At 36.7% G+C, this 61,398-nt stretch overlaps 2 protein-coding genes across 2 annotated transcripts; both read left to right on the forward strand.

Moving 5' to 3' along the window:
• Positions 1 to 5,566: 5,566 nt before the first annotated feature.
• LOC129260534 (uncharacterized) lies at positions 5,567 to 14,227 on the forward strand. Its single transcript, XM_054898502.2, has 3 exons — positions 5,567 to 5,764; positions 10,722 to 11,045; positions 12,342 to 14,227. Exons 2-3 carry the CDS (start codon positions 10,738 to 10,740, stop codon positions 13,030 to 13,032), a joined length of 999 nt encoding a protein of 332 aa, XP_054754477.2. The 5' UTR covers positions 5,567 to 5,764; positions 10,722 to 10,737; the 3' UTR covers positions 13,033 to 14,227.
• A 5,770-nt stretch (positions 14,228 to 19,997) lies between these two features.
• LOC129262455 (E3 ubiquitin-protein ligase arih1-like) lies at positions 19,998 to 59,501 on the forward strand. Its single transcript, XM_064099775.1, has 14 exons — positions 19,998 to 20,937; positions 24,420 to 24,572; positions 26,343 to 26,411; positions 36,221 to 36,313; positions 37,081 to 37,136; positions 39,245 to 39,418; positions 40,312 to 40,354; positions 41,116 to 41,265; positions 46,203 to 46,255; positions 47,927 to 47,984; positions 52,818 to 52,901; positions 53,712 to 53,888; positions 54,791 to 54,903; positions 55,908 to 59,501. Exons 1-14 carry the CDS (start codon positions 20,710 to 20,712, stop codon positions 55,990 to 55,992), a joined length of 1,536 nt encoding a protein of 511 aa, XP_063955845.1. The 5' UTR covers positions 19,998 to 20,709; the 3' UTR covers positions 55,993 to 59,501.
• Positions 59,502 to 61,398: the final 1,897 nt, after the last annotated feature.

A 61,398-nucleotide genomic window follows, 5' to 3' on the forward strand; every position in this document is an offset into this window, starting at 1 on the left:
ATTCCCCCAACATGGTCTAGGTTCATTGACCCTAAATGACCTTTGACCTTGGTCATGTGACATGAAACTCAGGCAGGATGTTCAGTAATACTTGATTAACCTTATGGCCAAGTTTCATGAACTAGGTCCATATACTTTCTAAGTTATGCTGTCATTTCAAAAACTTAACCTCAGGTTAAGATTTGGTGTTGACGCCGCCGTCGCCGCCGCCGCCGCCGCCGCCGCCGCCGCCGTCGCCGTCGGAAAAGCGGCGCCTATAGTCTCACTCTGCTATGCAGGTGAGACAAAAAGGGGCCTAAGCTTTCGATCCTAGCAGAATCTTCGTCGGAGGCAAAATGACAAACATATAAAGTGGAACAACCATAATATAGACCACAAACAAGCTACAGCAACACTAGAAACAAGGAGACAAAAGGGGCATTAGTGAGTAGAGAAGACCAATCAGGTTAGTGAAGGGGATGAAAGAAAAGGAGTAGGCAGACACAAAGGGAAGTTAGTGTAAGTAAGGCCAAGAGGGATTAAGATAATGAGGCAGGCAACATCAAACAGGATCTGGAACAAAACAGTGATAGAGGGATGAATAACTAGAGAATTAGTGAGAGGTGGGTCAAACAGGTTACAAAGAAAGGCTTCATAAACTGGTGCATAAGAGTGGGGGGGGGGGGGGAAAGAAGAAAAAGAATGGGGAACAACTGATAATGTGCAAAAGACATATAAGTATATATGATAAAGCATTAAACAAACTAAGAGAAGAAGGTAAGTGTAAATATGTATCTATAAGTGATATGTATATAAATATATCCAAAAAAGAAATGTATATGAAAAAATATATAAATATATACACATATGGTGTAACTGATATGGTAATCCGCTAGGTGTGACGGGAAAAAACATAAGACTATATAGAAGGAAAGAAAAAAAATCTGTATATGTGAAAAAGAGGAAGCAAATTGCCTAAAAAGGTAAAAGCAAATATAGAAGAGAGGGGGTGTATTATGAAGAAACCATAGTATACATGTAAATAAGCAAATGTGGTGAATCTAAAAGAGGTGAGTGGAGAAAAAACAAATATATATATATATATATATATAATAATAATTATTATATCGCCTGAATAAGGAAGGAAAAATTGGAGCTGAGCTTGTATGAGATATGGGAGGAAAGTAGAGTAAGAAACTATAATGTAACTATTCAAAAGAGCTGAGGGGAAAAATTATATGTATATATAAATTGAAAGTGGATAGGAAAGAAAAATCAGTCGTTCCCCTCTTGGATGTTCAGGCCATGAGGTTGGGTGGTGCGAAGTCGTCTCATCCAGAGCTTCTCCCTGCTATTACGGACTGAGTCAGGACGGGTACCTAAAGATTCGATGCCCTGTAGCATCATGTCAGTGATGGAGTGGTTGGGAAGGTTAAAATGGCGGCCAACTGGAGTGTCCAGCTTTGCTGTGTTGACGGTGGATCTGTGCCCGTAGAATCGTTTCTTGAGTGTGGTCTTGGTTTCCCCTATGTATTGTACCCTACAAACTCTGCAAGTGATGAGATATACAACATTAGTGGTAGTGCATGTGATGTTGCCCTTGATTTGGTGAGACAGGCTGGTAGAGTTGCTGGTGAAAGTATCGCCCTCGTGAAGGTGTATTTCACATATGATGCACCTGTTGCTGGTGCATTTGAAGGTGCCATGCTGTATGGGAGAAGAATGGTTAGTGAGGGAGGGCACTTCAGCACGAACAATGAGGTCCCTGAGATTCGGTGGGCGTCGGTATGCTAGAAGGGGAGTATCGGGAACGGCCTGTTGGAGACGATCAGAAGTGTGTAAAATGTGGTGGTTATCAAACAGGATTTTGCGGAGAGGGGGTAGATTGGGATGGAAGGTGGTCACAAGCGGTATTCTGTCGGTGGTCTCCTTGTCACTTTTTGGTTTGAGAACTTCAGATCTGGGGAGAGAACGAACTTTGTTAATTGCCAGTTGGACTGCCCTGGCCCCGTGGCCCCTAGCACAGAGATGTTTCTGCAGATTCCTGGCATGGAAGGAAAAATCAGGGTCCTCGGAGCAGATACGGCGAAGTCTGAGGGCTTGACTGTAAGCGATGCCGGTTTTGCAGTGACGGGGTGGCAGCTGGATGAGTGGAGGTACTGGTGGGTATCTGTGGGTTTAGAGTATAGGGTAGTGGTGATACCATTAGACTTTTTCTGGACTGTAACATCAAGGAAGTGGGTTTCCTGTTGGGAGAAATCAGAAGTGAATTGGATGGTCCTGTGGAAGGAATTGATGTGGTCAATGAATGTATGGAGGCTGTCTTCATCCCTGGTCCAGATGAAGAAAATGTCGTCTATGTAACGCCACCAAATCCATGGGCGACAGGGGGCTGAATCTAACATCTGCTGTTCCAGCTTCGTCATGAAGAGACAGACGAATGAAGGAGCCATCCGGGTGCCCATTGCTGTACCGAATATCTGTAGGTAGTGCTTGCCCATGAATGTGAAGTTGTTTTTTGTTAGTACATGAGACATCAGAGATTTGATATCGGATATGGGGGGACTGGAATGGCCACTGGCGGCCAAGGCTTCACATGATGCTTGGATACCTTCGTCGTGGGGAATGCTGGTGTACAGTGAAGAAACATCGAAAGTGCCGATGATCGCAGTCTCGGGTATCTGGTCCTTGATGTCATTTAGTTTCCTGAGAAAGTCTGGAGTGTCGTGGATGTAAGAGGGTGCACGTGAGACAAGGGGCTTAATGTGGTAATCAACAAAAAGGGAGATGTTCTCTGTTGAGGAACCATTTCCTGAGAGGATGGGTCGACCGGGGTTGCCAGGTTTGTGGATCTTCGGGAGGAGATAGAAGCGGGCAGGTTTAGCATTAGTGGGAGAGAGAAATTTGTGGGCCTTCTCAGAGAGATACTCGCGTTCTTTCATGTCATTCAGTGTCGATTGGATCTGTAGGGAGAAATTACAAGTAGGGTCAGAATCGAGGAGTGCATAGTGAGATCGATTATTGAGATGTTTCATGGCTTCATCGATGTACTGCTGGCGGTCCATAACAACGACGGCTGATCCTTTGTCTGCAGGCTTGATGATGATGTCGGACCTGTTTTTGAGTGATGAGAGAGCCTGGCGTTCTTCTCGAGGAAGGTTGTCATGTGCTCTGGTGTCGAGGGTATCTGTGGAGCGAACTTGGGATGAGACAGCTTGGATGTAAGTTTCAAGGGAAGGAACTCTATTCTTAGGTGGAATCCATGTGCTTTTCTTGTAGAAGGGCTCGGGATCAGAAGGGGGTGCATCTAAAAAGAACTCTTTGAGACGTATCCTGCGATAGAATGTAGAGAGGTCTTGGCTGAGAGCTATCTGTTCAACTTCTGGTGGCGTGGGGCAAAACTTGAGACCTTTAGAGAGAAGAGAGGTTTCTGCTTGGGAGAGAGGGGAGGATGAGAGATTAACAACCAAATGGGGGGATACATCATTGTTGTTGGTATGTCGTCTAAATCTGTTTGACCGTTGTCGCTTCTTTTACAGATTTTTTTAAATCAACAGCTCTACTGACAGCGGACTCAAGAATCATACAGAACTTTTCTTTCTGTAAAGGGTCTTTAATTAATTGGCAACTTACGATGTTATGATTTCCCCCTCCTAGTAATCATGCTATCCAAAAGGAGTTCATTTCTTTTACTAGTTGTTCCTTTCAATAAAAATCTCTTCCCGCCCTTTTACACGGTAAAAAAACATCGTAATTTGAATGATTATTCCAGTGAAAAGTAAGGCTAACGTCAATGACGAATATTTAGCACGTGTGAAACCGAACTAGAACATGATTAGAATCACGAACGCTAATCAAAGTCACGATTACAATAGCAATCATCATTACAATGATGATTCAATTAAGATTCATGTGTGAAAGGCCCTTCGTTATATCAAACCAAATACTAAGCATCTCCTGGTATTACCTTCTTTATCTTACAGAAAAATGAAACCGAAAATCTAATACCACATAATACCATTGATAAATACATGCAGGATAATTAAAACGAATCCACTTATACCCCAATTTTGTTTCTTTCCAGATATGGAGTACCACCTCTTCAATGTTGGGATTCTTCAGGTTCGAAGTCTCTTGATGGAGATCGCCATTATCGCGGGGTTCAGTGGTCCAAAATTGTGACGTCAGCGAAGAACTCCACCTCTAGATACCTACGTTTGCCAATTATAGATTCTATTTTATCACTAATAAATTATACACATAAAACTCATATAGATAATAATATGAATATACACATAAAAATCATAAATATATTGTCCTTTTTTCCTCATCAATGAATTTGAGCGATAACTGATATTTTTCTTGCATAGGCCTATATATATACTGTACATTACGTTTTAAAGATTTTGATGATAAAATCATTTTGATTTGATTTGAATTTGATTTGATTTTAAAACCTTATCTACGATTTCCGAATTGGCAAATTGGCCCGCAAATTGGTAAGTGAAAATTAATCGTCGCTTTTTCGGTTAATTATCGCTAGCCAAATTATTGTAATATACCTGCTATTGAAAACTTGGACTTTATTTCTTTTACCTTCTCCTTTATAAAATAAAAAACCCTCTTCATTATATCAAACTAGATACTTAGCATCTCCTCATTACAAACTGAATGGCCGATTAATCTGTCCCATTCTACAACGTTTTATTTACCCAGGGCAAGGACGTAGGCTGGTTTGAGCATGGGGAGGTGCACATCCTGCATGGGGAGGTGGAACTAAAGTGGTATGGGAGGTGCACATCTTGGGAAGATGGAACTAAAGTTTGGAAAATCAGCTTTTGTAAGCAGAAGAAGGGGTACACAATTTCGTTTTGCTTACCAGTTTTGGAACTCCTCTGCCCAAGCGGGTGGGTGAACGTGCACCCGGTGCACCCACCCCCCCCCCCCCAGCCAACGTCCTTGCAGGGTAGCCGCGCCATGCTGACCTTGCATAACATAACATGTTATTATTCCTTCTCCATTCTCAATGCTGAGCGCCTATAGCAAAGAGACAGAGGGTCCCATTTTCATAAATTTGTTAGTCGTAAGTTACTAGAACAGAGTTATTTCTGACTAGAATATATGTCAGAAATGTGACTAGACACATAAGTTGCACCCAGCTGACTACTGGTCTAGTCAGTTTGACCATGGACCTATTACGAAGGTCCATGGTTTGACTGATATGTTTTAAGAGTTTAATAAGTCTTCGGTATGACTCGGCCGGGGATTGAACCCACGACCTCCCGTTCACGAGGCGCCTCAGATGCGGGCGCTCTACCGGTGAGCCATCATGCAGGACCAAAACCACGCCCCTTTCTTTTCTTTTTCCTCACTTAAGAGTGTTTGGCTTGTAATGGCAATCTCGGAGCTCATACCTCAGTCACATTTCCCCCTACGACGGCCGTACAGCGAGTCGAAAACTGCAATTTTAACTTCTTTTTTGGTAATAGCTACATAATGCGGGTCGAATAAAACGGCTTTATCGACCGGCCATACGGCCGCCGTAGAGCAAATGTGACTGAGGTATTAGCTTGGTCGAAGTTCACTTATGAAGACCGTGAAGAAAATATGCAGAACTTAGTATCTGGGTCTCCTAGTACACCTATTGCAGTTTATACTCGAAGGTGTATGGCCAAGCCCTTGCACTTGCAAACAAATATCCATATTCAAAATTAAAAAAAACATATCATCAAAATATATAGGAGGATTAAAAATCCACGGCAAGTTACTCTCCTCGTATTGATCGGTAAGTAGGATTTTTTATTTCATTTTTTTTTTGGAAAGAGGTAGAACTTAATTGCAATCATTGAGATAGGCATATTTGTTTTCAGGTTACGTGCAACTCGTGTTGGCCAAAATAGAACTTTTTATCTTTAGTATGTTCATTTCCACTATGATGTGTTGATATAATTTATTGTTCTGAATACTAATTCAGCCCCCCCCCCCCCGTCATAAAATTTCCATTGAATAGGGCTATCACAGCACGGCGGTGCACAAAAGTAAGTAAACCCATGTACCTACTAGGTCCATGGTTAACCCCATCAGAAAATAAATGTATTTAAAGGCCCGTATTCTGAAGTCGGGTTTAACTTAAACTCTGGTTTAAAGTTGTGGTTTAAGTATGGAGAGCCAATTGTTACATAAATCACTAACAGTAGAGATCTCATACTTCAGCTCATTTGGCTCTCAAATCAATTGTGTAGGAAGTATAAATAGATTATTGTCTTCACCATCGATGAATCAGGTAAGAGCACAGTAAACATAAGAAATATACAACTTAATTTAAAAATTTGATACTTTTGGCTTCCCATACTTAAACCACAACTTTAAACCTGAGTTTAAGTTAAACCCGACTTCAGAATACGGGCCAAAGTGTTCAAGTTCTGCTATGTTTTAGCTATTTAATTCAAGTGATGAAATATTACATTCAATAGAATTTGTTTCTCTGGGCTTGCTGAACATTGTAGTGTTGCATCTACACCCTGTATGAAGGGGGGCATTTTGTAAGTGGGGTTCACTAACTTTTGAGCATTTCTTTATGTCTGACTATATACTGGCACTCGATGATGGGCGGCAATCGGGGGGGGGGGGGGGGACAGGGGACCCGGGCCCCCTGAAATTTAGGATTATGTATAGCAGCCTCCGGGAGAGGGTTGCCTCGCACCCCCTATAGAGGAACTAAACAATCGCCCGAAATAATTTTAAATTCAGTCATAGAATACTACCAGAAGAAATAATCTAATGCATATTGAAAATAAATAATATACATGTATATATTTTTTATGCAATACTTGAAAAGTTCCAGAAACCACTTTTCATCTTCTTTTATCTGCAAAGTGTTAACAGATTTTAGGCTTACACTCTTAAGATGTTGGGCAACATACTCTCCACGCAGCAATTTGTTTGAAAAAATGGTCAAACTCTGGTTTTCAACCAATACTGTGTAGTTTTCACCCAAAGCACACATTATTGGTTTAAAACTACCCAGAGTTGTGTGGACAGTATGTTGCCCAACATTTTTAAGAGTGTAATTTATAATAGGTCTCAAATGTCATTTTAATCCTTTAGTTCCTGTTTCATGTCTTTTTATTTTATATATTTATTATATTTTTGTATGTGAATTTTATATATAACATTATTGTAAACATCATATTAACGAAGAAAGTCCCTCAATATGAGGATTAAAGAGAAGAAATGCATGTGTTTACCATTCTTTTAATTAATAACCTATAATATAACATTGTTCAATAATTTTGGTCTTCTGATGCGATCGAAAATAATTACTTCGTCACCCTGTTATATCAGCCTTGAAGTGGTATTTGCTTTATGACGACTCCTAGCCAATAGACCTGATAGACTTTGGCTATTTGATTTGCCCCAAGTGATCAATAGGGCCAAACTTATGAGTTTTATCAACAATAAAATGAAACGTATGGTCGAGGTCTCTTTCTTTTAGTTTTTAATTCTCGGATGGGTATATGAGTTTTGCGAGCAAATTATGTTTAAAGGCCCCATCATTATACAACAGGAATCGAGCAGAATAAGCTGGGGGAAAAAATAATAATAAAAGAAAAATCGGGAAAATAAGGGGGGGGGGTGAATTCACCTAACTGGAGTTCAACTAAATTCAGAGCCTACTCGCTGTTTGCTCAGGGATCGACTCACAATGCACGAGGCAAGGCAACATCTTGTCCGAAGTGCGAAATCTCAGTAGAGTTTGTTCACCTTTGCATCAGATTCGCTGATTATATTGTCATGTTACTGTCAATCCTATTGGAAACATTATAATGATTAAGTTATAACCATATATATATAATCTTTGTCACAACCAGGGGTCCATTACACAAAGCTTAGCAATCATCGCAGAACATTTTCTATACGATTGATTGCATTGACTACAATGTACAATCAATCGTAAAAATCAAGCGTACAATCAATTGCTGACCTTAGTGAAACACCCCCATGTCACATTTTCAGTCTGTGGTCAATCATTAATCCTCCTTGCCTTGTGCTTTCAATTTTGTATCAATACGTAGATAAGGAAAAGGTGAAACGAGAAAAACGAAATAACCTCGAAAGTAAACCTTGTTCTTGTTTTCTAAAAGTCTTGAAGGGGCACTTGTAAAACGAACTTGCTATACCGTGGAAAATAAAGAATACCCTATAGTAGTGAATTAGGCCTACATCGAGAATGTAAGAACACCACAAAGCAGTAGAGCTATGAAAGTTTGAAGTTTCATTCACTTTTGGGGTAGTCCTGCATGAGCTAAACTGCTTAATAAAATACTGGCCTTATGAGCAATAGCTCCCACTTATATAGGCTAGAATTTGTCGTATTATATTTTTGGTTAATCATGCATATTCAGTGATTGGTAAACACAACATTGACATTTAAATGTAGAAATTAAAAAAAAAAATTTGGTAATACCGAGATGTGGTATATTGCATCATATTGCTCTGTCTTCTTGCGAGCTGCTTTGGTGGAAATTAAGAGAATCGCCTGATGAATAAAAATGTTCGTTGATTTATCATCATATATAGCAGCTTTGATGGGCACGCCGTATTTTGAAGTCGGGTTTAATTTAAACTCTGGTCTATGGATATAGCCAAAAGTGGCATTAATCCCTTACAATAGTCTTCACCAACAAAGATTTAGGGAAGAGCGGATATTGAATACGTTTTGGCGAAGAAAAATGGTAAATTATCTGTACATTTTAAAAAGTGGAGATTTGATATCTAATTTGTTTCATGTATCTGTCTTGAGTATATACCTACATGTACGTAAGTGCTTCTCTGTTTAATCATGCATGTAAATAGCTTGTTGATTTGTTTGATTTGTACTGTGATTTATTTTTTGATCAATAAAGATTGAAAGAAACAAAAATTAGGGAAGAGCATGATAGAGTAAACATAGGAAACATACAATGTAATTTAAAAAATGACATTTTTTGTTTCACAAGAGTCGTGATTTAGCGCAGAGATAGATCCAAGATAAACCTGACTTCAGAATAAGGGTCATAGAGTAAAACTAACATTAACATATTTCGGTATTGTGCGCAAAATGGAATTAGGCCTATATATAAGTATATTGCACTGTGATATGATTTTGGTAAAAATACGTTGAACTTGTCTTGTATATTGTAACCTTAAGTACGTTTTTTTTGGGTTAGATAGTAAAGAGTTTAACGAACTTTATTTAACATAGGACATAATATACAAGATCACATTACTCATGTGCGTGACTTAAGCAGACAGAGGCACACTGCATACCTGTATTTTTTTTAGAGTAAAATAACTACTAATTTTTTTTACTTTTTAACACCAATTTTGCTTGTCAGTCGCTTTTCAGGAGGAATACATCGACCCATTCTACCTCCGAGCAGTCCCAATGAACAAACTCACTAGGGTTTATCTGAGGAGTGAAATACTCTTTCTTCTTTTCTTTAGGTCAATGTTGATATCGTCAATATGGTAACGAAGGGTTAAATATTAAATTTTGTCAACTATAACAACGTCAACGAAGATTGTAAGAAAGCACTTCTGAAGTCCAAGTGTGATTTGATTTTATAGGAGTATGACTCGGCATATATATGAAATATAACGCTATTACATTATATAACGCTTCTTGTTTCACTGACCAGCAAACGTTGACTTGCGAATTTTTAAGTTGGCCGGGTAAAACATGTCTTTATCATTTATACTATTTCCATTTGCAATTCTTGCTACAAACCTTTCCAGATGAGCTGTGCTCGGGACGAGGGGTGGGGGCGGTTGCCTTGCCAAAGGACGCTATCAATTCTGTGGTGGAATTCGAACATACGACTCTCTGGTTACAAGGCGAGACTCTCAGAACTAAAGTACCAACCCAGACCACTGGCGTACAGATAGAGGTCAACGACCCCCCCCCAAAAAAAAAAAAAGGAGAAAAAGAAATGAAAATAGAGAAATTATTAAGTATTCCTTTTCACTGAATATTATGTCAAAATCTGTCCAAGAATGAGACTTTTTAAATTAAAACGTCAACAGTTTTGCTCGCTCGCATCTTTATTTTTAGTTCATACGCCACTGCGGCCGACACCAACCACGACACTTCTTCCTGAGATATGAACAAACTATACTTATAAAATAAGGCAAATTATGCCTCTCAAATTGTGTCAACAGGCGTTGCTTTTTTATGCAGGTTCCCTCGTATTTCATGCATTATTTAAAGTCATCTTTGGTTTCAAATCACTGTATTATTTAATTTAGATGAATGATGCCATATCTGATTTGTACACCATGCTAATTCTTCTGATGTTATATTGCTTTTGAATTATGTTGTAAAATAAAGTCAAATATCAAATTTCCTTTTATAAAAAACAGGGTCCGCGGAGCCCGGCTGGTTGAAGGTAGTCTGCAGGCACAGACTCTGATTGAAACTTTGATCAACAAATGGGTCTTCACATAAGACTAGCACATGAGAGGGCATTCAGTACATAATTGTAGGCTGCGTATTCAGACCACTTTAGTCTCGTAAAGAGTTGGCACAGCTAGACTTTTGTCAATAATCGTGATTTTTGCGTTCCACTCCCCCTTTTAAAAATGTGTTAAATCATCAATCATCATCATCATCTTCATCATCATCATCATTATCATCATCATCACCACCACCATCATCATCATTATTCAGTTTGCTTAATATCTAATCTATTTCGATTACATAGATAGCCTACTACCACCATGACCACCAATGGAGCACTCGGGACGAACGGGGACACCAACCACAAAAAACCCCGTGTCCTCATGTGGTGCGTGCCTCGGTCTGTGTCGACGGCGATGACGAAATGCATGAGCTTCGTCGAGGGCGCCGAGATCTGGTTGGAACCGTACGTCATCAGCAAGGCAGCCGAAGACACCCACAACATATACCATCCCGAGAGCGACTTCCCCTTGGAGCTGGACGGAAATGTCGATGTGTTCAGAGAGGCTGCGATAAAGCTGACGATCGGAGGGGACGATTTCGACGAAGAGCACCTCGAATTGTTATCGTAAGAAACATGAAAACAAAGTGTATGATGGGGTGTCCAAACTTCGCGCACTTTTCAAAAATATTCATCAGGCTTAAATTTTTTCACAAAATATTCATAATTTATACAAAACCAATTCAAGAAATAGTTACCACATTGACGGCAAGATCGTAAACTATAAAATCATGAACGAAAATGTAAAGTAGGTCAAGGGGATTTGCCGGTATCGCGATCTCAAAATTCTATTCCGATCGGCGAATGCGCGCTGTGCTGGAAAACCGTTCAAAAAAAGTGTGACCTAACTTCGCGGACCAAAGTTTTTGTGGACATTTAAACAAAACTCAAGCTCAAAAAGTGAAATATTTATATCAGATTGATGGCAAAATGCTATAGAATCGGTTCGTACCACATTTAACTCACATTTTTGATGATTTCTGCTTGCAAAATGGTGATATCGTGATGCTTGTTGAGAATATCAGATTTCTTAAAAAACGGGCGCTAACGGTGACAAATTTGCCGATCTTTTGCCAATATTTTCATGAATACTGAACTCATCCTAAAGAAACTTACACCAAAGGGTAATTTTAGGTCGCTTTTCACGTTGATGATGTCAGATTTTAAGGATATTGGCTAGTTTTTTAGATAATGACCGTCCGCGAAGTATGGACACGCGCGAAGTTTGGACTCATGTTACTGAGTGAAGTTCAGGCCATCCGGCCTATAAAGTTGATTTCAAACTACTAAGAAATATGAAATTTTCCATCAAACTCGGAAGTCGACATTTCAAAATATACCTTGTTTTAAAAGTCTATAACGTGCATAAAATGGTATGTAAAAGTAAGCGATGGGGGGGGGCGGCCTTTGGGACCATGGACCCGTAAATATTCATGACCAGGAAAAGGGGAGAAAAAAATCAAGGAAGAAAAAATATTGAAATATATCATTTTCTAAAGTGTGTTAAAATCAATCTTAGAATAAGACTTGTTGTATTAAATAAACAAAGAAAATTTGTTCGCTCGCAGCTTTTTAGAAAAAAGTTGCCCATGCGCCATGTTTGGATTACTTCCTTAATAATTATGTTTGGTTCATTACGCCACATTGTCTTTATTGCATTTTAAGTTACCATGGTTACAGCAATTAAATTGTATGTGTTTTATGTGGAGTCAACCGCGTGTGCTTCGAATCACCGTAATCATAAATCGTTTTTCCCAAGGGGAGGAGTAGGCAATAATAATTTCCATAGACGTTTCGATATCCTGAGCATAATATAGTCACAATCATAATTCTTACCCTTTCTTTACGCTTTTCCTCTCACAGACCGGTGACGCTCAAACAAAAGTTCGACAATGTGGATCCTTCTAACGAATTTGTCTTCATCAAAGACATGGCAGTCGGGATGCCACCGAGTCGCTATCCGTATCTACCCGATCGATCCAGTGGATTCAAGCACTTCTTTCTCATCCGGCATCCCGTAAAAGCTTACAAGTCGTTGCGCGCGAAACTTCTGAACTTTCTTCTCACAGCTGATCCTGAGTTATTGGAGAGCGCCGGTATGAAGAAACCCAATGAGAAGACGTTCCATGTCATCAACGACGTGCCTCCGCCTCGAGAAGGAACGCAGTACATGTACGAAGCCGTTCACCAACTCTGGACCCACATCAAGAGGACGGCCGACGACGACCCGGTGATCGTGGACATCGATGAGGTCCTGGAGGATCCCTCGGCGATGTTGCCGCGGATGTGCGCTGTGTTGGGGATCCCTTACTCCGATAGCTTGCTGTCGTGGGACGCGTCGTCCGACGTCGTCCTGAAATGGAAGAGCTCGTGTTCGAACGTCCGTGATTCTCCAAGGTATGCCATGTGGTTCGACAATGCCTTCAAAAGCTCGTGCTTCAAGGCGTCATCCACCACGGCATCACTGGATGACGCTAGTGACGACATCAAAGAAATTGTCGAAAAGGAAATTCCTTTCTATGAAGAAATGTATAATCTACGAATAACAGTCTAAAACAATTTTCTTATCCTTACCATGGGGAGCGTTTCATGAAAGAGCTTGATCCGACAAGTCCTGTTTTATCCGACAGTTACCATAGTAACAGTGCCTCTCAGCCAATCAGAATCAGGGAAAGTTGTCTGATGAAACGCTCCTCAGATAGCAAAAAGGGGGCAGGCATCTGCGTCAGCGCAGAGGATTATCTGTTTTTTTTTTTTGGGGGGGGGGGCGCAACAATAGACAAAGAAATAAAATTACTGCTACTTATTTTTCATATATACGTTTTTTTTATATATCATACACACATGAAAATAATAAATAATCATGATTTCACTTAATAACATAAGTAAACTGGGGATATACATTTGCGCCGGAAGGAGGAGGCAGTGGGGGCTATTCCCCCTCCCAAAATACTTTTGCCCCCGCGGCCCCCTGAAATTAAGAAAATGATCAATATTATTCAAAGAAAAAAATAAAAAATGAAACCAATTTTCTTGTCTAAATTGTATTTTTTTAAACTAAATAAATGAAACGTTTTCGCCCCTGACGGGGCAAGTTAATTTAAAAAAAATATATATATATACTACAAGTAAATTTAGTGTATAGACAAGTGTGTCCCATTAATAACACGAGAAACATAACTTTTTTTAATCCTTTCATTTTCCTCTTATTCAATAAGTTTCTTTGCAATAAAAGAATATTTTCAATGCTCGAGTACTTAATAATTTAATTAATGAATTACGATTAATGATCAATTAATTTGCTTATTTATCTATTTATACATATCTAATCAGGATTAGTAATAATGATTAACCCGGAGTATCCCATTTAACATATATTCGTTCCCGTTTAAATAGTGTTTTAATTTTTTGGTACTGTGGCAATATTTGACAATAAGGACAATCTGAATGCAAGCGAATTCTTAATACATTGACAAAAGGAATTAAATCGTATTTTGAAGTGTACCTGTCGGAAATAACTCCTTGTTAATGCTAGAGCACCTGAATTAGGGTATAAGCTATGGTAATCATATGGTATTTAGGCATATATATAGATAAATGCTGCATATTATTATAAGACGGAACATTTAATTTTCATTTGATAATTTTGTTATGTGAGTAGGTGACGTCACCAGTTACCTCTTTTTATACCTCCTGTGATGTGCATTTCAGAAATAATGTGAAATAAATGTCATAACATTGTAATTTTACATCAGATTTTGATTACAGCGTTATGTGGATTTCAAGTAGTATATATATATATATATATATAAAGAGAGAGAGAGAGGGAGGGGAGGGGTGGGAGGGGGAGAGGGGTGGGGGATGGAGGAATGCAGCGAGCACCGTGACTGAATTGAATGGAATTGCAATAGCGCCATATTAATACCCTCAAAAAATTAATTCTGAGTTTCTGAGCAAACTTCCTCATAAGTTATAATGCATGGGGCATGGGGGGGGGGGGGATCTCCCACAATATTTCGGTTACTTGGTAACATAATTAGTGTGGTATGAATTCTCTGAGTGGTGAATTAGTATGTTGTCATTCGCGTGTGCCTATATTACAAGACTACACAGCTCGTATATAATGTTGCTTTATGCTGGCCAGATTTGGGTAAATGAGGACCTGAGGTGGTGCTTACAAAACCAAAGAAAAGAAGCAATCTTATTGGAAAGAGTAAAACAAATTGACCAATTTAAAATAAGTTTCATCAAAATCGGTTATGAAATAGGCAAGTTATGGACGTTTAAAAAGTCTTGTTGTACTTTCTATGAGGATCCTCAAATTGGCAAACATGCTTCAAAATGGCTGATTTTGTGGCAACCCTCCATTTGTTTTGTACACAAATTTTCAGATTTCCCCCTTTATTTTACATTATATCACATCATCTCCTACTAACCTTGACATAATGGGGTGTGAATCATATTTTCTCATGACATACGTTACGCTTAGAAGGAGGCAAGATGCAATTTGAAAGATAATAGGGAAAATCTGAAAGATTCTGTACAAAAAAAAGTTTTCCACAAAATCAGCCATTTTGAAGCATGCCCTACTTACTTTCAAATTCTGTTTATATTGAAAAAAAAGAAAGAAAAGGAAGAAACCCTCACCATAACCCAACACAATTTATCGAAATCATAGTGTAAAACATTGCAGTTAATTTGTATTCAATGCAAACATTTGTCAACAAAATAACAATCTGATATCCGACAACTCGACACCTTATTTTTCGGCAGGGCCAAACATTATTTTCTCAATATATATATATATATATATATATATATATATATATATATATATATATATATACACATATAAATACATATATATATATATATATAATATATATATATATATATATACACATAACATTCCCCTCTTAAACAAACATCCATAATTTCCGAACCAAATCGAGTTTTTAATGTTATGGACGTATTTTATGTCATGCTTCATGCAGTGAGCACCGCCAGAAGGCAAACATGTCACTTTTCAAAAGTCACAAGCCAAATATCATGATTTTTATTCCACTTTATTGGAATGATTTCCACATTCTCATCATCAGGATCATGAAAAATAGTCAGAAGGCTTGTAAAAGGTACTTTCTAAAAGACGATACAAGTTTTTTGACTAAATTTCATGGTTGAATAAACACAAGTGAAAATTTACTATAGTTAGATTTTTTACACATCTCTTTCGATAAAAATGATCAAATATGATGACAGTTATTTTTGGGAAAAGTATCTTCAACAATATTCACCGTTTCACGGATCAATGAACATTTAATGAAAGCAATAAATACGAATTTATTTTGGTAACTAAAATGATCTTTTCTCAACTTTTTCGTTATGTTCATGACCAATTAACATGCTTCAATGATTCAAATGCGTTTAAAGGGATGGTCCGGGCTGAAAATATTCATATCTTAATACATAGAGTAGAATTCACTGAGCAAAATGCCGAAAATTTCATCAAAATCGGATAACAAATAATAAAGTTATTGAAGTTTAAAGTGAAGCAATATTTTTTTTAAAACAGTCGTCATGAATATTCATTAGGTGGGCTGATGATGTCACATCTCCACTTTCCGTTTTCTTATGTTATTACATAAAATGCAGCAATAAATATATAATGCACTAAATCAATTGTCAATCCAATTTTTTTAGTTCTCGGAGGAAAAAATTGAATAAACCTAATTTCATATAATAAAATACAAAAGAATAAGTGAAGATGTGACATCATCAGCCCACCTAATGAATATTCATGACGACTGTTTTCACAAAATATTGCTAAACTTTAAAATTCAATAACTTTGTTATTTGTTATCCGATTTTGATGAAATTTTCGTCATTTTGCTCAGTGAATTTTACTTTATGTATTAAGATATAAATACTTTCAGCCCGGACCATCCCTTTAATTAAACATTCACGCTTGAATGAACATGTGGAATGTGATTAGCTCTTTTTTACGTTATTGGAAAAATGCAATTGCTAACTATGGATATCTGTGACAAACGTCCTTCCATAGTTCATTTGATTTGATTTTTTTTTAATCCCGATGTCCTTCTTGAAGCAAAACTTGTCCTAAATGGAAAAAGTATAGGTCGCTTATCTTCAGCAATTTGCTATGAAAAATAATGGGTCATTGTGTGAACGAAAAGCTGAATTATGAATAATACGAAGGGACTTCTATTGTAGTAAAACAGTCTATCTAAAATGGTTTGATGGGTGCTGCCCCAGGCAAGTTTCCCATAATTCAAGTAAGGTAAGATCAAAGAAGAATATCATTAAAAGTGATGAAGACGAAAAATAATATTTCAATTTATTGATAATGCCAATATTTCGCGAAATAATTTTACATTTACAATCTATGTGGTATTTCCAGGAAAACTTATTATCAACGGTAACACCGAGAAATTCAATGAATGTGACACTTTTTAAATTAGTGTCATTTAAAACAATGTCCATGGGAAGTGTATCAATGAAATTGCTAAATAGCATATATTTAGTTTTGAGTATAGATTAAAAGACAATTTGTTGGATCTTATCCATTGTGTGACTTTTAAAAGTTCATTATTAACAGTATTTACTAAGGTATATGGATTTTTATGGGAATAAAATATATTAGAATCGTTTGCAAAGAGTATGAACGAACGAACATCAGCAGATGATTTACAAAAGTCATTAATATAAATGATAAATAATAAAGGGCCTAACAAACTGCCTTGCGGGATTCCACAATTAATATATTGCGTGTTGGATGCATGACCATTGAAAGATACAAATTGACGTCTATCGGACAAGTAGCTTCTGAACCACTCCAAGGCCTCCCGCGCAACCCATAATGAGAAAGTTTATGTGATTAGATATTATGGTTAATGGTGTCGAAGGCCTTGGAGAAGTCCAGAGCAATGCCGACTAGATGTGAGCAATTATCAAAAGCGTGGGCCACTTTATCAACGAAATTCAATAATGCATGTTCTGTGTTATGTTTTTCTCTAAATCCAATCTGAAAGTTAGAAAAAGTATTGTGATATTAAAAAAATCAATTGTTTTGCTATAAACCACTTTTTTCTAAAATTTTGGACAAGGATGATAATAAAGAAACTGGGCGATAGTGACTGATACTTAACTTGTCACCCTTTTTGTACAATGGAATGACCGTGGCAATTTTCATGTGATCAGGGACTTGACCAGAGGTTAGAGAAAGGTTATAGATATATGTCAAAGGATCGACAATTTCAGATATTATACCTTTTAAAATGAAGTTATTGACATCATCATAACCAGGACTTTTTTTATCATTCAATTTAGATACAATATCAGTAATATCTTTTTTGACTACGGGAGTGAAAAATATTGAACTAGAATTTGGTGTACCTAGATAATCATGAAAATGTTTTGTTGAAGGGGGATGTCTCTAGCTAGGTTAATTCCTTGAGATGAAAAATAATCATTAAAAATATGAGCTATATTTTCAGGATCTCCAATAATATCACTGTTATAGACCTGATTTCAGTTATATCGGACTTATTATCGGATAAATTCATTGCTTGTTTATATATATATATATATATATGTAAATAAATAGATAAATATATTTATATATATATATATACAATGCAACAAATTTATTTGAAATTACTCAGTAAAATTGAGGCCAAAAATTGCCTTACTTTTTTCAAGTATTTTAATATAAGCTTATCAGTTTTAAGTAAAATTGCTTATTTTCTTTGCATCCATTTTACTCAAGTAAATTAAGTTACAACAAGTTAATTCAATTAAGTAAAACAATCACTGAAATATTTTTAAAAAATGGGGAAGTGAACTTTCGTGATTCGAAAGTCCGCTCCCCCATCGTCACTCTTTCAGTGGCATCATTTTCATTATCCAAATATTAGACTTCATGCATTGTCACTTACCTGTACATGATAGGTATACGCGACCGGTTCATCCTAAGAAATAAAACAGTGAGAATAACTTTAACATTTTCTGAAAACCTAAAATGAAATCTGAAATTTTCTGATAAGTGACTTTTAATGTTGCTCTTTCTTTGATAAAAAAAGAATTAAATATTTTGCAAACCATAATCCAAAACAATTTCAAATACAAATACATGTAGATATGACAGTTATTTAAAAATTTTAAGTTACTTACTCTTAATGAATATTCAAGTATTTGAATAAGGCGTTTATTGACAAATATAAGTACATTCAATATGATTTTATAAATAACAATAATCTTTGCCTAATTTTACTTAATCGAAGCAAGCTAACAATAAGTGCATTTTTGAAAATGTATATTGAACCCAAATAAATCAAGTAAATTAAAAGACAAGTTAAATTTACTGAAAAAAAATTGAGAAATAATTACAAATACTAAATTCTAATTATATACAATAAGTGTTAACTACCAATTCAGATTTTTTTAAGTACATATATATATATATATATATATATTTATATGTTCATAGTTATCTTGACATGTATTTTAAACTGCAGGGCGCCTTTGTAAAGCAGTTTTAAGAACTGAACAGGCCTACCCTGCAGTATAAAATAAATAAAACAAAATAAATAAATAAATAAATAAATAAATATGTATGTATGTATGTATATGGAAGTTTTCGCTCGTCCGTCCCTTTTTATCGGCCTTCATCAGGCCCACATTCAAAGAAACAAACAGAACCAAAAAAGCATATTAGGACATGATAACAAAAAATTCAAAAAATTTATTCTTTACACCACACTATATTTAAATTTGAGAAGTTATAAACAAAAAAAGTGCTCATAATGTCCCATTTTTAGAGCTGGATGTATACAATTTAAGCTTGCGCTTCGTGTTCATACGGTTCATACTATTTGTATAGGGAGACATGTATCCTGACCTGTTCATAAATTCCTACAAACAATCCTTAAATTTTTCCCTTTTTGAGTCATGCCTGTATGGAAATGTTTAAGCTTGCATGCAGCCCGGCATGCAGCTTGATTTTCGCCCTCATATATTATTTAGGCTAATGATATAGACCTAACTTCCTAGAGCTACCTAAAGTAAAGGAAAAATGTTATCAAATTTCATTAATCAGGACTACATTGTTCCACCCTCTACTTGCCCTTTACGTCCAGCTTTGGAATAAATGGCATTATTGATTGAACAGAAATAGTGTCACCAATTCTTAAACTTCCATATAAGGAAAATACATGACAGGCACCATTATCATACCGTCATTGGGTCAAAGTTAGAAACTTACCTATTATTATTATTTGCTCGGGTCATTTCGTCACGTCAATCAATTTGATATTTTGCTAGTAGTTTTATTATTTTGTTGTCAATAATTTTTTATTCTCTTTTTTTACCAAGAACAAATAAAATTTAAGTTAGAAATATTTTTTTTGAATGAAATTGGTAAATTACTAATCAAAATACATTTTTGTTGAAAAAATATATCTCCTGAGGTGAGAGAGAGCCTGAATCTCCGATTTCCAGACTATTGCAATTGCAAGATATGATCGCATACACAAAAACACTAACTGCATACGTTTTGTGTATTATTATGCCTTCGTTGTTCTGTGCCCATTACACTCTTCCAGCGGACAAATATCTCCCAGATCCAGGCCAATTAATTAGAAAAAACATCTTTTAGCTAAAGAGGAATATTGTGGTTCAGACTTCATGGAAAATGTATTCAGATGACGACTTTGAACAGCATAAAGCTTGAGTTCAGGACATTACACAGCCACAGGAGCAGACCTGAGTTTTCGGCTGGGCATTGCTGCACCGCGCACCTGCACTGCTGCAGTGCAATTTGGATCGGATTGGATTTGGAGTTTGACTGAGCATATGCAGCAATGTCATTAGAGAATGATTTGTTTTTGTCTGACGTGAATCCAATTTCCATGACCATGCCAATGATTAGGCCGAAACAGTGATCTAGATCTCAGCTCATCTCGGTCGAGAATACTAGGCCCTAACTTGTAGGCCTACTTGTTAACTTGTTAAATCATTTTTTTTTTGTGTGTGTGAGTGAAAAATCCCCCCCCCCAAAAAAAAAAACAAATTACAAAACAAGATCAGCCCATTTGGTAGTCTTGAATTTGAGCATCACTGAAATCTAGTGATTGATCTTGAGAAAGTGTTGCCTGTTTAATACTAGTGCAATTTCAACTTGTTAAAGAAAAGTAAGCATTCTATAAAAGTAAAGATGGAGGAGGATGAAGGATTCATGATGGGAGAGGAAGATGAGCTTGGTTATGACGATGATGATGCAGGATCCAGTGACTTTGGAGACCATTTTGAGATGGAGGAAGATGATGGTTCATACAGTAGAGATAGAGAAGATGTCGATGATTTCCAGTATCAAGTGTTAACTCCGGACGATATTGTGCAATTAATGGTTGATACAATACGTGAAGTCAACAATGTTGTGAAGGTAATTTTGGAAAAGGTTATACCGGTAACTTATAGCGAGTTGGCCTGAAAAGGCTGAATGTCTCTGTCTGTGATGTATAAACTCACCACCATTCTCATGATTGAATGTGTTCCTTGATATCTATTTGCTTGTTACTTGTCAGACGTACATGTACAGTACTACTTGGAATTATGGAACCTAATCCAGCAACCAAGTTCATCAAGAATTCATGGCATTTTTTATTGTTGGTGACATCTGGTTGGGAATAAAAACAAGCACAGCTCATCACGTTCAGTACATGGAAATTTAACCAATGACCTTGCCAGGGTCTTGATACTTGTCTAATTGATTCCAAGTTCATTTTACAATGTAGGCTTCATGAACATTTAGTTATGCTTGAAAGTTTCCAGAACCTTGACAGAAACGATTTTGTAAAAAGCCTTGCTCCTCCTGCACTTAAAGGAGAAATATATTGATTATGAATATGGCCTTATTATATATCAGTGGAAAGGTCATGATGTGGGGATTATCATTTGGTCATTCAAAAATAACGAAAGTAATACATAAGGTGGAAATCGCCAATTAAAAAGCGCTAAAATGCCTCTCCGAAATACGCCTCCCATCGGTCTCTGAATTGACTCGAATTTGATGACGTGTATGAGTGTACGAGAGACGTGATTGGCTCTCCCACGTCAAGCTCCACTTGCATGCAAAACCTGTTGCGAGGGTACCTTTTCTCCACACTGTCACTGAATACTTCGATCACGACATGAAAGAAAACCCAGAAGTTTATCTAGATTTTGGATTTTCAAATTGATGATTTTGAAGGTGAAGAGCAAATTGATGAAGTTTCTAGCTCTGGTGACGTGGATGGAGGTACATGTAAATTAGGGGAATTACGCCTATGATGAGTCGGACAATTCAACTTGCATGCCTAATCTAATTTTAATTTACCTCAACTTTTTGCTTCAAAAAAGATTTTATCGTAATTTAAAAATAGTACGAGGTGTTACTATATTTTTATATAGATAAATAATTCCCTGAGTTTCGTAATTTTGTCAAAATAATGAGGTAGAAATTATACCTAACAGAACGACTGACAATTTATCCCAGCCACGTGAAATTTGTCGTCGGTGCATATCGTCTGCTGTTTCAGACATTGAAATTAAAATTTGGCATCTTGCACCCTCTCTCGGTAATGTTTGTATTCTTACTTAAAGGGGAAGTTCACCCTGACAATAAGTTGGTTTGAATTTTAAACAAAAATTTGAGAAAAATATTGGTGAAAATTTGATCAAAGAATTTCGACGTTGTGATGGTACAGATGAGCAGCTCCTTTTAAATGCTGTGTGATATAAATTCCCCAAATTCCATTTCCTCAAAAATATGAGAGTGATTTTATTTGTTTGGTTGATATATCATCACACACATCATTTGATATCATGTCAATGTCAGGAGGAGATAATGTGAAATATGTACAGTGTAAAATAAAGGGGAAAATCTGAAAATTTGTGTACAACACAAATGGAGAGTTGTCCACAACATCAGGCATTTTGAAGCATGTTTGCCAATTTGAGGAATGATGATCCCCATAAAATGTAAAACAACTTTAAACAAGGATATTTAAACTTACATAATTTTGCTTTAATATTCTATAAGTTCCTATAACCGATTTTTATGAAACAAGTTTTAGATTGCTCTTCTCATTTTATTCTTTCTGCTCTGGATTCTCACCTTGTATTTTGGTTTCCTTTAAATAGTTACAGTAGTGGTAGGCATATCGGTAATGACAATCATACCTTTGTATGGAAAAAAGGTAGATTTGGCAACTTGGGGTTGAAAGCACTTGCGTGGCATGTCAAAAATTAGTCATAACTTGGAAGTTCAAGTGAACACTTAATGTCTTTGAATGCTGGTTCTATGCACTTCCCATTTAGGTCTAGTTTGTATGTCATTGCAGAGTGATTTCATAAAAAAATTGCAATTTTTTTCTAAATCTCATAATAGCATTGCATAATTTTTTTGGACTTGGTGTTTTTTTTTTTTTGATAACCATATAAAATAGTTTGATATTTTCCATGTTAACAATGGATATGATATGACCATGGTGGTGGTTAACTGGTTACCCAAAATAAGGATATGACCAAATAAGGAAGTGGTATTTATACCAGATTAGGACATGCACTGCACCCAAACAATGATTCATTCCATTCTTAGGCAGTGGAACAGTCAGGTAAACAGTAGTCTGTGTTGAGAGAACAATTACATGTACAGGTGTATATTCGTACCCTTTATCTGTCTTCTTATTCAGAGTGTTCATTATCAATAAAAGAAATCACACTTGAATTTAAAAGCCTGTTTGATGATAGTGTGGTTTCTGTTACATCTTGAAATTCAGAACATGCCACATTACTGGTATATACATGTATGCAATGCCATTTATTAAAAGGCAATTTACAAATGAAATATATTGTTGACAAATTAATGATTCAGCCAGAATCGTTGCATGGAGGATCTTGACATGAAGCAAGGCAATAGATTAGTCAGACAGATAAAATTGATAAATGAAGTATTAAAAGGGGGGATGACAACACATGTAAACTTTGCACATACCTGGTGGGTGTTTCATAAAGCTGTTCGTAAGTTAAGACCGACTTTAAGAACAACTGGTGAACATTTCTTACGCGCTAAGTAATCAGCAATGAACATATCATTTACCACAAGAAAGGATCACCAGTTGTTCTTAAAGTCACTCTTAACTTACGAACAGCTTTATGAAACGCCCCCAGGTGGGTGTTTTATGTAAGTCATGAGTGACTTTACAAACTATTACATACATGCACTACATGTATACACCAAAATTGTTGTTGATGTTGATTTAGTATAGTGCCTGAGAAAGGATTACCAGTCGTTCGTAAAGTCGTTCGTAAAGTCGCTCGTAACTTACGAGCAGCGTTATAAATTATGAAATGCTTACCTGGTGTTTAACATATTGCTAACACAGCTTGTGTGTGGCTATGTAGGATCAAAACTATTAATATACGAGATCAGCCGAAGACAAAACATAACTAAGTGGTTGAGGAGCAAAACTAAGATTTAACATTTGTAATTTGCTTTTAATCGAAAGGAAACTTGGGAGAGATTCTTTTAATGTTTCAAAGTAATCATGCTACATGTACATGAATGTTTTCAAGTAGGTTTTTTTTTAGTTCCTTTTCCTTTTTGATGTAATAACATTTAAATCATAAAAATAATTGGCAATGAAAATCTGCTTTAAATCTGTACATGTACTTCTTCAAACAGACCAATGATCTGTTAAATTAAAACCACATGTTTATCATTTCCCGTATATACATGTAGTAGTATCTAATTTTCAACCTTCAGCAAATGTATAGGTTTACTCATGAAGAGCAGCTGTAATGTGTCCCCTTCAAATCTCCCTAAAACCAACCCTTAGTTTCCTAGCATTCTTATTCACCTGCACATTTCCATTTTTTTTTCAGATTCCAGCTACTGTAACAAGGATACTACTGAACCACTTCAAATGGGACAAGGAGAAACTAATGGAGAGGCTTTATGGAGGGGACCCTGATGCAGTATTTACAGAAGCACACGTAATCAGTCCATATAGGAAAACACACGCTAAACAACCAAAGGTACATTGATCAAGTATGCAATAACATCTTTAGCCTAGCTCACACCTATGCGTTTTGGGCTTGCGTCAAACGCAACACAAAACGTCCACAACTGGACATCATAAAAATGCATACATGTACGAGCAAAGACGAGTGGTGATGAGCAAATGCGAGCAATGACATGCATGGACGAGCAAGGACGCACGAGTATGAGCATCAATGGGCAACAGCGAGCGGCTTGCGCTTGCAAGCATTAGTGCAATTTTAGTGCTCAATTTTATACCTTAGTAGCTTGCATCACCTCACTTTACTGCGTGCAACTTTGTACGAGCTCCGATGAGCTTGTAGGCAAAGGTGTGAATGCAACGGAATATTTTGTTGTGTAGAAAGCTTCTTTTTGCTGCATATTGCTGTTTTTGTCTCGCCTGCATTATTAGCAGAGCGAGACTGCGCTGCTTTTCCAACAGCGGCGATGGCGGCGTCGTCGTCAACATTGAAATCTTAACCAAGGTTAAGTTTTTTGAAAAGTCATCATAGCTTAGAAAGTATATGGACCTAGTTCATGAAACTTGGACATATGGGTAATCAAGTATTACTAAACATTCAGCTTGACTTTCAGGTCACATGACCAAGGTCAAAGGTAATTTAGGGTCAATGAACTTTGACCATGTTGGAGGATTTTTGAAAAGTCATCATAACTTAGAAAGTATATGGACCTAGTTCATGAAACATAGACATAAGGGTAATAGTGTATCACTAAAGATCCTGCCTGAGTTTCAGGTCACATTACCAAGGTCAAAGGTCACTTATGGTCAATGAACTTTGGCAATGTTGGGGGAATTTGTGGGATTGTCGTCATAACTTGAAAATAATTATGGATCTACTTCATGAAAGTAAAACATAAGAGCAATTACGTATCCCTGAACATCCTGTGCGAGTTTCAAGTCACATGAACAAGGTCAAATGTCATTTAGGGTCAATGAACTTTGATAATGTTGGGGGTATTTGTGGAATTAACTGTAAAAGTTTATGGATCTAGTTCTTGAAACTTGGACATAAGAGTAACCATGTATCCCTGAATATCCTATGCACGTTTCAGGTCACATGACAAAGGTCATTAAAGGTCAATAGTTCACAAGTAGCTCACAAAAAGGTTACACATACTACCCTCAAATATCAGAATTGCTCGCCTAAAAGTCACACGCATGCGCAGTCTGGCTTTAATTAACAGCAATTCACTGAGTTCGATTTGATGGTGAATTGAATGATGTGACAGTGTGTGAACTATTCGTAAATACTGTGTTAACATGTGCCTATGCGTAAACTGCCTCTATAGCTTAAATTTGTAATGAAGTTGTGCCGGAACAAATGAGACTCAAAGAGACTTGAGTATAAATGTATTAAGTATTTATCCATCTATCTATCAATCTTTCTATCTGAACAAAAAAGTTACTCTCCTTTAAAAAACCCACCTAACTCTTATTTTTTATAATCTTTTTCGATCCATCCATCGATCCATCCATTATGCTGCACTCAACCCAGGTGAGGTAAATGGGTACCTGGCATGAATTTATTCCTTGAAATGCCACCGTGCTGTAAAAGGCTGCGGTGTCTAATGCCAGGGTAATATATTCAATTGATCGCATAGGAACGCATAATTTGGCAGTGATATGTGCTATATAAGCATGTTGGTATTATTATTATTATAATTTATCTACACCTGTCTGTCACCACTTTCGATTTGCCAAAATTTTATTTTGTCTAAATGGTCTTTGCTGTTTTTCAATGCAGGTGAACACAAGGTCATCGGTTGCTGTAACAGAGTACTGTGAAATATGCTTCAGAACAGTTCTAGGATCAGTAAGTTCAACTTCAATATTCAGATCTATTATTATGTAATTGATTAGTATAGCGATCTATCCTCACGTGGGAAGACGTTCTGTTCAATCCATTGCACGAAGCCATTAGGCTGAGTGCAATGGGTTGAACACAGCCTCAACGAGAGTGGATAGGTGGCACAATGGACGAATGAAGAAATGCATCATTTGATTTATACAACAAATTTTCTAGATTTTGTTATTTCACAATAGAGAAGAAAAAAAAATAACAAAAGCAGACAGAATTAAGACATTTTTGTCGATATTTCATTTTCTCTGAAAATATTATTTTCCCCGTGTATGAAAGCAGTAAATTGTTTTTATTCTTTTGTGACCCACTTTAATGATTCATGAATCTGAGTGCGCACAGTCAACCTTGTTGATGCGCTTACTTTGACGTGCGCAAACACACACACATACAAAATGTACGTACACACATGTTGAGTGGTACACACTGAGGGAGAGAGCTCAACCGTGCAATAGAAAAATAAATAATGCACGGTCGCCGTGCAATGGAGAAATAAAATTTGCATGCAGCACAAAATGGATCAAATATTAAATGGCTTTCAACCAATCAAATTACAAGAATCTTTGTATGAGTTGTATAATTTAATTTCAATTTATAATATATTTCATTTGAAAATCACCTTGTAACAATTCATGAACATATATTTCATATTAGCAAATTGTACATATCCCATTGCAAATGTATGAAACATCTTTCACATTAAATAAATGTTTGATATCAAACAATTTAGGAAAAAGGGGAAGTTATACAAAAATGACTTTGTAAGATATATTTTATTTACTCAGTCAAGTGTAGTATAGTGTGGCCGCTGATTTGTACTGAAAATTGATTTAGGAAATTTAATAATGTCTTTGTAATATCAATAAGTGTAACAGGTGAATGTGACAGTGTATATATGATTAATACCCCTTTCTCATTTTTCATGTGGCCGATGTGGGTAACACCCAGCTGAGAATGACTTTTTATGATCTAGTGAGTGAGCTTCCTCTAGTTAGGCTCTTTTTCTGCTGTTATTACATTTTATAGCACTTGACAAAATCACAATTACCGTGTGGGTATGATGTATCGTTGTATGGGTATTACTTGTGGTAGAATACGTTGGTCCCACCCAAATGACCTGCGATGTTTCCATAACTTCCAGGGTATTCGTGTAGATTTTACCCTTGATCTCCCCATAATTTCACCAGTGACACTTTCAGAAGGGCCTTCTGAAAGTGTCACTGGTGAAATTATGAAAGTGTCACTGGTGAAATTATGGGGAGATCAAGGGTAAAATCTACACGAATACCCTGGAAGTTCTGGCAAAATTTATCCATGTTACATCCTTATAACTATTGCTCATTAAATAAGTGTGGATGAAGATTAGCCTTGTTGAACTCACTTCACTATTCACTTTTTTTCAGGTGCTTTCACACAAGCCTGATTACAAAAATACTTGGTAGTTTTCACATCTCAAAGCAAAGTGATTGTAAATATTCCCATTAGAAAACACAAAAAAAAATGTTTGTACTGTACATGTTCATGTACTTGCACAAGGATTTATACAAGTAAGGATTTTTCGCAAGAATTGTTAGTTTTGGCGAGAAGACTATGCATGCTTTGTGTGGAAATTCTTTGGGGGTGTCGTGGTCTTGTTGTTACGACTCTTGTCTTTCAATCAGAGGGACGTGGTTTTGAATCCCAGCCATGGCATGTTTTCCTTCATCAAGAAATTTACCCACATTGTACATTGTTCTGCACTCAACCTAGGGACAGTGATTTTCCGTTTAAAAAAATTGCCTTTTCCGTTTCAGAAAATCTCAAATTCCGTTTCAGCATGTCTGAAAACGGAAATTCCGTTTCCCCATAGACTTTGTGTACATGAAAAAGTGACAATTCCGTTTACATAGAAACCAATACGCAATGAGTAGCGCGATGTCAAAATGCTAGCGCTGGTCAAAATTTGCATCTACCAATGTACTAACATCGCTTTAAAATCCATTTTAATCGAAGAGATTCGAGCTAAAAAACTATTTAGAGAAACATAATCAACATTAATACATCCTCACCTTTTATATTATTAGCATTATTTTATGGTTACATGGGATTTTATTGCTGATTTGGGGACTTTTCGGACATCGTTTTGAGCAGTCTACAACTTCCGCCTATCCGCCATTTTGGATTTGTTGAATCACCGTGATCATTGTATTATGACCGAACGCAGAGGGCAGCAACACACGGCCGTATTCTGCCTAACTAATTTAGGTACGATCGAGTGATGGAGGGGCTCGAGTGTAGTTACGATGTGTTGATTGTCATGATTGTTGTTGCAAAGTGAGATCGTGTTTTTTCAGTTGATATTCGTATTTTGTTGAGGATTTGGGATTAATTTCTGTTGAACTTGATATTATGTGCATTTTGAGAAAAAACAAGTTTTCTGTGATTTTCCGTTTGAAAAGCCACTTTCCATTTCAAATGGCCGATTCCGTGAATTCCGTCCATTTTCCGCGATCGCGGAAAATCACTGTCCCTATCAACCCAGGTGAGGTGTATTGGTACCGGTACCTGGCAGGATTAATTCCTTGAATGCACCAAGCGCCTTTAGCAGCTGGAGCTACAGCCTGCGTAATACATAGTGCGCCATTTAATAGGCAACTAGATAATCGTTGTCTCATATTAAATGCGAGTATTGTTTCTGGCTCATCATGACTTGCATATTCGATCAGGTCGAGGCTGGCGTGAAACTGAAAGTGTGAAATCATTACCAGGTATTTTTAGGAGTGAGCAAGTTCGGATGATAGTGATGATCGGGCGGAGGTGAATTCATCTTATTCTGCTTCATTATTTCCCTGCATACCCACTTGACATGTACATGAAGATGGTGGTAATAAACCTGATTACAGTTATGATGATTCTAATGACAAAACACACCATGCCACATGATATGACAGGTTGTGTGGCACAGAGAGCTATATGCTTTTCACACTGCACTTTTTTTCCTTAACCCCGGGATATTGGTGGGGCTAAGGGAGGGTCTTAGCCCCACCAATTTCCTGGGGTTGTTTTCACACTACGTTTTAGCAAAGTTGGCTAGCACGGCAAATAGTATGGTACTATCTGGCCCTGCAGAAGAGCAGGGTTAGCCGGCTTATTGTGATGCTAGCACCACAGTTGCGGTGCTAAGAGATGCAGTGTGAAACGAAACAGGGCTATTAAAAGGGAAAGTGGGGCTAAGCATTAGCCAATCACAGAAGTGGAAATTGCACGTTAATCGCGCTCTGTATGGTAAAATCATCAATATTCATGAGCTGTGTGATAGTCCGGGGTTAAGGCTTTAACGCCGGCTAAGCAAATAGTATGGGGTTAAGAAAGACAGTGTGAATAAAAAAAAAGATAGTATGGGGTTAAGGATAGTCCGGGGTTAAGGATAGTATGGGGTTAAGGAAATGCAGTGTGAAAAGCATATTAATGACTGACATTGACAACACTTGGGTAATGTGTTTGCGTGCCTTGGGGAATGATATGCATCTACATGTACATGTATTCTAGTAGATAACATCATGAGTGGAAAGGGGTTGGGGACATACTTACATGTATGTACATGTATTACCCAGAGCTTACAGCATTACATTGTACATGTATTCTACATACAATACAAGCCTATTATACATTATCTTTACAGTGAACCTGTATCACTGATAAATACAATGATACATGTATGGGTGTAGCTCGTAGCAGGGGTAGGGGGGGGGGGGTTCGGAGTGTTCAATTGAACCCCTTAAAATTCCCCAAAGTAGGATAAAATAGGGGAGGAAAGGGAGAAGAGAAGGAATCAAATGCCCCTATTAAAAACCATGATTAACCTCCTGTACATTTTGTATGCAAGTATGCATCACTTTTCTGTACTAATCGTTAACTTGTCTTTGTTTTTTAAACACATTGTCTAGATTTGTAGATTTGTAGATTTGACTCCTGTAAACCTTACTGAAACAACTGAAGAGAACCAATCTATTTCACAAAATCTTTCAGTAAATAATGTTCCTTATATTATTATGAGTATTAAAGTGTACCAAAAATCTCATAAAAATTTGAAAGAAATATAGGATTTTCTTGGAAAAAACCCCGGGCAAGCATTTTCAGATTGAAAAGAAGGTACCCCCTACCTGCGCACCCATTCACTTTGCACACAATTCAAGGATTTCGATGAGAAAGGCTGCATTTTGAGGCTGTCACATGAAATGCCCAAAATTCATTATTTTTCCACCATTTTTAGTCAGATTTTTTAATGAATATCTGTGTATATGTTGCATGTGTAAAGTCTGTGTTCGTTGCGTATATCTTCTTTTACTAGAATCGCGCCCTGGGGGGGGGCCACTTATATTGACGAGTGGATACCATGCGCGACCAAAAAAACACGTAAAAAGGATGTCTTTTTCAAGATAGGGCACGTTACGTACGTAAAGTAATAAGGGTGTCAAAAACAATAAAATAATGAAAAAAGGGTATCTATTTCGCTAGGAAAGCTACGTGTTTAGGGTCAAATTTGCGACTTATAAAAAATCAAGACTAAAATGTCTTATAAAGGATGTACTTTTTGCCCCAGGATCGAGTCAACACTATACGTGTTTAAATATGATTTGCGCGAGTTGGGCTGTACAAAACCCAATGATGTAGGTAAAGGTAAAACCGACGACCAACGTCTGTGACATAACATTGAAATATCGCTGTACTTTTTTAGGGGTTCAATTCAGGGAATACTTGCCAATAGTATCGTTTTGTTTCCAATACTTGTTAAGGGTGGGGTTTCACACGCCAATACTTGTTAAGGGGTGCATTTTCAGAATATGGAAAATACGTGTTTAGGGTGCTTTTTGAGATCTCATGGTTGCGCATGGTATCCACTCGCGAATGGAAGTGGCCCCCCCGGGAATCGCGCAGATATGCGTGTGCGCAGACAAGGTGAAGGGGGACTGCGCAGACTTGGCAACTTGCCATACATGCATGTAAAGCTTGGTGCTTGAACAGAGTTGGTTCATAGTTCAGCCGACCTCCATGTATTGGTCGAGGTTGTCTAAAAAGTGACTTGTGCATATACCGGTACATGTATGTGAAATGAATTCAATATGAATATGCAGGTCTGTAGGATTTACATTTTGAGAAAGGAATTAGAATAATGTTGTTTTGTTATTAATTTTTTCATAAATATAATGACTGCAGCTTAACAAATAATAATAATAATAATCAGTTCTTGTATAGTGCATAACACATTATGAATAACGTCTCTATGCGCTTCCAAAGGACTTGGATATTTTTACCCTGGCTGTAGAGTCTCAAGCAGCCTTCAAGCGCTCAGTGCATTTCAAGGATTGAATTCCTGCCAGGTACCCATTCACCTCACCTGGGTTGAGTGCAGCACAGTGTGGATAGATTTCTTCTTCCACAAAGTGGATAGATTGGGGTTGGGATGGCGTCTTAAACAAAAGCTTTAGTATTCCCAGTTTTGCCAAGATGATGAAATGTGAGGGTTGGTGATGAAAAGGCACAATACAAATTCCTGGTGAACATGCTGAGCACTCAGAATTTGTCAGCTGCTTACATATGTATGTAAAAGGCAAATTGTTGTAAAAAAAATAGAAGTGTGTACTTGGGAATTGAGTTTGACAAGGGGCCCCGTCTTACAAAGAGTTGCGATTGATCTGATCAATTGCAAACCAGCAACGTCAACATCTAAAATACATGTTTGTTCAAAATATTTTCTAGAAATGACGTATATATTCATACATTCACTGTTTTCTTGACAATTCAGTATGCTTCTCTGACAATGAGCAAATTTCCAAAAGCAAAAATATGAGATAGATTTCCATATTGATCGCATCAATCATAACTCTTTTTTAGTTGGGGGCTCTGATTTGATAATGATTTGTCTCAGGCTTTTTGATGATCTAATTTAGACCAAATTTCCAAAATGATTGGTTTAGGTCTATTTGTTGACATTCTAGCCAAAGGCTATTCATCCTCCACATGTTCAGGTACATTGACTTGGGCATTTATTTGGTGACTCACTTGCATTGCTTGAGGAAATATGTCCTTTACAAAGGGCTAATTATATAGCTTCAAATTTTCAAGTGCATCTTATACCTCGGTCACATTTGCTCTACGGTGGCCGTTTTATTAATTATCATTCATACCACCTACAATGTATATCTAGCTCTGGTAGAAAAATGTTAAAAGGGCTGTTTTCGACTTGCCGTACGGCCGCCGTAGAGCAAATGTGACCGCGGTATTAATACGCATTAAGGTTGCACAGTTGATAATGATATCTACATGTACTAGTACTTGATTATTTTTAGAGAGAGAAAACAAAATCCTCAGTACTTGTATGAGTAAAGTATTTAAGTATTTATTGTCCATAAATGGAAATTCCTCTTGTATGCAATAATAAGAAAGACAACAGATTATATAAATCTATACCCATGTAACATGAAAAATGCAATCTACAATTGGAACATGACAATAAAAATAATATTACTTACATAATAATTCATAGCAGTGTTTTAAAATAACATGAAAGGCATTTAGATGATTTTATTGAAATTATCTGAACTTTGGGAAATATTAAGGAAAGACAATTATTAGACAATTATAAGATCAGTCATTCAAAAGTATCTCACAAAATAAATAATGGCCTTTTCTCTGTACAAGCATGTATCTTCATCAATTCGATTGAACAGAGCTGCCTTGTTGTGTCATTTTTTATGTGTGGGCTTTACCAATTGGGCAATAAATGTGTATTGTAACATCATGCATCAGATAGGCTTACTGGGTGATTTTGCTCATGTTTCAAATTCATGTACATGTCCCGGGGGGGGGGGGGGGGGGGCACTTATATTGACGAGTGGATACCATGAGCGACCAAAAAAACACGTAAAAAGGATGTCTTTTTCAAGATCGGGCACGTTACGTACGTAACGTAATAAGGGTGTCAAAACACTAAAATAATGAATAAATACCCTTTTTACACACGCTAAAATTTCCTTAACCCCGTACTATAGGTGGGGCTAAATTGCCATTTAGCCCCACCTATAGTACGGGGTTAAGCTTAGCCCACTTTCTTTTTACACATCATTTTTGCAAAGTGGGCTAACCCCACCTTTAGTACGGGATTATTTGGCCCTGCAAAAAAGCAGGGTTATCCCAGCAATTGCGGTGCTAAGAGCGATAGTACGGGGTTAAGATCGCTAGTGTAAAACGAAAGAGGGCTAAGCTTAACCCCGTATTATAGGTGGGGCCAAATGGCAATTTGGCCCCACCTATAGTACGGGGTTAAGGAAATTGTAGCGTGTGTAAAATGGTACGAGTGAAGTACTTGTACTACGAATGATCGACAAAAACCACTAGTCCGGGGTTAGCGAGTTTCGTGTGTGAAAAGCAAGCATTCCTTATCCGGGGTTAGCAATAACAATTTGGCATGTGTAAAAAGGATAAAAAATAGTACGGGGTTAAGGATAGTACGGGGTTAGCGATAGTCCGGGGTTAAGAAAATCCTGTGTAAAAAGGGTAAAAGAGTATCTATTTTCGCTAAGAAAGCTACGTGTTTAGGGTCAAATTTGCGAGGGTATGAAAAAAATAAGACTAAAATGTTTTATAAAGGATGTACTTTTTGCCCCAACAGTCAACACTACGTGTTTAGAGTACGTTTTGCGCGAGGTGTGGGAGGTGGGGCCGTTAAACCCAATGATGTAGGTAAAGGTAAAACCGACGACCGACGTCCGTGACATAATTAAAATATCGCTGTACTTGTTTAGGGGTTCAATTCAGGGAATACTTGCCAAGAGTATCGTTTTGTTTCCAATACTTGATAAGGGTAGGGTTTCACACGCCACTACTTGTTAAGGGTTGCATTTTCAGGATATGGAAAATACGTGTTTAGGGTGCTGTTCGAGACCCCATGGTCGCGCATGGTATCCACTCGTCAATTGAAGTGCCCCCCCCCCCCCCCCGGTACATGTATCAAGGAATTGTGAAAATTAAATTCTTTAGTTTTCACACACTGGCCACCTGTGTGCCAAGTGAGCCAAATGTGAAATTGAAATTGAAATTCCATGAAGGCATACATATTTAGATTGAAATTAACTAAATGTTATCTGAAAAGATACCGTAGTGAGTGTGTCTTAAAGATAAATTCCAGTTTTGGTAACGATCTAAAAATGACTTTTTACAGAATCTAATATAAAGACCACCCAAGTGTCTGTTTGTATGAATAAAAAATATGTGCCAAAGGATTCTGGAAGAAATTGTGTAATTGCTGAGAAATAAGCAAAATAAGCGCGGATTCGGTCACTTCCGTCGGGTCTTTATTTTAGCAATAATAATACACTGTCCCACGTGTGCCTATCTGTGTTGGTGATCTTCAGTGTGAACATTTTTCAGCGTAGATTTCAAGATTTCACAAAGTTCAGTTTATGTAACTGTACCAGATCTAGATCCTCGATGATATACTGACAATTAAGCCTTGTTTTAGAGACTTTCTCATGAAATCAGTGTTTACTGCAAATACTGGAATTTCTCTTTAAAGCCAAATTTTGGCCATAAACTACTGTAATTACAGTGACTGTGATGTTGGAACTTCCTTGCATTTGCAGGAAATTGTTAGCATCTTTAATAATTGTCATAGCCTAGCAGTCTGACAAAAAGATTTACGATCCCATGGAAGTATGGTTATGAGGTTAATGTACTATTAATGAATATTAATGGCAAATGTTTGTACACTGTATTCCTTTTTGTAAGTGTACAGTGCACATGCAAGGGGAGAGGGTTAAGGTATTGAATTAATAAAAATACACGTGGAACATCAAAAAATTGTACATTATTTATTACTTCTTAAATGCACTACATGTAGCCTACAGGTGGGACAGGGGGGGGGGGGGGGCTTGTGCAGTGCACATGCAAGGGGAGAGGGTTATTGAATTAATAAGTAATACATGTGGAATATTAAAAAATATTGTACATTACTTATTACTTCTTCAAGGCACTTACAAAATTAGCCTACAGGTTGGACAAGGGGGGGGGGGGGGCATATACAGTGCACATGGAAGGGGAGAGGGTTATGATATTGAGTTAGTAAGGAAGAATACATGTGAATATTAAAAATTGTACATTACTTATTACTTCTTCAAGGCACTTACAAAATTAGTCTACAGGTGTGACAAGTGGGAGGGGGGCATGCATACCCTCTTTCAGGGGCACAGTAGGAAACGGGGGGGGGGGGGCAATTTAAGGATTTGCTGGAGGCACGTTTTTTACCTAGTGTATTACACCATTGACCTTTTGTACACTGTACTAAGGGAAGTAATAATCTTGTTGGGGGGGGGGGGCTACTTAGTATAAATGTACATGTATGATATGTACAATGTATGTGGCGCGGTCCGTTCCAGAGCATCACCAATTTAGAAAGCCATTGGAATTCCTATTTTTCCCCATTCCAGAGACCCTCAAATTTTTTCTGGACAGTGCACTACCATAGCCGTTACCATGCTACGTGAGTTCCGGAGACCCCATAATTTGATGTGGTCAGTTCCAGAGCATAGCAATATTTTTGATCCAAGAGCTGTTCTGGAGACCCCCATTTTAAGACCAAGACTAGTTCCAGAGCCCCCGACCCCAGAGTTTGGTGTGGCACATAGTTATTATGATATAATTCGATTAGGTAATAATTACACCATTAATTACACCCTTAAATTTATCAAAAATTGATTTAAAAATGCTTTTGTGGTTTTTTTTGACAGTCAATGACAGGCATCGAGTGCAACCATAAATTCTGTGCAGACTGCTGGACGGAGTATCTTACAACCAAGATCATGGAGGAAGGCATGGGTCAAGTAAGTCAAAACCACAATTTGTAATATTTTTTTGTCTCGCCTGCATATAACAGAGTGCAGACTATAGGTGCCGCTTTTCTGACGGCGGTGGCGTCAATATTGAAATCTTAACCAAACTAATGTTCTTGAAATGTGATTATATCTACATGTATGTAATATATGGACCTATTTCATGAAACTTTGAAATAAGGTTAATCAATCATCACTTCAGGATCATTTTGACTAAGTTTCAGGTCACATGATCAAGGTCAAAGGTCATTTTATATAAATAGTCATTGAACATTGACCATGTTGCGGTATTATGTTGAAATCTTAGCCAAGGTTAAATTTTTGAAATGTCATCATGGATCTATTGTATGAAACTTTAGAAGTATATGGGTAATGAAGTATCACTTAATATCTTGCATGTGCAGTGTACATGTATTTCTGGTCACATGATCAAGGTCAAATGTCATTTGAAACCAATGAACTTAGTATTTTATTATGAAGTGGTATGTTAATGTTATTTTGGAAAATTTATTCATCTGAGTCATTTTCATTGTCAGCACTGCTGCTATATTGAATCTTGTTTATGCAGGCAAGACTGCCAGAGGCATTCCACTTCTTTCATTATTATGTTTTTTTTTAAATTCTCCACCCCCCCCCCCCCCCCCCATGGAAACCTTGTTTAGATTTATGAAGCCCTTTAGATATTTTGTTTTCCTTGAAAGACAATTTCCCTCAAGTGATGACTGGATACATGTATGTTTTCCTTTCTAAATTTTCAGACTATAGCTTGTGCAGCCCATGGATGTGATATCCTTGTAGATGACATAACAGTTATGTAAGTATCACATGATTCGCATACTTTAATAGAGAAACATTCAGGTACATAAATACAGAATGAAAGATAATACATTATGTACCAGTTTTACCAGTATGCCCGTTCATTTAAAGGATACATTTGTTTGTTTTTTCTTTTGACAAGTGTTGCTCATTTTTGCTTGAGGGCAATTTCATAAAATATATGTACGTCTGATCCCCTATATACAGGACCTTCATGAAATTTTCTGTCTGTGATTTCTTGTTCTATTGACAGTCTGTAATGTTATCAAAGGACCATGACTTGGTCAGGTTATGAAATGAAGTTAGACTCGAGAAAAATGTAGGTCGGACGTACAAAAAGGTTGATCATTTATTATTGGCAGATCAGTGTGAAGCACTGGAGTAGCTGATGCCAACGCAGTTGATGATCATACTGATGTATAACTGCATGTGCAGATGTACATCTTTATCTATGTACTATGCCTATACCTTTATAGTCACCCAGCGTTTTTGATCAAAATGTATATCCATTTAAATGTGTAATCCATGGAGTGTCTGTGTTGGAGAGTACTATTTGACAGTGACATGGAGCTGCATGTACGATTGAATGCTGAACATTTTCAATGTACATTTAGGCCTGCATTGCTCATATTCAGATGAACCATGTGGGAACATTTAAAACTACAGTGTATAAATAAATGATTGGATGATTATTACTCTATAAATCATACATGTAAATACATAGTTTTCCTTAAAAAAAAAAAAAAATAGCCAATTCATAAAAAAATTTACTTGAAATGTGTATTTTTTATTCAAATTTTGTAGCCTTTTTGCCAGTGAGCGCCATTGATATGATAAGAGATAGATTATGACTCAGATTAAGTCTAAAGTACAGCTTTATGAATCAAACTGCAAACATTTAGATTAAATTTACTGTTATTCTTGCGTGTATACCATGTGGATCATGTTGCTTTAATCATTATTACATACAGTGGGAAACTTGGGTCGGGATGAGGATGATGTCCCTCAAAAATCAAAATGGCAAGGTATCCTGGGACTACCCCCCCCCCAAAAAAAAGAGCAAAATTGAACAAAGAAAGAAAAAAGTGGAGGTGTGATTTTATTGCTAACATTGGTGTGAATAATTGGAAGGGATACAGTTTTAAATCATGCCCTTGTTTTTGTATTTTCTCTGATTCTCCTTTGTAAATTTGAACTTAAAGGATTAGATGTCCTGTGGCTGATGGATTAGTATTTTAAGGCTTGACCTTTGGACTCCATATTGTACATTGCAGTATTTGTCGTAATCAATTACACAAAGATCTATACCACATGTACACTGTAATTCTTTGTCATAATGATAATGAATCCCTTTAAATCCACATTATGAATAAATTATTAGATTTTTCAAAACCACTCCTCTTGAAATGAATGAATACTAGTTTCTGAAAACTGAAACCAATGGTAATTTGAAAACTCTTTCTCTTTCCTTTTTTTGTGCTCTCCCATTTCCATTTCCAGTACTGTAATACTTTTCTTCTTTATTTTGTTTAATTTGTTTAAAAAGAGTGCAGAGTAAAAAGAAGTTGAATGATATCAGATGTAAGAAATATAATGCGATTTAAAGGTAAAAGACAGTAGTTAAAGCAAACTATAATTTCATGAGAAAGTCTTTAAAATCCAGGTTAATTGCCATAATATTATCATAGATCTAGTTCTGGTACATTGAAATAAACTTATTTTGTGAAATCTTGAAATTTTAGCTGAAAACCGATAATTCTGATGATCACGAACACAAAAAAAGCATATATGGGACAGTGTATTAATATTGCTTGGAAAAATACCTGACATTTGATGGAATTCCATGCTTATTTTGCTAATTTCTCAGCAATTACGCATTTTCTTCCAGAGCCACTTGGCGCATATTTTTATTCATACATACAGACACTTGGATGGTAATTTTTATGGATTCTGTTTGAACTCATTTTGAGATCGTTACCAAAACTGGTATTTATCTTTAAGCCAAATTTTTATACTAGTACATGCACACTGTGTATTTGAATATTGAATACATTATTGTATACACATATTTCTTGAATATTTATTTTCCCTTTTCTTCTACTGTAGGAAATTAGTGAAAGAGGCCAAAGTGAAACTGAAGTATCAGCACCTAATTTCCAATAGTTTTGTGGAATGCAATCGTCTAATGAGATGGTGCCCTGCCCCCGACTGCCCCAACGCATTTAAAGCTAACCACATAGAACCCCACCCTGTTACCTGTATTTGCTCACATACATGCTGGTAAGTTATAGATGTAGATGGATAGATTGATTGATGAAAGGATGGATGGATGGAGGGAGGGATAGATTGATGGATGGATAGATGGTTAGATGAATTGATGGATAGATGGATGGATGGATGGATTATTGATGGATGGATCATGAATGAATGATTAAATGATTACCTTGAGGGAAAAAATAATCAAATGATTTATTTCAACATTCACGATAATTGTATTGGTCCATGAATGCTGGCATACTTACAAAGTAATTCAATTTCCAATTGCTTTCAAATACATACATACACAAATGATGGAAAATACAATGTCATTCAATTAGTTAAGTACAGTGTATTAAAGCTGTCATTGACTGTTCCATGTAATATTTACCCCGCTTAGCCTATTGGGACTTTACTTTTAGTTCTTGTTCATACATGAAAGAAAAATAAGTCACTACTATTCATGGTGTGATTTTAGGACGAATGGTTGTACAACAGGTGAAAAATCACAAAAAGGTGATTGAATATTACTAGTGTTTTAAAGTTTTAAGTATCAGTTTAAAGGAAAACTGGGGTTTTGATTGTTTTCTTTCCTGATATTCTCTTTTAGCAAGCATTTCTTTCTTACCCTTTTATTTTGGTTCCATGACATTTGCTCTGGCAACAATGGCTTCGCTCTAAATTCCACACACTTAATTGAATGACCAACTTAACCCTGGGTTTAAAACCTAAACCTAACATAAATCCTATTGCAAACATAATCCTAACCCTATATCTTAGACAAAATTAAAGCCAGAGCAATTGTCGCAGGAGCAAAATTGTGTCTTTATTTCATTTCAATGTATGCTTCTTTTAATTTTCTTTAAATTTAAGAAGAAAGATCATCATTTCTTGTTTTTTTACTTTTATTTTTCTAGCTTTGTCTGTGGTGAAAATTGGCATGATCCTGTCAAGTGTTCAGTAAGTAATAAAGAATAAGCCAATTTTTGGCAGTATAGATTAAAAAAAAAATGTAGATTTCAATTATTTTTATTGCTACTCCCAACGATCATTACAACATTAAATTGTTTTCTACCATGTAATTTTTTCCTTCAGTCTACAAATCCATTGTAAATGTTTTGTGGTGTGTCACTGAATTATTGCCATTTATTCCCCCACTCTGCAACGACGAAGAGCAAAGCTTATGTGCTTGAAACATCAAGAATATGTTTCTATCTCTCTTGCTCTCTTTCTTTGTCATTCTTTCAACCCTTAGTCTGTTAAAAGTTGTACTTAGTCTTAAGATGTAGTTATTTCATATTATTATGTAATTGAATGGTGAAAATAATGTGTAATCAAATTTGTAACATTACAATTGTAAACTTCATGTAATTCAGCCTTTGGGCTGCGATGTGTTGTTTTTGCCAATAAATACCATTTTACTACTACTACTACTACAAGAATAACAGTTCTTTTAAGAAGTATCATCAAAAAGATGACCAACAGTCCTTTGAAGGACTACCTTACATGGTGTTACTGCAAACCTTGCTATCCACTCAGTACCGCCATGCAAACCTTCAAAGCTCACAGTATGTTTGTGTATATTATGTCATTTAACAGTAATCCCAGTAGCTACATCTATTCTTAAAGATACTATTCTTTTTGATACGCGGTTTTGTGCTAACCTTTCTTTTGTTATTTCCCATTGTTCACATTCTTGTTTTCATCTTTATTATACACAGTGGCTCAAGAAGTGGATCAAAAAATGTGATGATGACAGCGAGACTTCCAACTGGATTGCAGCTAACACCAAAGAATGTCCCAAGTGTCATGTGACCATAGAGAAGGACGGTGGTTGCAATCACATGGTTTGTCGCAACCAGAACTGCAAGGTAAGGTCCATTTATTTCCTGTGATAAATAACATTGTCTGGTATTCTTCTTATGAGTCATAGCATTGATTAAATTAATCCCCAAAACAGGGGAGGGGGTGCTGGTTCAGGCCCCTTGACATTTTTGTGATGAGGAGAATTTTTTTTCTACTATGACTTCATGACCTTTATGACATTTTGCGCATATTTTGATAATTTTTGTTATTACATTTGCATACAGCATTAACAGAATTATTCAATATAAAATTCTTCTTTGACTTCATGAGCTCTCTGCATCCATGTATATACACCAGTTCCATTGCTACCATTTCTCTGGGGGTAATCAAAGAAAAGGGGAATCGTATCTGTGCATCAAAGTCTCCTTTCCGCTCTCCCAAACACCCTGACGGCAGGCATGCAGGAGAGTCCTCGGACCAGAAAAAGATGCCTGCTCTCTACACGGTGTTGTATTGCTAGCATGTTAATCATAGCTATGACGTGATGCAGGAATCGCTGAATAGAGTCACTTGTGAATACCGAAACTGAAATCTAAAGTATTTATCCATCAAGTGTTTTAAGGTGCCAGCCACACGGTTAGACCTTCTCCCCATTTCTTGTTCGCCCCACGAGTAGAAATTGACATCTTCTTCGTCCTGTGTTCCAAGGGCATCTGTGATACCTATAACGCGATGCAGGAATCACTTTTTATACTAAAATCTAAAGACAAGTGTCTATCCATAAAGTGTTTGAGGGCACTGGCCATTCGATAACCCCTCTGCCCATTTCTTGTTTGCCCCATGAGCATAATTGGATATCTTTAACGGCCTGTGTTCCAGGGATATCTGTTATACCTAAGATGAAATGCAAAGTGTTTGAGGGCACTGGCCACTTGGATAGCCGCTCTCCCCATTTCTTGTTCGTCCCAAGAGTAGAAATGGATATCTTCTTCGGCCTATGTTCCAGGGATATCTGTTATACCTCAGATGTGATTCAGGAATTGCTGAATATGGTCACTTTCTTTATACCACGATCCATAAATAAATTCCTATCCAGAAAGGTATTTGAGGGCACTGGCCACTCTTATCCCCTGTCCCATCTTGTTTATCCCAAAAGTAGAAATAGAGTGGGCTTGTGTCCCAATGAGTTCTTTCTTGTTCAGGTTCATGTTCCGCAATTCCTAGAACATCAGGGAATAATTTTCCTGTTGCTCCACATTTTTTATGACTGCTAAACAAAATTTCCTTTGTGTAGCAATTTTTATCATAGGACTTTACAGGACATAGTATAAAGATCTTTCTCTTACAACCAGGCCCCCATCTTACAAAGAGTTACGATTGATCCAATCAATCGTAACTCTATGGAAATCCATCAGTGTCATAATTTTTTCTACAGGAAATTTGCACAATGTCCTTTGTAAACAGAGAGAAGCACAGTGAATTTTCAAGACAACGATGAATGCATGAATATAAATCATAGCTAGAAAATATTTTGAACAAACATGCATAAGAGATGTCGACATTGCTGGCCATCCATAGTTGCGATCGATCGGATCAATCGCAACTCTTTGTAAGACAGGCACAGAAATGCTTGATCAAATTTGAGAAGTAGAATTATTCTGTGAGCATAAAGCCAAAGTTGTCTCGCATAGTATGCTCCACTGACAGGAGAAAGTCTGATTACTGGATAAAATGGAAAGACAGGATTAGCGTTGAATCATCTGGTTTTGCTGCAGTTCATAAAACTTCCTTGGTCTGCACAATGGACAGGTAGCTCTGTGATTGAAAAAAATTATTTTCATCATCTCTCTCTGATGTAACCATTAGTCCAAACGAATATTCATTGGTCATTTGATTGACAAAGCAAATGTTGAACTCTCCAACAGAGATGATGTAGTATTAGTGGTATATTTAAGGGCCTCGGTCATTGTTTTGTTTCTTGAACATATCCCACATTTTCCTAATGCTGAGAGAGCTTGGCAGACACCGCTTGTTTGGAGTTTTGGCACATTCATAAATGAAAGGCACAGCATCTGAAAAAGTCAATACAAGCCCAAATGCATTTTTTTTTTTGTGAATCCTTCATTTGCTCTTTGAAATATTCCTTTCAGGTTTCGATTGTCGTTGTTTCTCCATGAGCATCTAATCAATGTCCATTTTTTCCTTCCACAAAGCAGTACTGACTCTCACACCATGATAAAACTCCCTTCTTCCACTTCTTTCAAGTTCTATTAAATGTTGTAAGTTATAATTGTTATCGATGAAAAAAAGATGAAAAATGTAATTTGATTTGATGTTATCAGAGCTGCCAAATAGTACGATTTTGTCGTATTCCGTACGATTTTTCACTTGAAATACGACACTAGGATTTTTATAGATAAAATACGATTTTTTGAAAATATAGCTATGGCAAGGCTCGACATTACAGAAATACACCTCGGGCAATCATTAATGAAAAATGTTAAGTTTTGGTGGCCCGAATCGGGCAACCAATAATTTTCAAAGTAGCGCAATTTTTCCTCCGATTTTTCACGCATTTATCAACTTTATACAGTTCAAATTGCAACCAAATCATCATGCGCCCTTTTTGTTGATCTACACACAAATACACACACACATGACAGTACATAGCCTTACCGCTATAGCATACAGTAGCTATTATCCTGCCGGCCGGCTGGCGTGAGCTTTGCATGAAACCACAGCAGCTACATGTAGCTATATCTGTGCGCTAGCAGCCTATTCAGATTCGGGGAGCTACGATACGAAATGTTGCTGCTAAGAAATCTTCCACAGAACTTTGAAAATCTATGTCAAAGTCACATTTTACACCAATGACATGCCCTTCTACAGTCCAGATTACTCAAATCTGGTGTAAACTGATTATCTGCAAGCATTAAAAACAGGAATTATGACCTCTCTTTTGACTCAAAAAGACCGATTTCCAAATGTGTTAATACACATAAAAACACAGGTGAGTACATCACAGTCCCACATGTGCATTTGTATGTATGTTGATACTTGGTTTCTTTCGAAGCTGCGTCTTTTCTAGCAAAAAATAAGCAGACAGTTTCTTTCTTTTTTGTTTATAAATGACTTCTTAAATCACTCTTCATAAAGAAAATACTTTGGGAAGGCATTTCATTGATATGAAATGTGAATTTTTCAAACATTTTGGCAAACAAAGTAAAGGACTTTTCTCACACCTTTTTTCCAGATATAGCCTAACTTTTACAGTTTTCTTATTTTTTTTTTTTTTTTTTGACAGTGGTTAAACCATATACCCCTTCCCATTGAATATGCCTGATTAAAGAATATGTTTCTACTAAAAAAATAATAATACAAACGAAATTAAGGTTATAAAAATAGAAATGCGTCATCCCCAAAAGGTGAGTGAAAATTATTTGCTCAATTGGCTTAAACTGTTGCTACGTACAGCTGTTAAAAAATATTTGTAATGGCTTCTCATTTTTTCCCCCTTCACCATTTTTATTTATTTGTTTTATTAATTTTTTTTAAATTGTCTTTTGTTTCTTTTTTTTCTTTAATTTTTCTTTTTTACTTTTTTACTTTTTTTCCTGTTCTGTTTTGGTGGGGCCACCAAACTTTAATATTGGGCCACCAACAAAAATAATTTGAAGGTTTTGGTGGCCCGAACGGGCCACCACCAAAACCACCAAACGGGCCACCACCAAAAAAGTTAATGTGGAACCTTGCCTGTCGGATGTAAAAATTACAGTGAGCACAACAAAATAATGAGATGTATAGTAGGAAAGTACACGACGGGTATGAATAGGATTTTTTGCCTAAAAATAGGATTTTTGGGGTGAAATAATAGGATTTTTGGTCAAGTGTGGTTGGCAGCTCTGTGTTATAGGGAGAGCGTGATTCGGCATCAAATCAGTGTCACTTTCTGAAGTGACCATTGCTCAAAGCAAACATACATCGGTTCTTGGGTTACCAAAGCTTATGGTGAACTCTCCCACAAAGATGTTGTAGTATGTGTTTCCAGGTCTGGTCATTGTTTTATTTGTTGAACATGTCCCACATTTGTCTGATGGCAAGAGAGCTTGGCAGATCTCGCCTGTTTGGGGTTTTGACACATCCAAAAATGAGAGGCACAGCATCTGAAAGGCTTGATTTGAGCCTAAATGTGATCTTTTTGTGAATCCATCGTTTCCTTTTGATCCCCTTCTTCTTTCGGAGCTTGGATTGTGATTATCTTCCCACAAGTTTTCCTGTCAAGCTCAAAAGTTGTTTCTTTCCATGAGCAAAGATACAATGTAGGCTGCTGAAGAAGGCTGAACAAAATGCACACTCGCTGCATTGCATAGTAACCTGTTGTAGACAAATAAGAAATGGGATGGCAAATTAGATTTTAATCACATATGAAAAATAAACTAGTCTTTGTACATGTTCAATAAAACACTGAAGAGTACTGAAGAGTAATATCAGACTGAGTGTTTAGTTGTAGTGTTGTGTTCATAATGATTGAAAAATGTCTACACTTGAATATAAAGTTAGTGTTGTCAATTACTAGACATTGCAATACATTCTTGAAATATTCATGTAATTGCTTGAATTTAGGAAACATACCTTCAGGGCTTGAATTAATCCAAGGCCATGGAATCTGGGACCCGTTTTAAAACTTGTAATAATAACTTTGACCTGGGCTATTTTTTGTGCCCCGCCTCCTTTTTTAAATTTTTTTTCTCTTGCACTTTCATAAAGAAATATGCTCTCATTCATCAAGATGTTGGGTCGTGGAAAAGGAGGAAAGGGTTGTGCCAAGCACCATCGCAAGGTTCTACGAGACAACATCCAGGGTATTACGAAGCTATAAGTGGCCTTGCCATAAAGAATATTGCAATTAAAGGTCTGCACCTATATTTGTGTGAACATCATACTCTGAAGAAGTCATGGTATAAGTTTTGAAAATTATTTTTCATTTGATTTTTCTTTGCAGGCTGACTTCTGTTGGGTGTGTCTAGGACCATGGGAGCCCCATGGATCATCATGGTAAGATATTAATAATCTTTTTTTTTTAAGCGTTAAAAGACCAGCGCACACTATGCGACACAATTGCACCCAAATCGCAGAGTGTCCGCCAACCTGCAGCACGCTGCAACTGTGATCCAATTTGTTGCAGAGGAACCGCAGACCGAATCTCGGACATTTGACACGTCAGATCTTCCTGTGATTTTGATGATTTGAGCCAATCAGATTTGTCCTAGATGATGACGTCATGACCACTTTGACGTGCTGCTGCAGTGTAGACAACATACACATGAAAGAGGAGGGGTCATAGAGAAGCAGCGCATTGCAGAGCCGTTGCAATGTGTGCGCTGGCCTGCGATGTGATTGCACCGATATGCGATTGGACAAATATTGCAGTCGGAAACAATCAGTCATTCCTGCACACGATGTATGCACATCCTCCACTCCCTGGGAAGTAATGATCCAGCCAGTCGTCATTGAGGCGCACACAATACTGGACAAGCTACAATGATTTTCCCATCCTACTGGGTACCCATTGTGGTCCCATTTGTAGACTTTCATGTAGTAGATTGAGTGTGACATCAACTGAAACAATCTTTCAGAGTAAAATAAGAACTGTATACTTATCTTTTTCTTGACAGTTTCCAAATAAATCAAACAATTTCAAGGAAATTTGGAAAATAGGTGCACATTTGATGAATATAAAGCAACTTTTTTGGGGAAGGTTTTTGTTGTTGTTTTACCCTAGCCAGTTAACAGTAACCAGCCATTTATTTATAGCACTTTAATGTTTTCAAAATTTTGCATAATGGCTATAGACTCGTAAAGGCGAAGACAAAAGCTGTTGACTCTGCCTAGATTATGGGCTAGACTGGCTGAGACTTGGCCAGTCACTAGATTTGTCTTTATAAATTAAGGTCGAATAAAGGAGGTTGGACTGAAGTTAAAGGGGAATCCAACCCAAATAAAAACTTGTTTTTATAAGGAAAAGAAAAATCAGACAAGTTGATAGGTGAAAGTTTGAACAATATTGGACAAACAACAGGAAAGTTATGAATTTTTAAAAGTTGTAAATATTGTTAATCACTATACCCATGGAGACTTCAAATTGGCCGCATATGGGATGTCATAGTGATGTAAGGCAAGGACTACTCTTCCATGTACTCCAATACATATTATGGCTAAAATGTCATTTTTCCCAAAAGTTTTATTTCAAATTATATTTTTCTTTCATGAGAACATAAAACAATATACTACCTGGGTTATATTTAGATTACTGCCCCAGGGGAATGGGTACTTAGGAGAAAACCACAAATCCCTGATAATAAAGTACATGGCCTATGGGAAAGTTGTCCTTGCCCCTTGTCATAATTTACTTACCCAGTTGCCAATTTGAAATCTACATAGTATTAGTGATCTCAATTTTAAAGCAGCTATAACTTTCTTATTGCTTGTCCGATTTCTTTCAGACTTTCACCATTCTGTTTAATTTATTTTTCTCCTTCCCAACATAAAATTTTATGGCCAAGGCTGGATTCCCCTTTAAATGAATAAAATTATTGAATAAAGAGAGCCCCCCTGCCTTCTTTGGCTACCCCATTGGAGATATTCTTTATGTTGAACATGGCATTAGAGCTCAAGTAGAAATGCAAGTTCACCATAATACCTTTGCATCTTCTTGCTATTATCCAGGTACAACTGCAATAGGTATGATGAAGATGATGCAAGAAAAGCAAGGAACAACCAAGCGGTAAGTAAATATTCTTATTCAGAAACTTGGTGTCAGCAGGGCTCTGTCCAAACCAATCTCAAGTATGGAGTGTCACTTGTGTCAATATTTGCATCTAGAGGTTGTGTGCAGAATACAACTGTCCATTTCAGAACATAGAGAAGTGGTGATGATGATGATTTTGGTGATGGTGATGGTGGTGGTGATGATGATGGTGGTGGTGGTGGTGATGCTGATGGTGGTGGTGATGATGGTGGTGGTGGTGATGTTGATGATGATGATGGTGGTGGTGGTGATGATGATGATGATGGTGGTGGTGGTGTGATGATGGTGGTGGTGGTGGTGGTGATGATGGTGGTGGTGGTGGTGATGATGATGGCGGTGGTGATGATAATGGTGGTGGTGGTGATGATGATGGCGGTGGTGATGATAATGGTGGCGGTGGTGGTAGTAATGATGGTGGTGGTGGTGATGATAATGGTGGTGGTGATGGTGATGGTGGTGGTGGTGGTGGTGATGATGATGATGATGATGGTGATGATGATATTGATGATGTTGATGATGTTGTTGATGATGATGATGATGATATTGATGTTGATGATGATGGTGATGATGTTGATGATGATGATGATGATGTTGATGATGTTGATGATGATGATGATGATGATGATGATGATGATGATGATGATGATGATGATGATGATGATGATGATGATGATGATGGTGGTGGTGGTGGTGGTGGTGGTGGTGGTGGTGGTGGTGGTGGTGGTGGTGGTGGTGGTGGTGGTGGTGGTGGTGGTGATGATGATGATGATGATGATGGTGATTCAGCCTGGGAGTATATCTGGAATCATCGAAGCATTCAATCAGTTTACCAACAACCAGCAACCGAATACCACTTTTTACACTCATCGAATGGTTGCCAGATGTTTTGAGATATTTGAGATATTTGATTATCAAAATTACTTAACTATATTCTTCGATATTTGAAAACAAAGTAGAAGATAAATGAAATTTATGCTAAAATTTAATGAATTCCAAACATTGTAACTCTTTCAAGACACGACAGTGACAGCGCATCATCACTCAGCTGTGTTGATGGGCATGTGAGTTTGCTCTGTACTGGGACACTCGACTAAGGGTGTGTTTATGCTTCCATTGCGAGGACAGAATCAGCGTTTTCAAACGTCGATTCAAAACGCCGATCGTAAACGTGGTTCTGGGAGTGCTGTTTATGCTTAACTCTCAGAGGCGAAATCACGATCTCCAGCTGGCTTCGCATCGTAATTTTTGTTGAGCAGGAAAGCGAGGTCAAATTGCATGGGCGCGCCCTTTTTCGAAAAAAAAAATTCCGAGTGTTGTTATGGGGAAGGTACGTCGACTGTTATATAAACATCGAACAATTTCCGATATTTTAGTCATTGCATGGAGCTTTTTGATATAGCCATATAATTTCCACCATGGTGAGGATAATAGTAAGAAAAAATAAAGAATATTACGTATACAAAATAATAAAATATCTATTTGTTTATGCTACTGGGGCATCTGGCAATGTCTCCTCATTATAACTCATGTTCCTGGGTTTTTTTTGGTGTAAATCCCTCAACATTCATCGTGATGACAAATTGGAAGAGTAATACTATAGTAATAGTACTACACATGCAAAACAAGGGAAGATGAGAGGTAATTCCTTGGAGGTAACATGCGCCCATGTGGGTCAATGCGATTATTTGCCCACGGATTTTCATCTCACCGGAAGCATGTACCAAATGACGTCATTTAAACACGTTTACGATCGCGGTTCTGTTTATACTTCCCCAGAAAGCCTGATTCTGGTCAAACGACGTTTACAAACGCACCTTTTTGTGAGTTTACGATCGGCGTTTTGAAACAGCGTTTAAATGAAAGTAAGCATGGACGCAACCGTGTTTTGGACTAATCACGTTTGGAAACGCTGATTCTGGCCTGAAAAGTGGAAGCATAAACACGGCCTAATTCAACTGGCTCATTATGTGTGACCACATCCACTCCTATTACTCATGACAAATGGCACAAGACAAATACGCCCATAAGCGATTTGATATTGATGCAACACAATCACAGGAATCTTGATTGTTCAAACGATTGTTTTCCCTGGCAAACAATGATGATGATAATGAAAGTAAAAGGGAATGAAAGAATAATGTATATTTATCTCATTATTCTCCCAAGTTTTAGAAAATTGATGCTCCATTTTATTAATGTGATTTTAAACAATGGAGTATCATGTAGACAAGAGATAATAAATCGTTTTATGATATTTTGAAAAGGAATTTATTCAAAGACACTCAACGTCACAAAGTATTTAAATTCATATATGGGGGAAATTGTTTCACAAAACATCTCACATTTGCAATGCGCTTGATATATATTGAGAACAAGAAAATTGTAAATTAACCTACAAGTTCAGGAATATGCACTGTTTTATTTATGGTCCACTGAACCTAGGATTTGTGCATTCAAAGTAACCGATGATGGCTGATTTATAGGGCTGTTTGGGCAACCAATTTTATTTTTGATATTTTGTTGTAATGCCTATAATATCATGTATATGTTTCCACATTTTCTATATGTTTTAATGAGAATATTTATGTTTCTTTTGCCGGTAATTTGTCTATTGGTGCCTTAATGTGTATTTGAAATATATACGAATAGAACGTGAGTTTCTTGAGTTTTATGAGTTTTACTCCCGGTTTGGTTTGTATCATTTCTTAGTTCTTAGTCACATCCATCATCACTTTTAACACATTTTCATGATGCTCGTCAGGAAAGTATAATACGGTGCTCATCGCGTGGTATTTTAATAAGATAATAACTTAACCTAGGATTATTATCATTATTTATTTGACCAAATCATAATACAAACATAAGTGACTTTTATACATAGTAAAAACAAACAATACAGAATGGAGCAGTGCTACATGCTGGTCAGGGGTGATAAAAGCATAATAAATGGCTGTTGCTCAGAAGCATATCACCCCCACACGTACATGTAGCACTGCGTACAAATATCAAACTTACAAAACATACAAGGATTATGTCAAGACTGGAAAAGGATTTTGTTGCTGAGGAATACTAGGTTTCATTTTCTTTTAAAAATATTAACGATAAATGATTATGTACAAAATTCTCTTTCTGATTTTTTTTAATTAACTTTTTATACACTTTTCAATCCACAATATTAAGATAAATCTCAACCTGCTGAATACATGTACATAAATTGGCAACATGCTCTTAAAATGTACACATAGCTTATATTTTCTCAGAGTTAGCTGAATTATTGCTATAAGAATACCAACCAATATCTATTATCATAATAATTGGCTTTCAATCCACGACTGCTCAAAGTGCTTCGCAATTATTATTACCCGGTCACTGGATTCACAGCTTTTAACAGCCTGTCAGGCGCACACTTGCTAAACCAATCAAAATGACGGTTGTTTCCTAACGGTACCCAATTAGCACCTGGGTGAGAGTGGCAAAGTGTGGATTGACGCCTTGCCAAAGGACGCTAGGCCATGGTGGGATTCAAACACACAACCCTCTGATTGCAAGGCGAGAGTCAGAACCGCTACACCACAGTGCTTCCATCATCATTGTTGAATTGAATTGATCACTTTTATTTCATTTCTTATAATATTAAGACACTGGTAAAATAAAATTACAAAATAAAGTACATTCAAAATTAAATCACAAAGTGGTTGTGTTAATTGTGTCTTTAGCATGGTTTCCCAACTATGTTTCTTTCATTTTAGGCCCACATTTGTTTTCTTTCTTCACCATCTTTGATTTCTATTTCATCAGTGTTTCTTTGTTGTTGTTTTTTTTTTTGCTTGCTGTTCTCAGCTTTCCATGACAGCTAATGATAATTGGTTATTGACAGCATGTTGTAAATGACAATTGGAAAGTATTGCCAATGCACTTAATATTCAATATATATATATATATATATATGTATATATATATATATATATATGCCAGCATTTTTTTCTATATCTGCAAGGTTGCCCAGCCCATCAGCATACATGTACAATCTTGAATGCCCATTTCCTAAATTCTGTGCACCCAGTATAATTTTGAATAATGACTTATTTGAAGAATAATGCAGAGATATGCATTCGACTATAATAGCACAAAATTCAATGACTGGCCAGTGCCCAGTTTGCATGTTTAGGTGACTTGTTTGGACATAACATTCAATAACAAAAAATACAATTAATTGTTACCGTACACTTGACATTAAAAAAATCAAGCATGATTGCAATTTTTTAATGTGATTCGTTATTTAAAATTAAAGATATGGAAAATGAGTCATGATATTATGTTGGAAGAAGAGTGGCTTGCTTTATACAGTCCTACCTCTCTTATCCGGCCTATCTGGATGTCTCCATTGGCGGCGGAGTAGAGGATTATCTTTTGTGTTTGGGGGGGACGTCTATTGTTGTGTCCCCCCCAAACACAAAAGATAATCCTCTGCTGAGATTTTTTTTCCAATTCGATCTAGTACATGGGGAAATTAGATGTCAATCTAAACTCAATCCTACGCAAACTCACTTTGATTACATATATTTCAATATTGGGTCTCCCAGATCAGGATAAATCCCTTATCCAGATTGGTGCTGGTCCCAACATGTCCCGATAAGAGAGGTCAGACTGTATTGCCAGCCCTTTGCAGGAGTTTCATGCTGCTGCAGAAATTTATAGTTTACATGTGCTTTTGTTTGTCTGACGATGATTTTCTTGCTTTTGAAAACCATGTTCTGTGAGGATAGAGTACGAAACTAAAAAAATACTGTTGGTAATTGTTTTCCACAGCGATCGAGGCAAGCTTTAGAGAGGTACTTGTTCTACTGCAATCGCTACATGAATCACATGCAGAGTTTACGATTTGAGAACAAGGTAGGTTCATTCATTTTATCGTGGTGTCATCACTGCTTCTATGGTGGTACTAAAAAGTTAATGAACCCTACCAGAACATGCACTTCTTCGTGCCGAGTGTTGAATGTAGACAACAACGCTTCAGTGTTCAGCAAGCCTAAAAAAACAAACTGTATTGAATGTAATATTTTATTACCTGGATTCACAATTAAATATCAAAAACACGGAAGAACTTGAACACATTTAAAGTATGTTCATTTTCTGGTGGGTTTCACTAACTTTTTAGCACCACTCTATATTGTTTATCACTCAAAGATGCCCTTTGATTAGATTTGGTTTAAATTGAACATTTTGCTGGAATTGTTATTTTTTAGAAAAAAATGTAGTATTTTGAATTGAAGTTGTTTATTTTGTATTTACGGTAAGGGGGCAATTTACTGAAAGCTAAATCAATTTAAGACCAATATGAGTAGAATGCTGTTTATGAATTTGATTTTGACTTGAAATGTATTATATCTGTTTGAGATCATCCTTAGAACTACAAATTCCTTTGGCACTGCCCCTGACCTCATCTAGTCTCTTCCTCTGACCTCTAATAATAACATATTCTCTCACAGTAGTGCCTGTTATAGTGTCCCTTGTCATAAAATCTTGACATAATTTAAGTGTTAAGTTAACCCTCAAATAAAAAAATTTTATTCATATTTTCAGAAATGACATGTAAGCAAAATGCCATTTGTTAAAAATAATCAGTCGTAAGGTGTGCAGTGGCCTTTAGTTATACATTGCATTTAATTTCTCTCTCTCTCTCTCTCTCGCTCTCTCTTCCAGCTCTACGCCCAGATCAAACGTAAGATGGAGGAGATGCAGCAACATAATATGTCATGGATAGAGGTTCAGTTCTTGAAGAAAGCCGTCGACGTTCTGTGCCAGTGTCGCAGTACTCTCATGTACACCTACGTCTTTGCATTCTACCTCAAAAAGAACAACCAGTCCCTTATATTTGAGGTAATTAGTGACTTGCTACCAGATATTGATTTTTGTAATGCTCTCTTGTTCAATTTACCCCAGAAACGGTTATCTCAGCTTCAAAAGCTCCAAAATGCTGCAGCTCATATTGTTACATTGTCAAACATATTCTGACATATTACCCCAATTCTGAAGTCGCTGCACTGGCTCCCTAGCAAGGATGGGATGACTTTTAAGACTTTGTTGCTTGCCTTTCATTGCATTCATGGATCAGCTCCCCAATACAATCTTCCTTTTATCGATTATTACATACCCACCAGGTCTTTTCGTTCTTCAACATCTTGTTTGCTTGTGGTTCCAAAAGTTTCACAAACTTGGGTGGAAAGATCCTTTGCTCATGCGTGTCCCATGCTATGGAACAGACTTCCTGAAGACATCTAAAATTGTATTTCTATCGAGTCTTTCAAAAATGTTATGAAACTTTTTTTTTTACTTTTAATTTCTTTATGCGCCTTGAGCATTCTACAGGGTGGATTTGGCACTTTTTAATAATAATAATTATTATTAAATTGATAGAAGTTGTTTTGAGCTAAAATACTTCTTCTTGAATTTAAATTGTTTTCACCGTTTGGGGCATTTGGGGCAGTTTTCCATCCTACATGAATGTAACAAAGCCAATGCCTATTGTGTTGAATTTACATGGTCAATGTACTCTTATGTTTTCTAAAAGCTTCAAGGATGTTTCAAAATAAATTGCATACTCTCTTTTTTCTATCTTTGATATATTGAATTTTAAAAAATGAATGCTTCTTCAAAAATCATACTCTCTTTGTACCGTTCTCTTACCACTTGTAATGTATTTATGACCAAGTAAATTTCAATGAACAAAGGACTTACCAAGTAGATGATTTGAATACTATTCTTTCTGTATCATTTTTCAGGAGAATCAGAAGGACTTGGAGAATGCCACAGAGACTTTATCAGAATACCTAGAACGTGATATCACCTCTGATGCTCTAGCAGAAATCAAGCAAAAAGTGCAAGATAAATCAAGGTACTTGAGTCAAACTATTGGGTTGTGTGGTCTAGTGGTTAGAGCATTGGACTCATAACCGTAAGGTTGTGAGTTCGAATCCCCGCGCTGCCATTGTCTCCACTTTGATGAAAAGACCCGAGAGTCTATATGGTCACCCACTATGACTGATTAACTTGGACGAAAAGTGTTTCATAGGTAATTGGTTATGTACCGGCTTGGCATTATACCAGCAAAAAGCTGTCGTGCCGAGTTCCAGAAAGTTAGCTTTAATTGGCAAGTAACTTCAAAGGAAAGCTGTCTTACTTATTGGTTTATGTTTTTTCTGATGTTGCATATATTCTCATGAACCCCTGACATCAGATCAGGAGTATTGGTCATATTTTGAGGTACTTAAATAATGTAATATATTCTTTCTTTAAACCATTGCATGAGCACTCATAACATTTCATCAACTTCATCTTCATCATCATCATTATCATTATTATCACATTATCATCATCTTCATCATCATCATCACCATCATCGTCATCATTACCGTCATCATCATCACATCTCCATCACCATCATTACCATCACCACCATCATCATCATCGTCATCACCATCATCACCACCATCATCATCATCGTCATCATCATCATCACCACCACCACCACTAACACCATTACCACAATCAGTACCACTACTACTTCTACCACCGCCACCTCCAGTACTGAAACCACCACCATTACCACCACAATCACCTCCATCATCATCATCACTATTTATGTTAGGGGCTATAGCCTTTCTGTGATTGAAGCAATCCCTTAATTATTAATCCGGGCTTTAGTAGAAATTATTGAAACTAGCCTGTGTAAAAGTATTGTTCATTTTGACCGAGTGGAATTTGTGCAGAGCTCTTGTAAAGTTTGATCGTTTTTTTCTGGAACCCAGTCTATTTCCCTTTTATATATTAAAAAGACTTTCTCATAGTTATGTAAGAGATGAATAATGCAAGTCATTGTTTCTCACTATTCCATTCCAGGTACTGCGAGAGCAGGAGAAAGGTGTTACTAGAACACGTCCATGAAGGCTACGAGAAAGATCTCTGGGAGTATTACGATAATTGAATAGCAGACTAGCGGACTAGGAAGTGACTATTTTAGCCTGTTTAGAGGAGTATCGAGAGCAATTGACTTCCATCTATACTTTCCAAAATGAACGTGTTTGTCATGTGCATATCATTAATATAAAGACAAACTTGTACTGTTTTTCTTCATGTATCTGTAACGTTCGGTTTGTTTGTGTTCCCCTACTCCAAGTTACCTTTTTTCCGTTTCTGATTTCATATACTCATAAACCTAAGAATTTATTAGGTATCTGTATGCACATGAAAATAAACAACTGTCTTTGCAATGTAAAAAAAAAAAGCAAGAAAAAAATGAAGGAAAAAAAATTAAAAGAGCAATAGTTGTGAGAAGAATCTCTCATTACGTCTAGCTGGTGGTGATTATTGACTACTTTGCCACGTTTTCCAGTCGTATAGGGTTATTATAAGTTCAGCAATGGCAGTTGGTGTTGGGCCAATTCGTTCACCAGCCACAGAACAGTGCGGCCAACAAGTGCTGATTTTCAGTATTTAGTACTGTAAATGATAATATGCATGGTTTCGTGCAAATATTGATTTCTAAGGTTTCAGTTCATGTGTTGTCCTTTGGTATTTCTTTTAAACTACTGATTTCCTCACGAAAATGACTGATTTTCAGCTTTTAAAATACTGAAATGTTCTTATTTCTGTTGGTAGCTCTGACAGCACACTCTTGAACAAGGCTGGTGTTAAGGGATTCACATCATTCGGGGTTTAATATTTCTATGATGTTATTAGCATCGTTTCTTTATTTACCCACACACAATGTTGTAGCGGGGTCAGGCAGCCCAGTTTATGTTGCTAACACCAAACTTCAAATTACCCACTAATGGTTATAAGGTTGATTGTGACAGTTTGATCTTTCTGCTGCAGTGTTAATTTTTTAATCTGCATTACCGTGTGGTGAGTGGGAAACAAAAGAATAGTTGTTGACCAGCACAGACTTATAGGGAACAAATGTGTATGGCGTCCAGAGGAGGTGGTTGGAACTATGGTTCCTGAAGTGATGCTGGAATGCTACTATTTCCCGAGGGGTGCAGCCCCGAAGGAAAATGGTTGCATAAGCGTCGCTGAGGGGACCATAGTTTCACCAAACCTCCAATCAAAGGCCGTATTGGTTGATTTGAAGAAAAGCATATTTTTACGTTTAGGCGTTCCATAAAGCTTGATAATTGGTATATCAATTTACAAAGCAGCCACCCACTGGTTATTAAACTTTATGCAAAGAACCCAAAAAATTGCAATTCACCCCAAAATGTATTTTTAAAAAGCCCTTTGAAGTTGCAAACAATATGCATGATAGAATTATATTTGGGTCGATACAAAATGTACTTTGGTATGAATAAAAATAGGGAAATAGCCATCCTACAGATATTACTAACATATCCCCTCTTCCCCCAGATAAAGCCGTATAAAATTTGATCTCAGATCCAAATTACACCCTGATGACATCATTCTAGTACCTGACGATATGTGTAGGAGGTGCTTTTCTGCAGTAGGCTTCACTGTTCTGTTGGAATGATTAACATTGTAAAGTTACTAGAAGCAATCCAATTTTTATGTTGCAGGTTAGAGAACACACAAAGATGCCAATAATTGAATAATCTAGAATAGATGATGAAGTCATGTTAATAGTTTATATTATATTGCTTGTTATTTTTTTTATTGGTGATATTTTGGCTGGTCAAACTAAAAATAAAACTAAATCTCCTCTCAAAGAGATCTCAATATTTATCTTTCCCCTTGTACATTAACTATACAGCTAAAGAATCATAGCACATTTAATGCTCTCAACTTTAAAATCACCTCTATGTTGTCAACGCGCTGCCTTCTTTGCCAGTTGAGAATCGGAGGATGAAAGTGTTTGTTCAAAAGCGCTGTCAAATGATACTATCTTTTAGAGTAACAAGTTTTTATATGACTTTGATATTTATTCTCCCCTGGCTTCATATAGAGGTGTATAGATGACAGAATTTACCTGTAATTTTAACTTGGATATGTTCTAATTCAATTTGCTGCCGTTTAACGTTGCACGAGAGAAAATTGTTCCGAGGGGCAAATAATATTGTTACATTGCTCTATGTGGCAGTATCTGAAAGTCGGATGGGTGTCGGTTTCCACGGGGGAGTGGATTATTATTTTCTGATCACATAATTTTGGTGAAAAGCATCGAAAATGCCTGTAACAGAGATATCTTTTGGGGAAGGCAAACCCAGTGTAACAGCGACAGATTCTTTGGCAAAGTCTGCAATGGCTTGGGCAACTGTCAGGCCGGTGAAAAGTGAGATGATGATTTAAGGCATTATATACATAACGTCAGCTGGTCATGAATGCCATTCTATTTTGGGTGATTTATATTAGAATGGTGTCAGATTCCCCGGCAATGAAAACACTAGATAATTTGCCTTTGAAGGTAAAAGATGACAGCAAACAATTATTTCACGAGAAAGTCTTAAAACTCAAGGTTCTGTTCGAACTCGTGTTGAGATCGTTACCACAACTGGTATTTATCATTAAACACTGAAGTGTTATCAAAGAACAGATCAGAAGAGAAGAGAAAATGCAGTCTGACTGCATTTGAAGATAATGAGATATCCCAATGCACATGTGCACAGTAGGATCAACATGCAGCATCTGTTGCAAAAAAAAAGATGAATATTCAGTTTTAGAACTGGACTAGACTACTCTTAGTATATACATGTGTATGTCATTGTATGAACATAATGATGTTTAGCTGTTATGATGAAGTGTAGTTTAACAAAAGGCTGTGTACACACTGATTGTTGTTAACGATGGAACTTCAAAGTGCTAATGTTCCAATTTTTAGCAAATATACGACCCAAGAAGGGGGTGCTTCTGTGTGGAATTTCAAGCCAAGGACTCGAAGGGTCTTGTTAATCTGACCGCCATTTACCGTCTATATATCAGCTGTGTCCCCTGGCCAGGTTCTCTCATTAATCTTCATCAAACTTGCTTTAAATTTAAGAAATAGAACGTCGTGGGCTGTCTTTTATTTTTATGTTTCATCTTGTACAAGAAAAAGTTGATGATTTACAATCAACCACAGCCTAAAGGAGAGACTTTTTTTAACACCAAATAGAACCCTCTGCACTATAGTAAATGTTAGGTGATGTATATAACCAAGCATAATGATGATTGACCCATAGATTTTCGTGGAAATGGAGTCCCAAAACCTTACTGTCATATCCTGCTATATCTCTTTTATATATGGATGGGCGTGGGTCTGAACACAGCCGGATGAATGAGGTCTAGTTGTTTGACGTTCAGTTTGCTCCAAAACAGTGGCTACCTTTGTGGAATGTTTACGAGACTCTATAACTGTTACTGCCTATTCATCCCAGAGTTTGGATGTGACTGAATCAAAAGATTGCAATTGCATTGTTCTCTCATATGTACCATTGGATTTGTATTCTTTCAAACTTGCAATATGTAAAAGAAAAAAAAACGAAAGCAGCTCTTGTAGTATAGTAGCCTTAGAATTAGTCACTTACTTCAGTCGTAGGAAAGTCTTCAACTTCAATCTTCCCCTTCTCGAGCGACTTCTGTCTCCTTTTAATTTTCATTCCATCTTGTTCTCATTAAAATTTGGTTCATCGCTATCTATCTTTCCTGTGATTCCTTGTCTTCTTCCGCTCCACTTTTACAAAAGAAAGCAAGTTTTATTTCCTTAATAAAGGAATAATTTGTGTCTGTCATTTGCATAAATGTCAGTGCATTGGTGCAGTGGTTTACCAGTCATATCGCATATCAGAATGAGTTTGTTTGAGTTTTTTTTATATTCAGGGGGTAGTACACCCTGACGAAAACTTTGTTGTAAAAATAGCAGAAAAAAATAATTTGAAAATATTGGAGGTTTGAAGGATATCCATTAAAGATCAAAAAAGTTATTAGAATTTCAAGTTATTGATTTGTGATGTCATTAACGAGCAGCTGCGCCATATGTTATGTAATATAAATTTCATTTTTTAATGGTTCGTGATGACATTTTTTATTTTCTTTTTTAGGAGCGGGTGTTAAATCATCTGTGTATTGATATTCTTACGGTACAATGAAAACCATTTCCAATTTTCAGAGAAAATAACATTTCATTTATTTTTTGCCATACGATATGTAGGAAAGCCTCTCGCATATGATTTCACATATCAAATAATTAAAATTCTATTAACTTTTTTATTCTTTGATGGATTTTCCTCAAACCTTTGCCAATATATATATATATTTTTGCCACTTTTACAATTAACTTTTTTAGTCAGGGTGAACTTCCCCTTTAAGTTATTTTTGGAAGAAGGAATCCGAATTTCAAATATGAAAACAGATAAAAAATAGTTTTCTTTTGTTTAAAATAGAGCAGTATTCCTCTAACCCCTATTCCATGTTCTATTCCATGAATACCTTTATCACAATTTGATTCACTTGTTTTTCTTCTACGATCTATAATCTATTTATTATTGATCTCATGGCAACAAATATAATCTTGATTTTTGCATGCAAACCTAATTCATACATGTTTTAATATGAAAACTTCAAATTCTAGATTTCATGCCTATATGACTTTCACATATGATTGAAATGTTTAATTGAATCTTATTTCTATCTAGCTATGAATTCAGCATCAAAATTTAGATTAGGGCAATTATAACGAGATCTGGAAGTGAATTTATGATTTTTTTAAAGTCAAGAGGCGACAACGTTGAAAAATGCATAATAGTTTTTAGACGTCTGTCTGCAAAAAATGGTATGTGTGTGTGCTAGTTTAATAGCATGTAGCTCAAATAGAATACACTTAACCTCTTTCAGCGTTACCACAATGAGACGTTTCACTGTTTTCATGCTTCTATAAGCCGATAAGCATGATAGGAAAATGTATAAAGTTTGTTCAGTCTATTTAAATGTTTTTTGGGGGAATCCAGTTTACAGCCTGGATGAGAGTGTGAATGAGAAGATTTTGAATTGAATTTTTTGTTTGCATGTCGAGATATGATGAGAGTTGAACATTTTTTTATACCGTTTACTGACTTAACAATGCTGGTCAATTAGAATCACATGAATGAAACAATGTGTATAAAAGGTGCAGCAAAAATATTTGTTGGTTAATATACACACATATATGTGTATAAAATTGATACTGTCTGAACTACATCAGTTAGATCGATGCAGGATATTTTATGATACTTACTGGAGTTGCAGTCTTTAATACTATTTTGATCTGCTGTTTTGGGCATTCTTGATTTGTAATTTCTTTTGTGGGAATCAATCAATGTGTACATTGTATAGAATGATTATCAGACATATACGTGGTTACATAATACAAGGCAGATTGTATATTCCTGTTAAAGAAAAGCCTCAAAGATTCATGACTTCCCAAAGT

The sequence above is a fragment of the Lytechinus pictus genome, chromosome 5 (genome assembly GCF_037042905.1).
Source record: "Lytechinus pictus isolate F3 Inbred chromosome 5, Lp3.0, whole genome shotgun sequence".
Lineage (NCBI taxonomy): Eukaryota > Metazoa > Echinodermata > Echinoidea > Temnopleuroida > Toxopneustidae > Lytechinus > Lytechinus pictus.

Bases quoted from the DNA above. Each gene is read 5' to 3' on its own strand.
- LOC129260534 (XM_054898502.2), top strand. From the start codon at position 10,738: ATGACCACCAATGGAGCACTCGGGACGAACGGGGACACCAACCACAAA. The intron at 11,046-12,341 runs GTAAGAAACATG...TTCCTCTCACAG, and splicing joins GAGCACCTCGAATTGTTATC to ACCGGTGACGCTCAAACAAA.
- LOC129262455 (XM_064099775.1), top strand. From the start codon at position 20,710: ATGGAGGAGGATGAAGGATTCATGATGGGAGAGGAAGATGAGCTTGGT. The intron at 37,137-39,244 runs GTAAGTATCACA...CTTCTACTGTAG, and splicing joins GTAGATGACATAACAGTTAT to GAAATTAGTGAAAGAGGCCA. The intron at 46,256-47,926 runs GTAAGATATTAA...GCTATTATCCAG, and splicing joins GAGCCCCATGGATCATCATG to GTACAACTGCAATAGGTATG.